This window comes from Amblyomma americanum, chromosome 1 (assembly GCF_052857255.1).
Source record: "Amblyomma americanum isolate KBUSLIRL-KWMA chromosome 1, ASM5285725v1, whole genome shotgun sequence".
In the NCBI taxonomy this organism is placed as follows: Eukaryota; Metazoa; Arthropoda; class Arachnida; order Ixodida; family Ixodidae; genus Amblyomma; species Amblyomma americanum.
Window position 1 is genome coordinate 122,856,892 of NC_135497.1, and position 67,410 is coordinate 122,924,301.

At 42.5% G+C, this 67,410-nt stretch overlaps 1 protein-coding gene and 1 long non-coding RNA gene across 5 annotated transcripts in view; one reads left to right on the forward strand and one right to left on the reverse strand.

The window, feature by feature from the left end:
- Positions 1 to 6,255, forward strand: part of LOC144135541 (uncharacterized) — a 23,713-nt gene extending 17,458 nt beyond the window's left edge. Inside the window, exon 2 of the long non-coding RNA XR_013315527.1 lies at positions 3,476 to 6,255. This is a non-coding gene — a long non-coding RNA (uncharacterized LOC144135541). The remainder of the gene's footprint in view (positions 1 to 3,475) is intronic.
- Positions 6,256 to 22,607: 16,352 nt separating this feature from the next.
- LOC144113581 (uncharacterized) lies at positions 22,608 to 59,385 on the reverse strand. Of its 4 annotated transcripts, XM_077646736.1 has the most exons (8): positions 59,339 to 59,385; positions 45,002 to 45,173; positions 32,083 to 32,239; positions 29,854 to 30,059; positions 29,268 to 29,360; positions 28,658 to 28,687; positions 22,926 to 22,960; positions 22,608 to 22,836 (listed from the first exon to the last, which is right to left on the reverse strand). In XM_077646736.1, the coding sequence occupies exons 1-7, from the start codon at positions 59,362 to 59,364 to the stop codon at positions 22,928 to 22,930; spliced, it is 717 nt and encodes a 238-aa protein (XP_077502862.1). In that variant the 5' UTR covers positions 59,365 to 59,385; the 3' UTR covers positions 22,608 to 22,836; positions 22,926 to 22,927. The 4 variants fall into 4 exon arrangements, with proteins under 4 accessions (XP_077502862.1, XP_077502864.1, XP_077502863.1 ...); XM_077646738.1 differs by lacking the exon at positions 29,268 to 29,360; XM_077646737.1 differs by having other exon boundaries at positions 22,608 to 22,960.
- Positions 59,386 to 67,410: the final 8,025 nt, after the last annotated feature.

The following is a 67,410-nucleotide window of genomic DNA, read 5'->3' on the forward strand; positions in this document are numbered from 1 at the left end:
TTTTCTCTTTCTTCCCTTACAAGGCTGCGAAGTTTGTCTATTGATTTGACTTTCGTCGACATTCCCATAGCCCGAAGCTCCGTGCGCAATTCTCCTGCATCCATGTCGTCCACATTTTGTAGACAGTTTCCTTCGCTCACTTTTTCTTCTGCACAGCGTAGCCTCTTCGCCCGTGTCTCTTGAATAAGTCCCTCAAACCAATACTCTTGGTCCCGCTTTTTATATGCACGGCTTAGTCCGATATTCTCACTCACTTCAAGCCTTTTCGCCAGCTTGAGAGCGTAAGCGGCTGCATTCCACTTGTTAGACTTCCCATGGTGTAGATGCTTTAGCACGTCGTTTTTTTTCCTCTAACCCTTGGCTTTAAAACCAACCAAGGCACTTGAACCTATCGTGCTTTGCGGAAGCGTGGTGCTCGAGAATATGAATGCACGGCGTAACTCTATCGCCACCATAGCCTTTGCAACCTTGGGCTCCTAATTCTAAGAACGTGTGAAAGAATTCTGAGGTTTCTCTTTCTATGCTGCGACCTTCAACATCATTTTCCAGGTGGTACAAAATTTTCTGCATAAGCTTCCAAAGGAGCAAAGTTTTTTCCTCTGTTTGAGGGTGCAATTTCCCGGCCAGTTTTTCAGGCAAAGCCTTCAGCAGGCGCTCACAATCGCCCCCCGATACCGACGTGAATGTTTTTCCCTTGTTTCCTTCATTGGCTTCCCAGACGTGAAATTTAATCCCACAGTTATTTATGGCGTCAACGATGTCCTGAACGTGTATGGTCATACAACGTGGGTTGCGGACTATTTCACGGTAATCTCTGTCTTCTGCTTCTGAAAGCAATCCATCTACAAGGCAGTTAACTATTCTTAACTTCATCTGCAATACATCAGGAATTAGATGAGGTCATTCAAGCCTGGCGCTCTGCAGCACCCATCAAGTGCTTTGGCTGATATGATCAATGCCATTGAATGTGTCATTGAAAAAAAGACGAAGACCAATGAGGTTTTCGGAGATTTGTTTTGGTCTATTCTACAGGAGCTTTCAAAAACCGCTCTAGTTCGAGTAGGATGCAGCCTTCATTATGAAGAGCTGAGTGCTCGCGTTATCAAATTTTATTTAACCCCCCGCATGTATTTTTATGCAAAGTTTCTACACCAGCGTCAAAGCTCTAGTGTGAATGTTAAGCAAGCTAGGAAGAGAGCCAAACTCTTGTAGCACAAATTGGAAAGTGCTGTGAAGGCAGCCTAATAAAAAGATGAATTTTCAAAAGCTTATGCTGTTGGAGTCTGGACCACATGTTATGCATGATTTCTTTTATGGCAAATGCGTACTATGTGCAACCATCGGCTGTAGTCCTATATCGCCCTAGAACGCTTGAGCGCACAAAAAAAAAAAAAAACGGGAGGGAAGCTGCGAGCCGCTGAACCCCTCATCGTTACTTTCTCCTGGCTTTTATCATTTCTATACGTCTGATATACTATCTGCATCGGCCCATCTAGCAGAAAATACCTTGCAGCTGCATCACTAAAAACTTTGCTATAAAGATTTATAGAAACTTCGCTGAGGGCTTCAAAATTGTTGCGCTTGTTTTATTATTGGTGGCTGACAACTTGAATCACATTAAAGGTACTCAGAGCTCTACATAATGCGCAACCCACTGCTGTCGTGCTGCTAGACCCGAGATCGCGGGTGGGTTTCGTTGCTGGCCGCATTTCGAGAAAGCGGCATACGAAGCACGCGCGTGTGATACGCGAGCCCAGCGCAACATATTCGCGGAATTACTCAGGGAGATAAGCATTGGGTGTCGCTCTATTCTCTTTACCTGCGTAGTTAATTTTTCCGCCGAAAACGTCTAGTTTCATAGCATCTATTCTATGAAACGGAGCGGAAAATAAGGCTCACACGCAGCGAAACTACGCCTCCGCGAGCAGACGACGCGAGGGACTTGGAGCCTGATACGACGCCACGGCCACCTGGCGACGGAGAAGGAAAATGTGCCATCTGCAATGCATGGCTCGAATGGGAAGTTTGAAAACTAAAGCGCCAACGGGTCTCATCGTTAGCAACTTGACGACGATCGCAGAATCGACGTTTGAGCTAGTTGGTATTACATATTGTAAAAATATATAAATCGCATTCAGGAGAGCGGACAAGGAAGACCAAACAACACAAGCGCTTACTCGCAACTGGGCGCGCTTATTCAAGATACACACAAAAAGAAAAAAACCACAAACAAAACAAAAGCCTTCACGCAGGCGCACCCAGGGCGCACCAGGATAAGTGTTCATGCAGGTTCGTCAAGATAAGAAAACTCCTGTTCATGCAGAACCACAACACACGTGTACTGATTCTTACGGATGTGGTAGGCCTCTGAAACCTCTCTGGTTAGCGCTTGTGTTGTTTGGTCTTCCTTGTCCTTTGTCCTGAGTGCGCTTTATATATTTCTACAAGATGACGACGATCGCTCCCAGGCGGCACTGAGGCTGCTGCACTGGGTGGACCGATGTGTTAGCGTGGTGCCATTACCGCGCTTCGCGCGGTCGTGGCGTACGTGGTACCAAAACGGGGAGCAAGATTCTGCGAAAACCCCTTTCAGGAGACCAGACGCCGCCGGCCAGCGGCCGCGACCGTCTCGTACCTTCCCCGCGCTCGCTAATGGCACAACCAATTATGGCTTCCCGGGATCCGAACGAGCAAGAGCTCAAGCATGGAAATAAACGTACCCTTTCGGAGGTCTTCGGTGCCGCTCGTCCACAGCAGTCGTCAGCCTTGCTAATGGCACAACCACTTAGGATTATCTCTCGACGGGGCGCTCCGGCTTAGCGCGTCGCCTTCTTCGAAGGAAGAGTAGGGTTCGTCTACCGTGGGAGAGTTGGCGGCCCAGCTGACGTCACCTACCAGCCCGGCGGTGTCCCGACCGCATCCCCTCTCCCTCGTGCTCAACTTATGCCAGGGGCGTGTCCATGTGTGCGGAGGTGTCAGTTGGTGCGTGCGAGTTTGCGCGCGAAAATGCAAGTGCTAGGCCACTCCCACCCTGGCGGAGACGTCCTCAACCTGGGGAATCTATAGGGACGGAGAACAGTATAAAACTGGACAGCGATGTGCAGTGAATCATGCTCCTTTTGTATCCTGCATCCTCCATTATGATCTTACATTAAGATCCTCTCTTTGGAGAGAAGTTCACTTTTAATCTGTCTGTGTTCGTGTTCGTGAATGCATTGAATGCACGATGCATTGAAGCGGTGTTTCCGTGTAACTTGTATTACTAGTGTATTCATTCCAGCCTTACACGTAATGTCTGGCTCCCAAAAAAAGATAAACTGTTTCTTCGTACCCGCTCCAAAGCGTACATGCCTAAGAGGAGAATCTCAAGGTAAAATGTCTTACAGTTCTTAGTACTTCACCCTGACTCCCATTTGTGTCAATGCATCCGTTCAACCACACTTTTTGCTTCTTCGCTTTTCCCTGTCACTACCAGATGGCGCTTCTTCTGCAGAAATCGGTCCAGCCTGTCCCGACAGCACAAACGCCGTTGATGTTCAACCAGTCGGCGATGACTCTACCCTTCATTCCGAGCTGTCCCTACCATCCGCAGACTGCTTCGCGGCTAAGCATTTTCAGTGTTTCCAAACAAAAAAAAAGTCGTTTATCTGCTATGCTAATGATAATACCTTGTTATACATTCATTTGGGAAAATGTTGAGGAAACTTGATTTCGCATGTTTTAAAAACCATTCATTGAAAATTGGAGAAGGAGCTCGATGTGAAAAGCGAAATGTGACCATACGTCTTTGATTTCATATGTAGAAGCTCCAACACCGGGGCCTTCACGTCGAACAGCAGGAGGAACCAACTTTGATGCAACAAGCAATGTGCATTCGCTTGCCTTCACGAAGTCAAGAAACAGATCGAGGAAGGACAGTCAGCGCTGTACGACTGTCGGTCACTTCCAACCGAGACCTACAGGTTCCCCAGAAACTGAGGCGGTAGATCGTGGCAACATGAATGGTTTTTGCGATTTCCTTGGCTTTTTTTATGAAAGCAAGAGCGACGTAGTCTTGTGTCACGAGTGCCGTCTACATTTTGATGAAAGAGGGGACAGTGCTGGAAGTATGGAACCAGCTTTTGTTAAGGTTGGTTTTAACAATTGGAAAAAAGCTATCGAGAAGTTCCAGTCACATGAAAAGAGCAAATTTCACTTGGCCTCCATGAGCCGGAACTTGTCATGCCAGGCAGGCATTCCTGTTTTGCGTCTCCTTTCGCAGCAATACAACAAACAGCGGGAGGAGGCCAGGGCAGCACTTCGTGTCATAGTTAGCTCTGTGCGCTACCTCTGCCGCACAGGTCAAGCTCTTCGACGACGAGGTAAATGTGATGGAAATTTGCTCGATTTTCTCGGCGATAGGTCGGAGGATGTCCCGGTCCTTAAGACGTGGATGACTAAGAGAAATAAATGTGTGAACGGTGATGTGCAGAATGAGCTTATAGAGATTATGGCACATAGTGTGCAATGAGAAATTATAGAGGACGTGAAGTCTAGTCCATTTTTTGGTATCATTGCTGATGGAACTGATGGAGCAACCGATGTAAATGGCGACGAGCAGTTCACTTTTTTCGGGCGGTGGGTGCAGAGCGAGAATATCGAAGTTCGGGAAAAGTATCTCGGCTTGTATAACGTGCCTGACAGTAGATCTGAGACCCTATACTCGGCCATCAAGGACATCATTTTGCTCTTGGGCCTGGACTTTTACTGTGTACGAGGCCACTGCTTTGATGGGGCAGCGAATATGTCCGGTCGTTTTTGGGTGTTCAAAAAAGACTTAGTGATTGTGAGCCACGGTCATTGTATGTCTATTGCAGTAATCACTGTTTAGATCTAGTACTGCAAGATGTTAGCAGGAGTTGTGACATAATTGGAGATGCTCTTACCACTGTCAAGGACATTTCCAAAGCAATCCTCGACTGCAAGAAGCGCAAAAGTGTTTATGCTAACATAGTACAGCACGCGAGTCAGCTGTGGAGAGTGGATCAAGGCTAAATAACTTACTGCCACTTTGCCCGACGTGATGGACCGTTAGAGTCAAGTCGATGCAAAGATTTGTTGAGAATTACGCCAGAGTTCAAGGGACACTCAAGGAGCTCTTGCAGACACCAGGTTCAGTGACCGAAAACAGCAAGGCTATTTTTAGAGGTTATGATCAGCTTTTGCAGAAATTTGAAACCTTGTTAGGTATCCACATTTCCATAGCCTTCTTTGGGCCTTGTGAAGAATTAGCAAGAACTCTCCAGAGCTCTACATATTGCGCTGCAGGTGCAAAAAAGGCAGCAGAGGCTCTCTGCGAGGCGATCTCCCAGTTGCGCTGTGAAACTGCATTTGAGAAGCTGTGGCAGCAAACGAGCACAACAGCAGCGCGCCTAGGCCTGAAGGAACCTCGTATGTCAAGGCCGACAAAACCTCCTGTGAGGTATGAGACGACTGATAGACCTGTCCAGCCAGTTGCACTTGATGTTAAGGCCGCGCTGCACAAGGAGGATTTCGCTACTGCCGACCGAATCATAAGTGAAACAAAACAGCATTGAGCAGCCGGGCATGGAACAGCCCGTAAAACTAGAAGACATCTTAACCAGCGCCGCTGGAGGTAGTCGGTATACAGCAGATGAACTAGAGGCGGTTTTGGGAGTGCATGCAGTTGATTTTGACTTGTGCAGACTCTCGGCGCAGTTTATGCTATTATCAACTCTTCTAAATGGTGCTGATTCTACCACAAATCTGGGCATTTTAAAAATCCTACAAAGGGAATCGCAAAACATTCTAGAGTTGATGAATCAGGTCGTGAGGTATGTTCAGCTTCTGCTTTCCATACCAGCGTCTGTCACTTCTGGGGAACGCTCTTTTAGTGCTCTGTGCAGAATCAAAATGTATTTGCACAACCGAACGACTCAAACGAGGTTATCACATTTTTTGATTTTGCATATACACAAAGAATGGCGCTCCTAAGTTTAGACGACGTCATCAGGGAGTTTGTGAGCAGAACAGTGGAGCAAGCAGCAACCTTTAGTCCCGCCTAAGCACCTAGAAAGAGCAGCACTGTCCGAAATGTCTGCTGCTTGCGTGCATTATTGGTAACTGTATACATGTACAGTAGCGCGTTTGCTTGTATTATGGTATTTAAGCTGTTTTATGTTATGGTTTTGTCCATGTGCAAACGCCTAAATATGTAAATTTGTCAAATGTCAATAAATATGTGCTCACTGAAAATTCATTTTGTAATTTTTTCCTGTTAATGCTTGTATAATATACATCATCTAGTGACCAAAGAAACACTGCATAAGGAAAACAATTCTTTTCACGCACTTAACTGTTCTCTCTCGAGCCAAACTTGGATTGTAATATCTGAAAAACCTAGGTACATAACCAAAAAAAAAACAAGTAAAAAGAAACTGGTTCGACCCCCCCCCCCCCCCCCCACTGAAAATGTACTTCCCGCGTCTCTGTACCGGTGTTAATGTGACCAGTGTTAATGTGACTTTGAGGGCTGCTTGCACAAGATCACTGTCATGTGTAAGCAGCAACATAGTGCTGTCTCACGCAAGTATTTTTGATTACTCTGGTGAGCATCTGTGGCTGCAACAAAGTGTTTGTTGCCTCGTTGTCTTAGGCAAAAAACTTTAACTTTATCAAGTAGCAGCTGAGCACACGAGACAAGGCTCATGCAGTATAGAAATGAAGTGAAGTTTTAATTTGGAACTGAAGTGTTGAAATCCTTTCTCACCTTAAAATATCTTGTTCTGGTGGTGTTATCACCCAAGTCTGAAAGCCATGCAATTTAGAGCTGTGAACCTGGCTCCCACTAAAACCTGGGGTTCTATTTTCACTTGTGTGGTCATTTTTTCCATGGCCAAGACACTCAACAATGACCAAAGTACTCGACTTGTTAGTGCAGTAATCTCAACAAAACTGCAGTCATTTACATGTTGCCTATCTAGGTCAATGTCAATGAAAGGCTAGGCCGTGCAGCCTGCGTCTTGCCTCAAGGTTCATAAATCTCCAGAACTGGGGCTTTTTTTTCCAGATATCTAAGAGTGCATATTTGTTTTCAGGAGTCTAAATGCACTACTATCATACAGTGAAGTAACACGGTGGTTTGGGCTAGTTGGTAGCTGTTCATAATGCAGATAAGTTTCGCAGCATGAATAAAACACGCACAGAAGACAAGGAACAAACAAGACAGGACTGTGCTGTTTGTTCCTTGTCTTCTGTGCGTGTTTTATTCATGCTGCGAAACTTGTCTGCATTATAAGCATCATACAGTGATTGAATATAAAGAAGTACAGACAACTAATTTTAGTTGTATGTTTCCTTCTCTGTAATTATGCTCAAAACATTAGAATGCATTGATCACCACAGTGCTTTTTTGCCTTCGGCCGCTAAATAATTAGTACCTAAATTTCTTCTCTCATAGTACTGTTTTGGTTTCACCAACCGAACGATGGCTGTGAGGGCAAAGGTAATTTTAGGTCATGTGAGGCATGAAAAAAACTGCAATATTCAATATAATAGCTGGTTAGTTTATCATTTCTGCTCTTGAAGCAGGCTGGCTAAAGCATTATATTGAATTAAAACTGTACCAAAGAGTGTTGAGTAATCTTTATTAAATGGAGCTGGCACAGAGGTCTGTTCACAGGACAGTGGGAGTAGGGAAAAGCAGATCACATTAGGAGGCAAATTCCTGACTGACTACTGTATTGCGGTGATTTCATTGTGTTGGATTGGACTGTAGTGATTGTATTGCAGTTTTTTCATGCCCCAGGTGACCTAGACCATCCTTCCACGTCACAGCTATTGTTCTGTTGTTGAAACGGAAACAGCATCAAGAAGAAATTCGATTATAAATAACTGAGCAGTAAGATAGGAATACGGGGGAGTGATCCCTGCATACTGATTTCTAATGCATCATTTCAAAGAAGCAAACACACAAGCAAAATTTTGGTGTCTGTAGACCTTTAAGTTAGCTGCATCAATATATACTCAAGCAGCGTCTTTACTAATTGTGTCAGGAAAATCATAGAAAAAAAATTATCATGGCCTTCCACCTCTTTAAGAGTGCACATTAGTAGGTGTCAGTGTTCCTGCAAGTCTGTTAAGCTTCTTCACCAACACACTACAATCTGTGGCACCCATTCTGTGAGCTGTTAAGCAGTGCTCACCAGTTACTAAAAACTGAAATTAGATAGCAGCCTAGCTTCTACTGAAGGGATGATTACGACTTGCTTTGTTGGTCTATGCTGCTTTACTTGTGTGCAATCATTTTCTCTAGAATCTAGCAGCTGGAGTGAGCAATGTGCTGCTTGAGCGTTGTACACCAGGGTGATGCAGATTGTACACGTTGCTGTCACTCAGGTGGGTAAATTTGATAGGAGCCAATTTTTGGGGCTGTTTTTCTGTGCTGCTGCTTTAATTACAGATATCAGTTAATTCTCTTTGACCCTGTGAGTAAGATGGCCTTATAAAACACTTTGCAATGACTTCCTTCAGGCATGCTGCTACACAAGGGAAATATGGATGCTCAACAGCCTCAAGACTGTTTCAATCCAAAAGGCTGCACACCCTGCACCTAGCACATGGTATTGGCAAAGAAGGTAGAAGCGACTTAAAATGTAAGCTCTACAGCAGTGTTCACATCATGAGACTTGTCCTGCTGAGTGGCAGCAGGTTATCAAATTTTTAGTTGGGCAGTGAAGACCTACCAACAGGCACCAAAAATAATATTTCATGTGAATAGTGCGGGAAAATTATAGGGGTCTTTATGTAATGGTGCCTGACAAGCTCTAGAGCAAGCCAAAGCTGTTAAGTGCTGCAGTCTTCATCATGCATGTGGCTTTGAAAGGCAACTTTGGACACTGAACAAGAAGCACAAGATTGACAGCCTGCTGTTAAATTTAGTGTTGTATTTTAGTGCACTCTTTTCAGAGCTGCCTGTTTGTGTGGTACTGTTTGCTGTTGGCTTTGTGCTTGTCTACTTTGTAAGTAACCGGCCTCTCAGTACTACATTTATAAAGTTTTCATTGGTAGTGATCCTTGCAAGTGTGCGTCATGATTGACAACCTAAATGCACTTCTGCTTTGGGCTGGCAGTGATGCCGTCAAGTAAATTTAGACCACTTTAGTAGCTTTTGTGTGGCAAAACTTTGTTAGAGGAGCTTTAGCCTTGTTTTCTTTTCACATGGCTATCCTGACTGCTTTGTCTAGTGTTGCTCAACAAGCTAGTGACACAATGTGCATACTGTTTATAGACATATATATGAATATCTAATCGATTTTTGTTGTTATTCTATTCAGCTAATATAATAATTTACTTAGTAGACTGTGTTCATAGAGAAAAATAACATAATTTTGTATTGTAGATGGCTTTAGTTGTGACATTTTGATTTGGACAATCTTTCCATGTTACTTAAGGCTGTAATTTGGGGAGTTGGTAGTGATTCATTGTTAAACAGCGCAGAAAGATAGGACACATGAAAGAAAGACACGCAACACAGGTGGCTGCCTCGCAACTGATTTTTATTTGGAGAAACTGTCCTTATAAATTTTCCTTTCCAGAAAAAACACAGCAAACACTAAACGTAAACGAAGAAAAAACAAAGAAAACCGATAGCACCCATCATACACGATGGCCAAAAAACACTCCATATCGCCATGGTGCAACTGCATGTGAAAGTGGACTTTCATCTAACTTTTTAACTTTCTAACAATCATCTTTCTAACTGCCGTGAGTCTCGCAAGGGAACAGCAGTTCATAACTGGTAGCGAGGTGCTGGAAGTGGTAAGGAAATACGTCTACTTAGGGTAGGCAGTGGTCACCGATTCGGATTATGAGAGGGAAATAACTAGAAGAATGGGGCGGAGTGCACATGGTAGTAAAGTATGGCAGTTCAGTGCTGTGTTTGTCTCTTCCTTGTTTGTCTTCGAGCCATTGCGCTGGTTTTCAAGAACCATGTCTGACTAACTCGCCCACCAGTTCATCAGCGCTGCGTTTGTCCCTTCCTTGTTTGGCTTCTAGCCGTTGTACTGGTTTAGAAAAGCGTATGGCAGGTTCTCTCAGATCATGAATGGCAGTTTACCGATATCCTTTAAGAGAAGTGTATACAACAGCTGTATCTTACTGGTACTCACCTATGGGGCAGGAATGTGGTGGCTAACGAAAAGGGTTCAGCTTAAGTACAACGCAGCTAGCTATGGAAAGAAAAATGATACGTGTAACGTTAAGAGACCTGAAGTGGGCAGAGTGGGTGAGGGAACAAACGCGGGTTAATGACATCCTAGTCGAAATCGAGGAAGAACACGGCTTGGACAGGGAATGTAATGCGAGGGCAAGATAACTGCCGGTCCTTAAGGGTAACGGATTGGATTCCAAGAGAAGGCAAGCATAGCAGGGGGCCGCAGAAAGTTAGGCGGTAAAAATAAATGAATAAATTAATAAGACTAACTATATGCCAATTTTAATTCAACTTCTTAGAAAAACAGTTCATTCGATCCCTTAAAGGGTTCATGAAAAGGGTGTTTGAGGTTGTCTACAAAATGCTCGTATTACGTAGAGTACAGGCCAACAAGTATTCATGCCTCGTACAAGGCCTCAAACGCGAGCCGATAATTTACAATACAATTTTTAAAACTGCCCGCATCCATGCTTAGCGGCGACCTGCGGTGCTGTGCTTTCGCCCGACTCCGCGCTCGTTATGCCAGCAGCAAACTGCTAGCATTGGTTCGTGCGCGTCGGCAGCCGGCGGAGCAGCGCCGACATTTCAGCGTGCAAAAAATTCTTGCTGGACGTTATTTGTGAAGCTGTTTCCTTTAGCATCCTAGGCACATCGCATCTTTGTTGAGATCCTCTTTCACAGCCCCTTTAACAGAAGCAGGCTCCATGGTCAAGTTGAACAGGTTCCTACCATTGTCAAAGCACTATGCACCATCGGCTCTACCGAGCAGGATGTGGTGCTCCATGTTCTAGCACCATAAATGTATCCACCGACCGCGTGTAGCGGTCTAGCTTTGGGTATCTTTTTCTGTACACAATGCACACAGCTTGTATGTAGTCTTCTTCGAAGGTGGGCACAGTGGACTCAGCCTGGCTATGTTGCTAATCATAACTGCGCTCTGCATTCTGCAGCTCGGCGCATCTATGGCAACAGGCGGCTACACATGTATGCTTCGCTGGTGGCATCATTGATACCTTCAGTCTTCGTCCTGATTATTCCACTGAGCAGATTACAACATGGACATTTCCTGATAACGTTACTCTGCCAGCGATGCCACCTGGCAGTCGTGGTGCGACGTCACCTGACCACATCGCTATAAAGGAAGCATCTCACGAGTTTATCTTCTGTGGGCACGGCGGACACAGCCTGGCTATGTTGCTAACCAGAACTCTGCTCTGCATTCTGCAAGTCAGTCCTCATGCCAGTTCATTATGCAGCGATTACCATAGCATTATTGTCCTGCCGTGCCCACTACAGTGTCTCGAGTTAGCATGCTAGTGTGTTGATGTTTGCAAGTTGCTTGTTTGTGGGATATCGAGGCCAACCCCGGTTCAACACAGAAAGAGCTGTTTGAACAAATGCTTGAGGGTCAAACTGCTATTTGTAATGACATTTCATAAATGAAAGCTATCTAATGCTGAAAAAATAAGCAAACTTCAACAGATGTTCACTAAAATTGAAGAAAAGCTTCTAGAAGCTTCTCCTAGCTGCTCATGACAGTCAGGTTGAAATTACCCTTAAATCACTGACACGTCATTGGCTTCCAGACAAAAAGCTAACAGATTTTGAGGACAGAAACAGGTGATCAAATATAGTTATTCATGGCATAACTGACATACCGGATGAAACAAGCGCTGCTCAAGGAAAATGTTATTACTGAGGTAATGAAATTCAGTCCCAACTATGAATTCAGTAGAGCTAAATGTGAATGGAATCAGGGCATTACTAAACAAAATTAGTGATGGTAAGGCAGCTAGCTGGACCTGACGGAATTTTTCCTAGAATTCTAAAGAGATATGTGCTGAACTGATTTCCCTTTGTCTCTAAGTAATCTACACCAAGTCTCTCTCTTCCGGTACCCTTCCAGATGACTATAAATGTGCACATGTTGTTCCCATTCATAAAGGTGGGTCAAAAAAAGGATGTAGTTAACTATAAACCAATCTCGCTTACATCCATACCGTGTAAAATTTTGGAACACATTCTATGCAAAGAGATAATGACACACTTTTTAACAAACGACTTGCTTGCTTCACAACAACATGGCTTCCATAAGGGCTTATCTTGCACAACACAACTGATTGAATTTAATCATGACGTCGCATCTGATATGGACAACAGCAGACAAATAGATTGTCTTTTCTTGGACTTTTACAAAGCGTTTAACACTGTTTCCCACTCTTTGCTTTTAAGTAAATTTGTCGCACTAAATATTGACCGTACAGTTCTTGCCTGGATCGAAAACTATCTATCGTCTCGCTGACAGTGCGTGTTATTGAATGGTAAGCAGTCCAGTTTTGTAGACGTTACATCGGGTGTCCCACAGAGCTTAGTTCTGGGCCACTTTTGTTTTTAGTTTACATAAATGACATCTGTTCGGGGTCGGTTCTAATATACGGTTGTTTGCCGATGATTGTGTTTTATACAGAAGAATTAGAAATGAATGTGATGTTTCCCAGTTACAAAGTGATTTATCATGTGTTCTTGAGTGGTGCTCGAGATGGAGAATGAAGTTAAACACCAAAAAGTGTGTTCATGTTACCTTCACACGTTAAAAAACGAAGTTAACATCACAGTACACCATCAACAACACACTGATGCAAAAATCGCAGTATAAATATTTGGGTGTGACATTCTCGGCCGATTGTTCTTGGAATACTCATATTGACACGGTGGCCGCAAAGGCTGCAAAGACCCTAAACTTTTTAGAACGAAATCTGGGTCACGCGCAGCCTCTTCTAAAATCAACTGCTTTTGTTACATACATTTGACCCATGCTCGAATATGCATGTCCGGTGTGGCACCCATGACAAATAACACTGAGCAGCAGCTTGAAAAAATCCAAAACAGAGCTGAGAGGTTCATCCTACGTCAATACTCCAGAAGTGATAGCTGTACTGACATGAAAAACGAATTAGGGTGGGAAAGTTTCTCTTCCTGAAGAAAACTGTGCCTTAAACTGCTGTATCAAATATATCATGATAAAACCGGCATTCAAAAAGAAAAACATTTACAGAGGCCCCATTATGTCTCTTCTCGTATTGATCACTGCTTTAAGATTTTAGAATACCGTACCAGAACTAATATGTATGCAAATTCATTTTTTGTATGTTCTATCAGTAAATGGAATCGCCTTTCAGGTCAGCAAGTGTGCTGTATGAATGAAGATGTGTTTTTTTCATCATAGTAACCCCCCTGCTGTAGCGCCTTCGGGCTAAGCGGGGTAAAAATTGAATAAAGAATAAAGTTGAATGTTGAGTGCAAATCTATTGGCCACATTCACAGGCCTGGCAGAGAAGCACTAATCGTCCAGTCATCATCTATCTCCAGGATTTCAATGAAAAGAAACTGATATTTGAAAACTGCACAAAACATAAAGGATCAAACATAAGTATTAGAAACGACTACTCGCAAGCTACACAAAAAAAAAGAAGCTTCTGTGGGACAGCGTGCAAACCGAGAAACTTGAGGGTAAAAAATATACCTGGTGCATGACAAACTTAAGATTTGTCCTTTAAGAAGCCTTTAAGGCCCCTCGGCGGACGCAACACACCACTTTGGTCCCAGCTTCCTGTAGACTGCACCTCCGGCCTGACCCAACCGAGGGAAATTGGTAGTCGCCTTTTCCTGTCCTCCCCTTCGTCTTTCACTTTCCTATCATCTTTTTTACAACTTTCCTGTCCCCTCCTCCCTTCTCGGTTTTTTTCACTTTTCATAGGCGGCGAGGGTTAACCTTGTGTTGTGTCTGGCGTGGGCAGGGCTTGCTAGCAAGTTCCTGTCCCGTCCCCTAGTTGGGCTCCATGGTGGGTGGCTGGCACCATGACCGAAAAACTAAATTTTTTATGGCTCCCCCCTTTTCCAAACCTGATCGCTTTCTAAAAAGAGGGCGGAACGAAGCAGCTGATTTTTTGTCAAAAAAGAGACAAACATTTTCAAAGTTCTATGTAATCCACAGTGAAAATGATGGAAAACCAGCAAGAATAATATCCCCATTCCTTGTGTAAAATGCTTAACCGATACCTTGGGCCCTAGCTACAAGGTCCCAAAAATGGCCAGCGGCGACTTCTTGAACTGCGCGACAGCACCCAGTGTTCCAAACTCTCAAACTTTGCGTCTATAAGGGATATCTCTGTCTCCATAACCCCCCACCGATCTCTAAACACAGTTCGAGGCGTAATCTCTGAATCTGACTTTATCCTTCTCACAGAAGCCGAAATGCTTCAAGGACTATCTGACCAAAATGTAATTGATGTTCACAGAATCAAAATCCGCAAGGACAACAAAGAAATAGATACTAAACACATGGTCCTTAAATTTAACACCAGCACTTTGCCCGAAACTATCGAGGTTGGATACCTGAAGGCCAATGTCAGGCATTACATACCCAATCCCCACCAACGTTTCAATTGTCAGAAGTTTGGCCACGGCTCACAAAGTTGCCGCGGCCGAAAAACTTGTGCGAAATGCGCTTCGAAGGACCCCTATTCTGAGGAATGTGACGCAGCACTACGCTGCGTAAACTGCGAAGGAGATCACGCTGCGTACTCCAGGGCGTGTCTGTCTTGGAAAAAAGAAAAAGAAATAATCACCATAAAGACAAAGGAAAACATTTCATTCAAAGAAGCAAAGAGGCGTTTTGCATTTACCAACACATTCTCTTTCACAGCAAAACCAAACTTCGCTGATATGGTGCACAGGTGCACAGCACCACAGAGCACTCCGGCACCTGCTGAGGCCGCTTCCACCGAGCCGATGGCAGGGCCCTCCACGCCCCAGGCAGGGACAGCGAAGGCTGCTTGCTACCCTGAAAGCAGGGAGCGCCGGTCCATGGGTCGGCATCCCACAGGACTTCCCCCCGTCGGGGGAGGCTTGAAAATAACACAACCACGGCTTCTCCGCGGTCCTCCAGCACCTCTGGCGAGGTGATGGATACAACTCCCACTCCACCTGCTTTACAGCGGCGGAACAGCTCTCTCGAGCGAAAAAAAAGACAAACCCCTCATAACAGGTCCAGAACATAAGTAAACCCCATGTAATTCCCACCCCAAAACATAAACATGGCTTTTTAGTTTCAGTGGAACTGTAGAGGCCTGTTGAGAAATTACAGTGACATAACCGATATTTTACGGTCAATATTGCCCGTAGCCTTATGTCTTCAGGAAACGAATCTAGGCCCACAACATATAAATATCCTGAAACATTATAAAACTTTTAGACGCGATTGCGTGCAGGCAAATAGACTCTCAGGAGGCATCGCGATTGTCATTCGAAGCAGCGTCCCTGCTCGAGAAATCAAAATCAAAACAAAACTTGAAGCCGTTGCGGTCAGCATCGTCAGTTATAAAACAATTACTATCTGTTCTGTACATATTCCTCCACATTTTACATTCATTAACAGTTCATGATCTACAAGAACTCATCCATGAGCTTCCACAATCATATCTAGTAGTTGGGGATTTTAATGCTCACTCCCCTTTTTGGGGAAGCGAGCACTGTGACTCTAGGGGCCAAATCATCGAAGATTTTATCCTCACAAATAATGCATGTTTTAAATGTGAAAAAGGTCACATACTGCTCCCCTACCTCGGGGAAAATGACCTGTTTAGATTTGTCGTTTACTTCACCTTCTGTTTTTAGCGATTTTAAATGGGATGTCATTGACAACCCATATGGTAGCGATCACCTCCCTATACTAATCAGTTTAACTTCTCCACTGGAAATAATCCCCACAAAACCGTGACGCTGGAAGCTGCATCTAGCAGACTGGGAACTTTTTAGAGCAAAAGCCATTTTACAAAATATATATTTAGAAAACCTGAGCATTGGTCAGATAAACGAAAAGTTCACCAACTATATCTTAATTGCTGCAGAATTAGTTACTCTGCAGTCTTCTGGAGTAGTGCGACCAAATCACAAAGTGTGGTGGACAAAAGACTGCAAGGAAGCAAAAAAACAACAAAATAGAGCTTGGGGTAAATTTTGCAGGTATCCAACACACGAAAATCACGTAAATTTTAAAAACGCAAGAGCTAATGCTCGGTACATTCATCGCATTGTCGAGAAAGCTTCATGACAGAGCTATGTTTCATCTATAAACAGTCAAATCACATCTAAAAAAATGTGGGAGCAGATTTGAAAATTAAACGGCAACTCCTCACCGTTCACAATTCCTCATCTGACAACACCTGGCACAGAAACAAGCATAAGGGAACAGGCAGACATTTTGGGTGAGCACTTCGCTGTAGTTTCCAGTTCATCGCAATATACGCAGTCATTTATAAAACACAAAAATATAACTGAAAAACAAAGACTTCCAATAAGTGGGGGTGGAAAAGAACAATACAACAACTGACTTACTCTTCAAGAAATAAACAGAGTACTGTCTGCCAGAAAAAAAAACTACTCCAGGACCCGACCAAATACACTATGAAATGCTTGTCCATCTTTCTGAGCCTGCCGTAGAAGAAGCACTTTTAAGATTCTTTAACACAGTTTTGATTCAGGAAAAATACCTGAAGCCTGGAAAAAAGCTATTATTTTACCGTTTCTTAAACATAATAAACCACCAACCTCTCCTAGCAGTTATAGACCCATAGCCCTTACCAGTTGCCTCGCAAAATCCTTCAAAAGTGTCCTGAATATAAAATTAACTTTTGTCCTTCATTCCTGCGATCTTCTAGATATCCATCAATGCGGTTTTAAAAAGGAGTGCTCCACAACAGATCACCTAGTCCGTCTCGAAAATACTGTCAGAGAAGCTTTTATACACAAACAGCACTGTCTTGCGATCTTTTTCGATTTAGAAAAAGCATATGATACAACCTAGAGGTTCGGGATTCTTCAGGACTTAGCTGAGCCCGGCAACTGTGGCAGAATGCTGAACTCCCTTAAAGACTTTTTGTCTAACCGTTCATTTAATGTCTGCCTGGGCTCAACGCTTTCGAGAAATTTTATTCAAGAAAATGGAGTACCTCAAGGCTGTATTTTAAGCACAACTCTCTTTATTATACAAATGAATTCTCTTAGCAAGATAATACCGAGCTCTGTTATGTATTTATATTATGTAGAGGACCTCCAAATAGCTTGCACATCCTCCAACATATCAACATGTGAAAGACAAACACAATTAACAATTAACAAACTAGCATCATGGGCAGACAGAAATGGCTTCCGGTTTTCTGCACAGAAAACAGTAGCCATTATTTTCTCACTCAAACGAGGATTGCAGGCAGATCCGACCATACATCTGAATGAAACCAAGTTGCCCGTGAAAAATGAACACAAATTTTTAGGAATAACATTTGACAAAAAACTCACTTTCCTGCCTCATATTAATACATTAAAAAAGAAAACTTCCCAGTCACTGAACATACTAAAAGTCCTTTCACATAAGCCCTGGGGTTCTGACAGGGCAAGCCTTCTAAAAATTTACCGCTCGGTGGTACGATCCTGCTTAGACTATGGCAGTATAGTATATGGTTCAGCAAGGCCATCAAATGACTCGACCCAGTGCACAATTTAGGATTACACCTTTCAACTGGTGCTTATAGGACGTCGCCTATAAACAGTCTTTATGTTGAAACCAACGAGCCGTCACTTATAGACAGAAGAGCCATGCTTACATGCTCGTACATTCTAAAAATCCGTTCACTGCACAAACATATTTGTTACCCCATCGCTACAGAGCGCCCATCTAGAGTACTCTTTAACAATAAACCGTAAGGTACCCATCCACTGCTTTTGCAATTTGAAGACATGTGCCAGAACCTCGGCGTACTAGACATATTGCCAAGCATTGCTCGATGCCGAGGTCCACTTCCACCATGGTACAATTTTCCAGAAATCTGTGATTTTACTCTTACACACTTCCGTAAAAAACAAATTCCGCAACAATATATAATACAAGAATTCTTCACACTTGCAGTAAAGTACAGTAATTTCGCACCTTTTTATACAGATGGTTCAGAAACAGATGCTTATGTTGGAAGTGCAGTGGTACAGGGGAATTGAAATAAAATAGTAAGACTTCCACAGTATGCTTCCATCTTCACTGCGGAATGTTACGCTATCTGTGCAGCCATAGAAATAATAGTAAATGAGAACCTCAGCAACAGTATTTACACAGACTCGCTAAGTGTGCTCACAGCCCTTCATTCTAGAAATGCAATAACTCCGCTGCTCGGCGACCTCATACACAACAGCACAACAGCCATAGCTGAAGGACAAAACATAAGACTGTGCTGGGTACCAAGTCATGTCGGCATAAAAGGCAACGAAATAGCAGATTTGTGCGCTGCTCAAGCTTGTGGCAAGCAAATAAAAATGTAAATGTGCCCTATAAAGATTGCACAAAATTACTTCAATGTAAGGCAAGGAAAATTTGGCAGTCCACTTGGAACAGTGAATAACAAGCTACACTTAATAAAACCAGTTCTGGGTGAATGGAAGTCATGTGTGCACCAGAAACGTTTCAAGGAAGTCATTATCTGTCGTCTCCGTATAGGCCACACACACATTACGCACAACTTTCTGCTAACAAAAGAAGACAAACCAGTTTGTGCATGTGGAGATGAACTTAGTCACATTTTAATTTCATGTTCGAAACTGGAAAAGCTACAGAAAAAGTGCTTCTCTCCGTTTTATAACCAGTGCGTTCCTTTTCATCCATCACTGCTGTTAGGTGAAAACGCAATCGTGGACGTGTTCTGTGTTTTTAGATTTTTAACAGAAGCTGGTGTTTTTAAAAAAGATGTAAAACATCACCCAGTACTTTGCTTGATGCACCTCAGCCACTTTTTCATTTCTGAGAAAAGGGCTGAGGTTTTTTTATTTTGATTGGTTGGGGGCCTACAGTCTTTGCCCAGCCAAGGATGGCTGATGAGGTTACCCAGCCTCCTTTGAAACCTTTATTATGCACCATTTGCGAATCTTGTTTTTCTCTCAATACTGGACAGAAGGATATAACCTTTTAGGCTTTCTACACCTCCATATTGTTATACTTTTGTAGAAATCTACAGAAAACAATTTCTTATACCTCGAGCTTGGCGCATGACAGCCTTAGTAGCTTATGCGCCATTAAACTAAAAACAACACAACGCAACAACACATGAAGCAAGAAATATGCGCGTAAACATGAGTAAATCTGCCCCGCAGTCAGACACTTGATGCTCTCCCCAAAAATGGGACAAACACTTGCGTATTATTAACCTACATGCTCGCAGTGTGCTAAACAAAACAGAAAATCTCGAAGTTACTTTATTAGAGCACAACCCACGCATCGCAGTGATAACGGAGACATGGCTACGGTCTGAAATAAGTGATGAGGATGCGTTCCCACAGTGTTATCAAGTTTTCCGCAAGGATTGGAGTTCTAGGGGAGGCGGCATTGCAGTAACACAAGTATCTGGTCAAGCTACAGTAAAACATCTCATTCCCAGTCAAATAAATTGTTACTAGTAGGTGACCTGAACTTACCTGACATTGATTGGGAGCGTTTGCAAGCACTTTCACGGAACAGCAAACATTTAAACAGCATGCTTAACATAATGCTAACGCATGACCTGGTTCAAATAGTTCAGTAGCCAAGACGTGTGCAAGGACCTTGTCAGTCTGTGCTTGATGTGGTAAACTGATATACTATTGCGAATGTAGAAGGTATATCTGATCACCGGCTTGCCAGTATCAATGTACACATAGTCACTTCTACTCCACTTGAGGAACCTGTGAAGCATTCCTTCAAGGACTACTCACGCGCAAATGGTGCAGCTATAGTAGAACACATGGAAACATGCCTCACAAACTTTAACGACAATGACATGATAAAACTTTGGCGCCATTTTAAAGACATGTGTCAGTTCTTTGTTAATAACTTTGTGCCTGATAAATAAAAACTAGTTCACAAACAAGCCCTGTGGATGACGCACAAGAGAGAGAGAGAGAGAAACAACTTTATTGTAACACCAGTCAATGAACGCCAGGAGAGAAGTCCATCTCCCCTGTCGGCCCTAGCCGTCGGCCGGGATCCCTTGGGATACAGCAGCAGCAAGGGCTTGACCGATGATGTCTTGCTGGACGTTGGGGTCTGGGCTGCGGAGCAAAGCCTCCCAGGATTCTATAGTGCGTGAGCTATCATATTTAGCCGGGCACGTCCACACCATGTGGACCAAATTTGCTGGCTGATCGCAAAATTTGCACTTTGACCTGAATACTGTAGGATGCCACTTGCTGTAGAGTACTGGGTTGGGAAAAACCCCTGTCTGTAATTTCCTCCAAAGAACCTCCTCTTTTTTATTGAGCGTTTTGTCCGCTCCCGGATAAATCTGACGATTTAGTCTGTAGTATTGTGTGATTTCCTGGTTTAGGAAAAAATGTTGACAACTCGATCACATTAAAGAAGTCAAAGAAAACCTTGCGTGTGCAGTACAGACCTCAAAGGAACGCTACTTGAATACAGTGTTACCAAACTTTATTACTGAACAGCCCGAAAAGTTCTGGAACTATTTGAGCGAAAAAAGTAAACAAGTATCACAAATTTGCATTGACGGATCAATTGTTACCGACCACCGGGAAATTGCAGGTCATTTCAATGATTATTTCCATTGTGTATTTTCTAAACCTAGCATTTGTTCATCCAACAACAAAACGTTTCACCCATATGAAGTGAATTTTATTTCGTACCCTGGCACAGTTTCGATGTTATTGAACTTAAAAACTAAATCTTCATGTGGCCCTGACAACCTTGAAAACATTTTTTTTCAAACAATATGCTGAATGTATTGCTAAGTTCCTTGTAATTATATTTCGTGCTTCACTACTTGCTGGCAAATTACTGGATGACTGGAGGATAGCCAGAGTTGTGCCCATGTTCAAGAAGGGCGACCATTCATTGTTAGAAAACTACCGTCCGATATCACTGACATCCTCATGTTATAGACTAATTGAGCATATTGTTGCCAATCAGATTAACGATTCTCTGGATAAACACTCAATACTGTCTGATGTTCAACACGGATTTAGAAAACACTGTTCAACAGTAACACAACTAGTCACAGTAATACATTCACTTGCCTCATGTCTTGATAGAAATGGTCAAATTGATGCTGTATTTCTTGATTTTAGCAAAGCTTTTGATACAGTTCCACATGACAAGTTAATATTAAAACTTATAGTTCTTAAGCTTCCAGAAATTCTGATAGCATGGATAACGAACTGTATAACAAACTGCCACCAGTTCGTAACAATTAATGAGCAACAATCTGGCTGTCTTCCAGTCAACTCAGGAGTTTCAAGGAAGTGTCCTCTGACCATTGCTTTTTGTACTTTACATAAATGATATTACTACTGCAATTAATTACACTGTGCCAGTCAGGTTGTTTGAGGACGACTGTGTACTTTTTCGAGAAGTCACTTCAACAAATGATCAAATCCATTTAAATGCTTCTCTTGCTGGCATATTTGATTGGTGCAAAATCTAGGGAATGCGGCTTAACACTGAAAAGACGGTCTTTCTTCGCTTCTCTCATCAAAGAGCTCCACTCTCCTTTACTTACATGTTAGGTTTGTCGCCCTTGCAGGAAGAAACCAAATATAAATATTTGGGTGTCACAGTTGCTAACAGTTTATCATGGAATTTATACACTGACAATATTTGTTCTTCAGCCTTGCATAAATTATATTTTTTGCAACATAAACTTAAAAACTGTCCACCTAATGTAAAATTTCTTATTATTCACTAATTAGATCTAAACTTGAATATGCATGCATTGTTTGGAACCTGTTTACTAAACAAAATATAAAATGTCTTGAAAGGGTATAGAGGAAAGCTGTGCGATTTATCTACTCAAAATTCTCTCGCTATGACTCTCTCTCACAAATAATGAGTTATAACGGCATTGAGCTTTTTAAGCACCGAAGGAAAAATGTTTGTGGTTCGTTTCCATGCTTTTTAATGGAGATTTAGCAATTAACCCTCCATCCTCTCAGTCTCATTCAACCTCCAGGCTTACTCGACACCATCATCTGAATTCACTAACCCATCATTTTGCACAGATGCGTTAAAGTTTTCATTTTTTCCCTGTACTATAACAGACTGGAATGACTCGTTTCCTGTTTCCGTTGACTGATGCATTGTTCTTTTGTATTGTTCTTTTTACCACCCTGCTTGGACCTGAACAAGGTCTGCAGTGTGGAATAAATAAAAAAATAAATAACTCGGAACTGTACAGCCCCAGCTATCCCCAAAGCCAAATGGCATGAGCCAGTATTTACTACTCCGTGATTCTGCAACAGTGGGACTGAAGAGAAGTGCAAGAGGACGCAATATAAACTCATATGAACATTATTTTATTCATGTGTCAATCTTTAATACATAACAGTGATGTAATATTCCTTTACAGCACAAATAAAAAGAGGAAAAATAAAAAAAATTCAAAATGCACTTTTATTGTGCTAACAAAAGAAAATGGTCTTGAAGCAGTGACAAGGTGGCCTAAGAAAAAGGCTCAAAGAAAATTCATCAAAATACGCTTTCTCGCGCTAATAAAACAAAGCCACTCTTAAAGTATGTGATGACCAGGCTCTGGATGCTGAAGTATCATGAGGTGGAAAAAAAAAAAAATTAGAGGGTACTAGAATTCCACAAAGGAGAAGGTGATACTAGAAAAGTGAGACGCACCTTTATGTCAAATGCAAGTCTCCATTGCCATCCAGCTATTGCAAGCAGACAGAGATAGAGCAGAAAATTTAACAGCAGTGTCAATATAGATGTGCCCTAGACAGACAGTGCGCCATCCTTGAGGCTGCTGCCCATACGTAGGTGCACACAAACAACTTCTGACAATGACTAATTCACTACTGTTCCCTTGTACCAAAGCCATGCAAAAACCCAGGAGAAAAGCAGCAATAATAATACTTGAGATGTGGGAGTAGTATAAGCATTCAGACATAGGAGCATGCGAATATTTGAAATTTTTTAATACCGAATCGAATATTCTCCTATTCGATTTGCTGAATGAATCAAATAGTGCATATTCAAAATTATTCAAAACGAATTGAATATGTTTACAAGTTTTAGAGCAGTTTTTGAATAACTGGCACAAAGATGGAATAGGCGCGTCATTGTTTTCTTCAATGACTCTCAAAAACAGGGCCCACTCCAACTGCTCGTAGCATGCTGCCACGATCAACCTGCATGGGAAGGCGGGTTTAACGCTGGGATGCAATCCACTGGTGTGACGGCATTAATAATGCTCATGCCTTCAAGACTGGGCATTGCAAAAATTTCAGCCAGATTTCGTGAAGCTCTACCTTCATGCCCAATCTGGTAGGCCATGGCTCATAACTCTTTTCTCTCTCATGAACTGAGATGTGGTGCTGGTTTTTTCGCTGTTATCAGGTGCGAAAGGTTATTTTCCTGCCTTTTTGAAATGACGGTCATAGAGTTGATATACTGACTTAGTGTACAGTGCCCCATAGTCGAAATCAGGGTTGCATCTTACGGCAGCTGGAGCTTTAACTCGATCAGTTATTGTGCCACCGATAGAGCTTTCTCCGTTTTGCATAAATATTTGCTTTGTACAAACATTCGCACTAGTAGTGAAAATTCACGAAAACATTCAATTCGTATTCGATTTAGTGTTAAAGCTAAACAATTCCATTCGGTTTTGAAAAAGTCCTCATTCGCACACTCTTATTCAGATGGGCTAAAAAACTTCCCAGATGTTTTGGAAATGCAGTCAGCAGCAAAAGTTTGTTCGATCAGTGCACTCAAGAACAAGTTTACTAAAGCGCTACCTCGCGACCAAATTTCCTAGTACAAATATAAGTGAACGAAGCATACATGTTCTTTTATACCTGCGCAGATTTCAGGTGATCAGCTTGCATGGCGGCGCCCCAAAATAATTTTTTTTTCACACCCTGTGCCTTATAACCTTTTTTACGGTGAACCGTACGTATACCCATTGAAGGACTCTAGTATAGCTCTGGAGAACTAGTAGAAGAAAGGCTACATCCTCTATGAAAAATTTGCTGTGGTTTAGCTCTGGTTAAACCTGAAGTGACGTAAGAGCTACATCTGCCTTGCTGTGCTCAGGTTCGACTTGAAAGTGAAGACACAATGGTTTTGCACACATAATAGTCACATAACGGCTTGAGCCATGTGACCAACCACGGCGCAGGCATGGAGCTCAAGGATGCCACGCTGAAGGCTCAAAGAACTGGCGTAGTGTAGTTCTCGCTACAAAAGTCGAATTCTTTCATACATACATAAAAATCTCCACTTTCCATACGTACTATAATGGCCTTTTTGACTTGAGGGGGTGCTCAAGGTTGGCCTGTGCTCTGGGATTCCGTTTGGCAGGTTTTCTTCTATTTAGCTGTTTCATAAAGAACACTTTTGTTTGGAACGGGAACTATATAGTCTACTATATGACTAGTTTAACATGTGAGATAGGTGATCGTACATATGAAAGCTCAGAGAGTTAGGAGTCCACAGAGTCTGGGACAGCTCCACAGTGTAGGCCACAGGCTCTGATGTGGGTCTACTTTCATTTTGGGTAGCCACTTTGAACTGTGCCAGACATCAACCAAGAGTGAGTTGTTGAAGGCTGTAGCTGGAAATGGTCAGCGGTCCTCTGGAATTGCTGACTGAAAGGTTTGAATCTGTGTTCCTCACCAGAGAAATGGAATTCAATAGAAAAGCTTCCTTATAATAGAAATCAAGACTTCAACCATTCAGAAGACCTGAGAGTTTAGTCTGTTTTTTAGAACATCTCAATCTGTTCCTTTGTGATTCATAGAGTTCTCTGGTGTGGCTGTTAAAATTGATGACGGTGATATCAAGAGACGCTTGACATCCTCAGCCAAGATCCTGAGCTAGCATTCACCATTTCGGATTTCACGTTGTGTCAAATTAATCTGATTCAGCCAGCGATGCGAGGCATCCTGAACGTCCACACCTGTGCAGCAGCAGCGCTGTGATGGGAACCATCAGCATGCCAACAGCAATGCTGCTGCTTCCAAACGTGCCAGCGGCTCTGGCTCACATACCGGGTATTCCTCTTAAGATGTTCTGCAGTTTTTAAAAATGGGCTGTTGGCTATTTAGATGAGTTACATGCACTGGAGGGGTTGCTTTGCCTGCAAGCTTTTCAAAAGCCCACATATATTGGCATGTATGTAGGCGAAATCTGTTCGGGCGCAGCGCCAAGGGTAAATGTGTTTTTGAAATTCTAAAAATTGATATGGATATTATGGTGGGCTACATGCCTCTCAGTGAATAAGGAGACTAACAGTTAAAAAGTTACCTACTCAGCTGTAGTTAACCAGCCTACTAGTTAGCACGTCTTAGTTGTATTCTGATGTGCTAAACCACTGACAATGCTATGCCGAAAAAGTGCTCTTGTTACTCAAAAGCCCATTTTTAAAAATTGCAAAACATGTTAGGTGAAACAACTGGCACAAAGCGACGTCGAAGGGGTGCTGGAAAGGCTGGGATGAAGCCCGAATTTTATTCTGAAAGATTGTGACGAACATTTAGAGGATGTTGAATCCGTTCGCCGGCGGGGGCACTGCTTGTGAAGTAACTGATAGACTGCAACCAGTAATGACCTTCGAGTGAACAAGCCAAAGGCGGGACTAGTACGTAATTTTTTGCCAGCACAGCCAGTGTCGCACGCAAACAGGGTCTCGAGCCAGATATACTTTGGTAATTTTACTTTTTTTTTTCTGATAGACAAACATGGGCAAAGGTAGGCATGTGTTTGATGACCATGTCGGTCAGCTCTGGGAGTTGTGGGAACAAATTTTCAGTGCTTTTTGTCACACATTGGAACACAAGGTCAAATAAAACTTGTTCCAAGGCAGGCAGACTGAACAAACTTTAAAGTAGCTTTAAAGTGGAGCCTCAAAGCAGATTAGATTTTCTGCAAGGCATGAATGCAGAATGTCAGCCATTGTGATTACTGTGGTAATAACAGGAAATTAAGTCAGCATAAGAACTATGCACATTACAGACCTGTATGGGCTTAAATGACCTTAGGTGTCTAAACTGGAGAAAAACCTAAGTTTGGTAAGGGTAAACTGCATGAAAGGGTTAAGACAAAGAGAAAGGAACACACACGGCACTTTCTAACGACAAATCTTATTGCGACATATTTCTAGTACTACAGGCTCTAACCTGTTCACTCAAGCAAGACTGGATGCAGCGATTTCCTGTAAAACTGCATTAGTAAGTGTCGTGTGTGTTCTTTTCTCTTTGTCTTAACCCTTTTGTGCCGTTTACCCTTTTCATTCAGTATGAGCCAACTAGCCTGACAAATCTTATTGCTAAATTTGGTATGCATTACACTGTTGAGTTCTGCATAAAACTTTTTTTTTGCATTTCTTTATCTCGCTACGCCAGGGACCTCAGAACTTCTTTTTTAGTTGGAGGGGGGCAAGACTTCAAGTTTTTTCATTTATGTGAATTATATATTCAAATAATCATTTAATTTTAAAAATATTTTTATTACCTGTGCTTTTTAAAGGCATATTTATTTAATGCATATAATACTTATATTGGCATTGTCAGCTTTATAAACATGCATACCCCAAACGTGATTGACAGCATTAAAAAAAAGATGGCACATCGTCTGTTTTAAACTGCTAATTGAGGTCATGAATAGGGGTCAGCCAATCACTGACTTCTGCTGGGACATGACTGGTTTAGGTTACTCAAAGAAACCTTTAATGGGACCGACCACTGACCAAAACATATCATGAGATTACAGTGGAAATGAAAAGATTGTGCCTCATATTGTAAGAATTGAGCACTACAATATCAAAGAAACAAGGATTTATAATTTTAATCTGACATTGAAAATTGCATAAAAGCCATCTTGTGTGAAACCCATCATTATCAGTGCAGCCAGGGACTTTGGAACGGGGGGGGGAGGAAAGCGACCCCCCTTGCCCCGCCCCCTTTTCCGGGGTCCCTGGCTACACTGATAATGATGGGTCTCATTCACACAATATGGCAAAAGCATAGTTGAATTGAGCATCTTAGGCAGCAAACTTTCCGTTATGGGGAAAAAAATTGGGTGCTTAAAATTCAGTGTTTGCTCCCTTTAAGAATGATTATAAGAAATTTAGCCAACTAGCTCAACCACACTATGCTTTACATTAATAACACAAACAGTTAAAAGTCTAGGGGGGCATTGACCCCTCTGCAGAAATTTTGGGGGCTGACCACCCTGCTGGCACGACGGGGCATGCCTCCAATCTTTAGAACAGCAAAAGGCACGCAACTGGCTTGCATTGCTAGCCATCATAACATCGCCTCATCCTCTGTATGATGATGTCTTACTCTTGGCATGCTGTTTCAGGCGAGCATGAAACCTCATGGCCGTGATGGCCCCAAGGGGAGGCGACGGGTGGCAGTCGCCATTCCTAAAATATGCCGGGCAACAAAAACACCTGTTGAATTTCCAGTGCGAAGCCCCACTGAGGCCCATTGCATTTTGTTCAATTATTTTATTCTTACGAGGAAAAATGCTACTCATGCCAATCCAACATTTGCCCTCCCACCCCACTTCTCCTGCTTCTCCGCGCCACTCCACTGCCAAGATCCCAGAGCCATCCCTGCACTCCAGGGTTGGACAAAGCATGGTAGCTGACTTTGGCAAACTGGCTAGATTTGTAGGCTCCATGTTTTGCCTGCCATTTTTGTTGACTTGGGAAGTATCCCCTAGTACTCATGGCCCTACAGGGATGATAGGCATGGACTATATATTCATCATGATGCTGTCAGCTGGATGCTCGCGTTTTCGATAGCATGTGTGACAATCCTTTGCAGTGTATTGAACCGCTTGCGGTGTATACGGTTGCTATCGAACTTGCACCTCAGATATTTTCATTGATTCGATATATTTGTTTTCATCATTCGCCAACTTCCTTTCTTTTCCCCTGCGCTTATCAGGCCAGAGATGACATCACAATACATAACATTTTCTTCGAAATTTATTTACTGCAGCCGTCCTGCTACTGTCCTCTGTTATATTACTTTGTGCTTCATTGTTAAAAAGTACTGTTCGTTATAGCGACACAAATGAAACCTGAACTCCCCACAGCCACTGTAGTGACTTATGCTGAGTTAAATTTGTAGGGTTTTTATTGAGTGCTGCTGACTGTTCATGAACAACTAACTGAATGTATACAAAGCAGCTCGTGATGGCAAACAAAATTTTACGTACAGCTGATATTTACATTGCCCTAAGTAAGCTACCCACATAACACAGAGCACTGCAAACAATTCCACTCGAACAAGTCAAGGATTTATGTTAAGCTGGCTAGCAGGGCTCATGTTCCTGTAATAAATTCTATCAAAGAAGCTTGACTACAAGGCTACAGAAAAGCATAATGCAATACATACTGTATACCAGCAGGTCTCATAGGGGTAAATCTGGAAGAAATAGCAAGCCCCAGAACAAAAGCAAATGTAGTACAGCTTAAAACACAGCTATATTTCAACACATAACCATGTTCATTAAGTAACTCGAAATATGTGCACAAGGAAAAGTGAATTGTTCCTTGTGGGAGAATTCCACACATTAGGCCTCTTCCTAGTGGGATTATGGGTATAAATAAAAGACAATACCCCCAGTCAGTGACAAAATCGTTCTAGGGCAAACAACAAAGACTGTCAAGAAAGCACAAGATGTACGTGGTCATGCGTTTTCTTTGTAGTCCTTATTGCTTGCGCTGTAACCAACGTGATGTTGGAGAAATGTTGCGTATTCAAATTTTCCAGATGTGTGCCAAATTTTTTTGGCCTTTACATTTTTAAACACACTGGTCGTATTGCAGAGGGCTGCCTGAATATGTGATTTCCACAGATGTCCAATAAAGTTGTTTCACAAGAATGTTGTACATTTTTGCCGTGCCATGTGCTATTTTATCAGTTCGAAATACCTGTAAAAGAACAAAATGAACCATGGCCTTCACATCCCTATCTGGTCCCCTGTAGATTCCAAAGGACATACCACGGACCTCCGTAGGATACAGAAACCCTGGCCAGTGATGTGTAAGGGATGTCCCCAGATGATTTCGGGATCTGCCAGGGATATCCGCATATCCTGTCAAGGTATCAGACAAGATATCACAAGGATGTCCTCTGGACGTCAGTGTTGTCACTGGGTAAGGGCGTTAATAATTTATCTGCCCTTCATGGGAGACAGACCCAGATGAAGCTACACAAAGTAGCTTGAAAGTGACTGGGGTCCTTTGCCCCAACACTTTGTGTTCTACTTCTTGTGTGTTGTCTGTTGCACATATGAATCAACAAAATTTTGTGTTCAGGTTGTGAAAGGCTTAGGTTCAAAGGGCCTAGGTCTCCCTAACTGGAATCATATGTAAGGCACAACAGTGAGCACCCCTAAAGCACATGCAAAAACAGTGTAGCATATGGCAAAATCAAAAGTTTTTGGTAGAGTTATATTCTCCATTCCTCAATTACCACTACTAACTTCTGAAAATGAATGCACATGTCCTCCAAAAACTTTAAAAGGAAAGTTTAGCACCAAGTGAATCTTGAGCTTTCAGTAAGAAAATGCCATGTCATAAAATTACCTGAGTGCAGAAAATATTGTATGCATCACTGATATTAGTGCTTTCTTCCTCCTCAAAAATGTCCCTTGGCAGGTCAAGTGGTGTTGCATTCTTGTTTAGCCAGCATTCACAGGCATTCGTGGTTGAAGTATTATTTGTTCTCATGTGACATTGCCAGCACTCCGGAACAACCTTCGCTTCAGTCTTCGAACTGATGTAACTTTTCACTGCATCAACAAATAGAGTGGCTCATCAGATTGCAGCACTTAAGATAATAATAATAATAATAATAATAATAATAATAATAATAATAATAATAATAATAATAATAATAATAATAATAATAATAATGGCTTTTGGGGAAAGGAAATGGCGCAGTATCTGTCTCATATATTTTTGGACACCTGAACCGCACCATAAGGGAAGGGATAAAGGAGGGAGTGAGAGAAGAAAGGAAGGAGGAGGTGCCGTAGTGGAGGGCTCTGGAATAATTTCGACTACCTGGGGATCCTTAATGTGCACTGACATCGCACAGCACACGGGCGCCTTAGCGTTTTGCCTCCATAAAAACGCAGTCGTCACGGTCGGGTTTAAACCCGGGAACTCCAGATCAATAGCCGAGCACCCTAACCACTGAGCCACCATGGCGGGTCGCACTTAAGATACATGAGTGAAGTTCTCAGCAAGTACTCACAGTATTCTGTCAAGAACACAGGTAAAATTGTGAGCCACATACATGAGTGCACATGTTTTCAGTGCAGTCATTGTAGTATGTTAGTTCCATTGTTACGGGACAATGCTTGCTAATGATGAGACACATACATACAGCTTTGGCTGTGATACTGCCTTACACTAAGGGCTGATGCATGGATGTATAAAATTTTGCCTTTTTTTTAGGACAGAATACTATGAATACTTGCTGAGAACTGCACTTAAGATACATGAGTGAAATAAAAAAAAGAAAGACTGTGAGAACTAAAATCAAAGGCATTTTCCTTCCATAATACACAAACGAGAATGGAAAGCCACGGAGGACACAAACATGCCAAAACCAATTAGCCAAACATGCAGCCCGCAGTGTGTGGGGACAACTTTCCTGGCAACAATGCCATCATGCATGGTGTAAAATGGTGGGTACTCTTTATTGCTGCACATCTTACCAGCACAACATGGTGTGTTTATCACTGGTGAAAATGCATAGCCACTATGTTACTTATCTTGAAAAAAAATGAGTGGTGAAGTGTCAGATGAGGAGGACACTATGAAAAGTAATGCCACACTTTTTGCACCTGATGTACAGCTGACTCTTTATAATTTGAACTTGAAAGGGACTGAAACCTTGTTTGAATTATACGAAGTTCAAACAAAGGGACACCTTTTTAATGCACTTGAGGCTGACAGGAACAAAGCATAAGTTGGAATAAACCCAGGTTTGTATTAGTTGGAGATTCAACAGCAGTGTTTAAATTAACATGTGCCACAGCAGTGACTCAGTGGTTATGGCACTTGGCTGCTGACCAAAAAGACGCGGGTTCGTGGCGGTCAAATTTTGATGGAGGTGAAATTCTAGAGGCCCGTGTACTGTGCGATGTCATGTGCACGTTAAAGAACCCCAGGAGATCGAAATTTCCGGAGCGCTTCACTACAGCACCCGTCATAGCCTGGGTTGCTTTGGGACGTTAAACCCCCATAAACCAAACCAAATGAACATAAGGGAAGCATTACTTTCAGAGTTACCCTCATACAAATACAGTGCTATCAAGTGACACAAACCCAGAAAAATGTGTTGTTTTTCTTCATGAGTGTATTATCAGTAACAAATGAAATATGAACAAGAGAACTGAATTGCCAACACAAAAACGCAAGCATACTAATTTCTGGAAAAGAAATACTACAAGCAATGTTGATTAACACTCGTATGGACAGTCTTCACGACTTCGAAGCAAAATTAACCTGCACTAGTACTGAGCTAAATTCCCCTGGCTAAGATATTCTCATAAGTCTGTTTCCATTGCCTTATTTGTATTTCATTTGTTGCCGATAGTACAAGTGACTTTCTGGCAGCCTTTCCTACCGCATCTTCATTCTAAAACTGAAATCGCAGGCAAACAGAACATATACCTTTAGTAACATAGCCTCCTCATGCTTCTCTGTACTGCCAGGTGTATAAAGGCAAGCTAACTTCCGAGTTTACTTTGTTACTGATTTGGGAAACGGAAAGAGCATGCATGCCGATATTTCAAAACTCACGTTTGGGGTTTGTAATCTGAAAGTACTGGTACGCCATTGTTCTATGTTTCATTTCAATGCATGGTTCTTTGTTCAACTCCTGATGGAGGCTTGTGGCTGCCTGTATTTTGGTCATGGGATCCTCTTTGTTCTGCAGAGAGTTTACTTCTATCCAATCCTGAATCAAGGAAAAATACATTCATGAGCACAGTACTCAAAGCATACTGACATCTTATTCAGTAATAATACACAAACAAAGTATTCTTCAGGTTAAAATTTCAAACATTTTTCTAACACTATTTATGCTGCCCCTCCCTAAAAAGCACTCAACTCAGACCTACACCAGAAAATGCAGCTCCACACAGCACAGAGCAAAAGCTGATTCAAGTAAACTCTACTTCAACAAGTTAGTTATAGCCACTTACCCTTGAGGTATGACAAATGATCACCACTAGCTGGTTTGCGAAATGATAACACAATGATAACTCCAACATGGGCATGACTGCCACTACTACTGAACTCCTTTGCCATTGCCACTTAGCTGCCACTGATCAAGTACAAGTAGTCACAGTAGCCCCTGATTAATTGAGCAGGTGAAGTATACTTTTCATCATAGCCCAGATAAGGGCCTCCGATTCAAATTTGATCACCCAAGCTGGCCCTAGTCAGAGTGTGGAGACTAGGGTAGAATATGGCTGTACCTCTAAACCGGCAGCTTTGCACATGCTCATAGAGTATTGGCCTATCTTTTTGCTTTCAGTCTTCCAGCGCTGGTGTATTTCTACACAGGAGAGAATGGGGCATGTGGACGGGACAACTATGACTATGCAAAACAGGTGGAATTATAGACTAACACAGCTATAGTACTGAAGAACATACCATGACTGTATAGTTTGCATACTGTTATCAAAATCCAAGGAGTCAATAGCACTCCATAGCCACTGTCAACCCCCCTATTTCAAGCACGGTAAACTCAATGGCAGTACCAGACAGAATACTGCCTGTTTCAAGGTGCAACAAGAAGCTCAGGTTTCTTAACAATGGTAACAGGTTCTTGCATGCCATGAGGAAAGGACATCTGAAAGTAAACAAACTGGTGCGAGCCGCCGTGGTGGCTGAGTGGTTATGGCGCTCGGTTGCTGGCCCGAAAGACGCGGGTTCGATCCCGGCCGCGGCGGTTGAATTTCGATGCAGGCGAAATTCTAGAGGCCCGTGTACTGTGCGATGTCAGTGCACGTTAAAGAACCCCAGGCGGTCAGAATTCCCGGAGCCCTTCACTGCGGCGTCTCTCATAGCCTGAGTCGCTTTGGGACGTTAAACCCCCATAAACCAAAACCAAACCAAACAAACTAGTGCTGCTGCTGCTGCCCAGTTTAGCCAAAATATTCTGATCAGAACTAAATGCATTGATGATGGCATTCATTACACGATTGCTGCGCTTACCACTTCAAAAGGTTCTACCGCTTTTGTTAGCCATACACATCATCACTTAAATGGCCACTAAGTTTACAGCATCGAGACTTCCACTTCCCTTGCACTGTAATTGCGAGCAATTTTATAAACAATCGCACTTCTACCTACAACTTCTCCATGTCGCCAAGTTCATCTCTTACTGATTCTCAAGAGGCACTCAAGCACCTTAAGAAGCATATATATGGTACAGTTGCGGAATCAATCCATGCTGTTCCAAAATGTGAACAAACCAGCAAGTAACAAGAAATAAAAATCCACTTCACACTCGTCCCTTGTCTAAAGAACTGTGCTGCGCCCCCTTAGAGACATATTGCTCAGCTGCACATCATCATTCAGAAAAAGAAAAGCTCAGTACCTTGGATTCATCACATCAATGCTTAAACTGTCTTGTAAAGTGCACTCAGAATGCTTAAATATATAAAAAAAAATTATGGTCGCAGGCCAGGCCCTTTCTTTTATCTTGCATCCATGACTCTGATGCAAGAAAAAAAGTGCATGGTCGAACCAAATGACCTGAGAATGAGTGCAAACAACGAGTTAGCCAGGTGAATAAGTTAACATCATTAACAAAATGCTTTAAGAAAGCATTTTATGAGATAGAATCAAATGTCTTTGAATAATTTGAATAATTGCACCAATTGCCCTCTTGATCATAATGAAGTTCAAGGCAATTAATCTGATGAGCTACAGCCATTGAAAAACAGGAGTGAAAACTGTACTATGCATTAGATAAGCTATGCCCACTTAAGCAACTGTACAGTGTATATACAAATGATAAAGGAAATCAGCCTGTAGAAAGAGAGAAGTAACCTCACGATCTCTATACCAGAAAAGCTTTTGCATTTTACTATAGCAGTGAGACAGTGGATGCTCTCAACAGCTTTTTTTAGAGTGCAGTTGGATGCATGCAGGGTTCAAGCCGATGAGTAGGACTGACATCTGAATCAAAGCAGTCAGAGCTATTGTGGACTAATCTAATTACAGCCTTACAAGGGAAGTATTGATGGCAGGGGTGACCAAATATTGATATTTTCGAATATGAATATCAAGATAAAATGGTTTCAAATATTGAATTGAATATTATTCAGTATGAAAAAAATATTTCAGAAAAAGAAAAACAGGCAAATGTTGTTGCCCTTATTACTTCTTTCTTCATAATAGTTTATGGTCTTTCCAAATGAAACAAACAAAACTACTGATGATAAGCACCATAAAAAAACATGATGTTCACAGAAATATATGCTACTTGATTACTCAGCATAACAATATACCACATGTAATGCGGTCACGCAAGATCAGTAAAAGTGAAATCCATGAATCGACACATGAGTGGCAACTAAAGATAACATCATGGCTATTGAAACCTGATTATTTTATTTTATTTATTTGTTTGTCAAATACTGTCACAGCCCTTTGGTGCCCAAGACAAAAGTGGGTACAAGCAAAAAAAAACTAGTGACGTTCACAGCAGATTATAAATAAGGCTGTCCATGAAACAAAAAAATAAAAAAAACAAAATCAAACTAAGTAAGTAATAAATACTAGTTCTTTTCTGAGAACAGCAGAAAGGATTAACAATGGGTAGAAGAAAGTGCACATGTGCAAGCGAACACCCGTTGAAAAGAGCAAAGGAAAATTACAAAGTGCCACACACTGCAATGCAAAGCATTCAAACAAGAACCCTGACTGATGCATCAGTACGTGAAATGGGGTGCAATTTTAGCAAGCGTAATGCCACATAATCCATGACCTTTTACAGCACTATGTTCCATTCTGCTATGGTTCAAGGGAAGAAGAAAAAGCGACATGCATTAGTTCTAGTCTGAAACATCAAAATTGTTTCATTGTGTTTCCATCTAGTCTGCTTGGTTCTGTTAAACTGCATGTTCCCTAGAACGGTCCATCACTCATCCAACGCCCCCTAGTACAACACTTATCTAAAATGCTCATCCAATGAGAAAAAAAGGCTCTTTCGCCAAGCTAAAATGAGATGTAGCCCTAACTGATGATCAATATACAATCAGGTAGCAAAAAGCTACATAAACGCTCTGAAAACAGCAAAATTCAATTTCGTTAACACCACACTTCCTCTAATTAGTAGAAATCCGAAAAAATTTTGGGACATAGTAAAGAGCTCCAACGAATGATCGAACAATCATTCTGGTTGACAAATCTGGCAAAAAGGTCCCTGAAAATTTATCTCGTTCAATAGTCCATCAGCCACACAATACCCGTTTTTCCCTTGTGCTCACTTTTCCCCGATGGACCCCATTCCTTCTGATCACGCCAGAATCAGAGCTATCATTAGTCAACTGAAACAATCATCGTCATGCGGTGTCGATGGAGTCACATCAAAACTACTTCAGAACACTACAGAATACTGCTCTATTTTATTAAGCTTCATTTTTACCATATCACTTAACGAGAGCAGTCTACCCAAAGACTGGAAAACAGGCAAAGTTGCTCCTCTTTCCAAAACTGGCCACTCACACAAACCATCTAACTATCGCCCCATTTCCTTGACATCAATACCCTGCAAATTACTTGAGCACATAATCTTCACCAACCTTGTCAACTTTCTCGAATCAAAACGGTTTTTCCATCCCTTACAGCATAGTTCCGCAAATTATACTCGTGCGAAACACAGCTACTTACGTTCACCAATGATCTACATTCCTTTTTAGACTCAGTGTTCACTACTGATTGTGCGTTTCTAGATTTTTCTAAGGCTTTTGATAAGATTACTCATCAACTTCTTATACTAAAACCCAGTTGCCTTAACGTAGATCCTGTAGTACTTAAGTGTATAATCGCATTTCTTTCTAACCTCAACCAGTGTGTCACAGCTAACGATACCGACTCCCTTGAGGTACCCATCTAATCAGGAGTGCCTCAGGGCTTCATTGTCTTGGCTTCATTGTTTTTTCTTATTTATAATAATGACTTACCCAACTGTGTCTCTAGCTCTATTTGTCTTTTCACTGATGACTGTGTAATCTACTGTAAAATAATTATTGCTTTTGATGTGACATTACTCCAGACTGACTTAAATATTATCACTTCTTGGTGCTCTTTTGGCAGATGGAAATGAATGCTGCAAAATGCAAAACAATGCGAATTTCCCGTAGTCAATCATCCTGTCCCAGTTATTCTATTAATCATTCTCCACTTGACTCCGTTTCAACTTATAAGTACCTTGGAGTACACATTACGAATAACCTTTCCTGGGAGATTCATATTAACTACATAACATCCAAAGCCAATTGCATGCTTGGGTATCTAAAACGTAACTTTTGACTAGCTCCATCTTCACCGAAAAAACAGCTATACTACCTATGTCCGACCCAATCTAGAGTATTCTTCATCCATATGAGACTCTGGCCATGCATCACTGAATAAAACCTTGGAGAGTGTACAAAATCGCTCTGTTCGTTTTATCCTTAATAATTAGCACTGCACGGCAAGCGCCACTAACATGAAACAAAGTCTAAATTTGTCCCCTCTCACTGTCAGTCGCAAGATTTCTCTTATTTGCCTCTTCCATAAGATTTATCATCATAACGAGCAACTCAGATCGTGCCTGATCATAGATGCCGCTCATGTTTCTGCACGTGTCTATTATTGCTATAAAGTCACCATACTTCGCCAAAACACCATGGCGTATGCACATTCATTTCTACCAAAAACGTCCCGTGACTGGAACCACCTACCTGCTGCCCTCGTTGCTATCACCGACAACCACCGCTTTCATACTTCACTTACAACATATTCTGAAGTCCTTTTTTTTTCATTACTCGCACTTGGCATTTGTCATGTTCTGTATGACAGTTCCTTCATTTTTTTTAATACAATGATGTGAAAGCACCTAACTTTATGCTGCATTCTGTTCAACTAATCTATTGCGTATATGAAACCTACCCGCGCGCTTTGGATACATGCCATTTTTTGTTGTTTTTTGTTCGTTGTTGCTTTTATTTTCTTCTTTATTATTTTTTTCTGTTCTTAATGAAATTGCAGACCCCCCTACAATGCTTTTGTAAGCCCTGAAGGTAGGATACAAAAACAAACAAATAAATAAATAAGTAAATAAATAAATGTGTTAATATCCAATTTTGTGCTATCCTTGGTTATATTATAGAGCATTCGCAGCCAATGAATGTGTTGTTGCAATTCATATGTTGAAATACTGTTTCCTTCCCCGAGATAACTAACCGGTATATGTGCCTGCCACACACATTGTAGGTAAATCTCATCTCTGAACGCTTTTGATGGCATTAATGCCTGGCCCCAAACGACAGGCCCCAAACGATATTGAATATTTTATTAAGGGTCTTCTTAATGACATGTATGCCACGAGCATGGTTTCAGATGTCTAGTTTGCAATATGATGCTTAAGAGCCAGGACTTCTTTGAAGCTACCGAGACATTGCGTTTTATGAGAGAACTCGAGTTTAGTGTATAAATGATATGTATTCCAGGTATTTGAATGCAGCAACAGTTTTGCTGCGTGGTTTATTTTGTAAGTGTACATTAATATAATGGGTTCTTTTTACGAGTTATGGATATTTGGACACATTCAAGGTTATTTAGGTTCATGTGCCATGGAGAACATCAATTTTTAATTGAAGCCAAGAAATCATTCAAGATTAGTTGGTCTGCAGGTGCCTGAATCTTCAGGTACGCTATACAGTCATTGGCAAAAAAATGATGGATGATTTAGCGTGGTTAGGCCAAATGTAAATTAGGTGTGCTTGCACTTTTGTTTTCACTTTGGTTTTGGTTGAAGGCTTGGTTTAAGAGGGCAATGCAATAGTGGTGCATTCTAGATCCATTGTGCATGGATGGAAGTTGATGTAGACTGTGACATCCAAAGCTCAGTGAAAGAGATTGGGAGTTAAACACGCTGGATGTTTGGCTGTGTACTACAGTAGCCAGCAAAGCTGATCTGTTTCAAAATCCACTCGCGTTCACAGAGTGTTTTGCATAGTTAACTATAAAGCCTGCTCGCAGGTTGCCCATAACCCGGTGGGCAGGTTGCCACATGCTCACTGTGGCAGGTGGGCAACCTGCCAGAGGTTTCAGTCAGACAAACATCGGTGAAATCTGAGATTGGGGATTTTAGGGCTAGCTAGCATACTAAAAAATGACACCTGACTGGTGAATTAAACTGCTGGACATTAAGGTAAATAAATAGTTGATGTCAGGTGCAAAGGGAAGTTACCTATCTGAACATATACTGGTGGCACTGTGAAAGATACACTTCAATCCAGTTGCTGATTCGGTCATTCTTTAAAAGAAAGCAAAACTTTCATAATAAGCTGCTATGGAAAACCCGGTCAAGACCTTTTTTGAAGTTCAGAAAAACATCTCATTTGCTCATCTTTATCTAGTAGCTCCATAAATTCATTCATTGTGTGGTTAAGTTGAGTTACTATTGCCAGATCATGGTGAAACCCACGTTGAGCACTTGAAAACAATGTATTAACTTTGCTGCAAAAGCGGAATAAGGAGGCTGGTCTATAGTTCTAAGTTTATCGCCTGATTTATGAACAGGTGCTACCTTAGCCGTTTTGGAATCTCTGGGAATTTCTACTTTTAACAAACTTTCATTAAATATAGCGTAAAGGTACTTCACACAACACTCTGTGTATCTGTGAAGGAACATGTTTGGCAGGGACTCCGGAACTTTTATTGGAGTGGGGGGGGGGGGGGGGGGAAGGGGTGGCAAGGCTTTGAGTTTATTTTGCTATTTATGTATTTCATGTTTTATTTTATTTTCATTAAACTATATTTGCATTTTTCTTATTTTGCACTGTTGAAAGGCGTATTTGTTATTGCTGTTAAGATCAGGGCCCAAGCCCTAAAGAAATTTTCACGAGGCCCCTGACCCAAACTAGCCCACAAACATGAGCCTCGACAATGCACAGGAAGTCTAAATTGAAATGGGCAGCTTTATAAGCATGCACACACAAGGAGTGATCGACTTCATCAGAAAAGTATGCGTGCAGTCTGTTTAAATTCTGCGAACCATGCTCATGAACAAAGGTCATGAACATGAGTGGTTTAGGTTACCCAAACAAGATGCTTTATGAAGCCATGATGCCAATAAGCTCAGCCCCGCTGTGCTTTACATTAATAACATCCTAGAATTAGAGCGTTTTGTCACAAACTTGATCCTAGTGCTAGCAATTGCAGACAGGGAGGGGGGGGGGGGGGGGGGCACTGCCTTTTCTAAAGAATGTCGGGGGGGGGGGGGGGGGCAACTTCCACTCTTGCCCCCACTGTTCTATAGTTCCTGATATTTAGTAAGCTATCTGGACCTGTAGAATTCTTAAAGTGTTTAGGTTCAGCGCTGCCAAAAATACACCTTGGTCACTGATAGTGAGATTTGGTACTTCAAATGCAGTCTGTTCAAATACAGTGACTTAATGACTACAAGGAAGATAAATGAATGAAAAGCAGTCATTGAAAGTAGGAGCTATGCAGTAATCAGTTTCTACAGAGTTATTAATGCTTAATTTCGTTACTGGTTCAATTTGAAGAAAACTGCATACGGACCTTGCACAGCGAGTATTTTTGACAATTTAACCCTTGAGGGAAGTTCACTGTGCAGGAGGTGAAGCTTACCCTTATCATTTTAGTGCCCGAGTGTGACATTTAATGCGGCACTTCAAGTGTAGGATGTCAGATGTGATCCATGAGTTTCGCCTTGTTTGCTTTATGTGGTTTTTGCCATATATATTTCGATGCACTTGTATGATACTCTAAAACAAAAATCCATCATTGATTAACACTTGCAGTGCTAGCTGCTTGTTTGTGCATAACAGTGTCAAAGTTTTGCTCCAAAAAATCTAGAATGCTTAGGTCTTAGACATATTAAAGTTGAAAAATGTTTTTGTGGTCTTTTGGATCGCTGAGTCCATGTGGCTCGTGAAAAGAACAGTTCTGTGGTTCAATATTCTGGCTATAGCAGCTATTGAGCCTAGTTCAACAATTTTGTTGAAAGTTAAGACAAGATCAAGTAGTGAACTGGCACTGGGAGTTGTGCATGTGGGTATTTCTATGGCTTACTTTAAATTAAAATAAAATGCAATGTCTAGTATGAATTTCGAATGGTGACAAGACATGACACTTTGGGCCCGCTCCAGTTGATTTTGGGAACTTTAAAATTCTCACATTGGACAATATGAATGTAACGCTTGCAGTGCAGCATGAAATCATGCAAAGATTTCAGTGCAGGGACATCAGCACTTGGCAGCCTGCAGACTGCACCAATTAGAATAGTACAACATAAGTGCACAACTAACCAAAGTATTTCAACATTTGTGGTATGCAATATCGCATGCATTTGTGGTATGTGATGGCTGAAGTTCGCGATACAACTAAAGGTGGGCCAAGAAAATTCTGGAACCACATAAACTGGCTGGGTAAAAAGGATCAAAGAAAGCAGGAACGAATTCAAGGTGCCAAGGGAAAATGTTTAAAGGGAGGCGATGCTGTGAACTGGATTACCTCAGTTATAGCTGAGTCATTTAGGAATAGGGCCACCGCGGTGGCTGAGTGGTTATGGCGCTCGGCTGCTGGCCCGAAAGATGCGGGTTCGATCCCGGCCGCGGCGGTCGAATTTTGATGGAGGCGAAATTGTAGAGGCCCGTGTACTGTGCGATGTCAGTGCACGATAAAGAACACCAGGTGGTAGAAATTTCCGGAGCCCTTCACTACGGCATCCCTCATAGTCTGAGTCACTTTGTGACGTTAAACTCGCATAAACCAAAACCATTTAGGAGCGACGATAGGGTAATCTCCCCAAATGAGGGAGCAACACAGGACAGCATGATAGAAAGGAGTTTAGAACTGACCACCAATCTTGACTGAAAAAAGGCGGAAGCAAATATTCCTAAATGTACATCCACAGGGATAGATGAAATTGCAATCAAGATGATTAATGAACTTGGTCCAACAAGCAAGGAAATGTTAAAAGATTGGAAACAGTTATAACAAATAAGCAAATTCCGAACAGCTGGTGACAGAGTAACATGAATTTATTGATAAAGAAAAAGCAGATAGGATGCAAATAAAATCCTTCAGGCCAATTACGGTAACATCTGTTATATACATACATGCTGGCAATGCAGGTGGTGAAATTAAAAATGCAGTCATCGGTAGAAAGTAATAAGATACTCTGAGAATTTCAGAACAGGTTCAGAAGTGGTAGGTGCTTAGATGATAGCCTGTCTGTGCTTACCCAATGCATAAAAATAGTTAAAATGGAAAACAGACCTCTGAATTTAGCCTTCCTGGATGACAACATAAACAGGGAACTCCTGTGGAACATACTAAAAGATGAACGTATCAGTCATGACGAAATAATTGATTCCTTAGAAAATATACTGAGATAATAAAGTCGAAATTACATGAGAAAGGATAAGAACAACTGTGTAGGTACACTAAAGATTAATACAAGGTTATCCTCTATTATCGCTGCTGTTCATGCTTTCATGGAAAGAAGGCTAAAAGAAAGTAATTTAGGTTATAATCTGTTGTACAGTATAGGCGGAGACGTCGTATAGCAGTGGCTCCCCGATTTAATGTATAATCTGTTGTACAGTATAGGCGGAGACGTCGTAGAGCAGTGGCTCCCCGATTTAATGTATGCAGACGCTACAGTACTGTTAGTGGACAGCCAGGAAGATTTGCAAACTCTGGTTATTTCTTGTGGAGATGAAGGAGATGCTCTAGGCTTCAGTTTTAGTGCAATTAGGTCAGGTCTGATGATTTTCAATGATTGAAATGATCAGGTGCTTACAATACAAGGCCATGAAATACCCAGTGTGGCAGAGCACCAATTTCTTGGGGTATGGGTAGGACAGATACACACGGAAGAACACAAACACAATGTTAGGGCGAAAAGTTGCCATGATAATGAAACATAGGGCATTATAGGTGTACAACAAATATGAAGTACTGAGAGGTATTTGGAAAGGAAAAATGGTGTCAGGGCTTACTTTCGGGAATGTGGTTTTGTGCCTAAGGGCAGACGTTCAGCTGAGATTAAAAATAAATCAAAGAGGTGTTGGAAGATTAGCACTAAGTGCCCATGGCAAAACCACAAATGAAGTGGTACAGGGGATATGGGCTGGGTATCGTTCGAAGGATGGGAAGCTTAGAGTAAAATATTATATGAAGAATGTTTGAGGAAACTGGATGATAAAAGGTGGCCAGCTAAGGTATTTAAATACTTATACAAAAAGAGCTTTGTCGTATGCTTAGCTGATCACAAAGCTTATTCCGTGTAAGCATTTATAATTTATCATGTATATCATCATTTATCATGTATAATCATTTATTATGTATCATGTATATCATTTCATGTATAAGAATGATAATTGAGTTAGACAGGCAGAGCAGAACGGTAGGTCTTAAAATTAACATGCAGAAAACCAAAGTAATGTTCAACAGTCTTGCAAGGAAACAGCAGTTCATAATTAGTAGCGAGGTGCTGGAAGTGGTATGGGAATATGTCGACTTAAGGCGGTAGTGGCTGCTGATCTATATCATGAGAGGGAAATAACTAGAAGAATAAGAATGGTGTGGAGAGCATATGGCGGGTTCTCTCAGATCATGAATGGCAGTTTGTCAGTATCTCTCAAGAGAAAAGTATACAACAGCTGTATCTTGCTGGTACTCACCTACTCAGTTAGGTATTACCAACTATAAAAAAAAGGACTCGTAACAATAAAACTAATGCAGACTTGTTTAGAGTGAATCTGGTAATAATAACAAAGTGAAACATAATCAACATTTCAATTTCTGTATCAGAGAAGCTGACCTTCAAAAGTGCAGTATTTCTATAAATGAAGTACTTGGTGACATTAAATTTTCATCCAAAGTACAGTCGTGGACAGTCTGCAGGATGCGGATTCATGGAAAAACATTTATTTCTGCACTGCGTCACAAGCCATGTGAGCTGGTATTTCTTCAAGTAGATGTAATATGCATGTGTTTCCTCATGCATCTGTGGCCCACACTGATGTTCTTTGCCTGACCAAGCAGAAATGAACTATGTGCCATGAATTTGCATCCTGCAAACTTTTGTCCATGACTGTATATCTGCATTCAAATATGTATGTTGTTTAAAGCACTAAAGAAAAAGCATGAGATTCAACATTACTGTGGCATAAGTGCTTCATTTGACCATGTCTTGCATGTACCATGTACAAGCATTTATACTTTTACTCTCCCCTTATTTTTTCAATGTTTGGAGGATTTCGTTCAGAGTGAAGTAAAAAAATGTCAAAATATCCTTTTTTCTTGTCTGGGACTGTATATTTAGGTGCTTAACTGGACACAAAACTGCTTCCCAATTTAAAATTTTCACATATCTTCACTAGTTCAAAGGTTTAATTGCTTTACGTAGAACATAGAACTTACAAAAAAGCAGACTATTTTTGCTGCCTGAGGTGTAGCCTCCCTTTGAAAGGTACACTATGCAGGTATGCAGGGCAGAGCGCACCCTTCTGTTTGCAGCTGCATGCTTAGACTTCAAGAAAATGAAGCTTTTTTGCAGCCCTCATGCCGCAAAACTTCTGTGGACATATATATTACATATACACACATACCATACATCTAGGAAACAGCAAAAAAAAAAAGAGAACGACGGCACAACAGATGAGACCGGCGGGGCTAGCGCCAGTCTTGTGTAATCCTTGTCCTTTTGCGCTATGTTTTCAAGAAACACAAACCACTAGCCCAAACCAAAACTTTAGTTGCAAATATATATATATATATATATATATATATATATATATATATATATATATATATATATATATATATATATATATATATATATATATATATATATATATATATATATATATATAGTCAAAACACATACACAAATAAAATTGCACATATATAGCAGCCAACAGTTTATGAAACCAAGGAAAGCATAGTTTTTTTTTAGGGAAAGGAACTGAGCCCTTTGCTAAACAGATAACAGTAAGTGGTCTGTACTTTAGAGCTCTTTTTTTCAGAGATTGCTGGGTTTTTGTTACTTCCTTAAGAGCCCCATCCCTATCACTTTTATTGCTGCATGCTCATTTCATTTTGCACGCATGCACACACGCACGTGCAGAACACTGCGTCCACGAGGAAGGAAGTTTGCCTACTGCATTTGCCCTCAATATATTAAAGCAGTTGCTTGAAGCAGTTAAGGCCAAAGGTAACAACGGCCCGATGGCAGCTTATTGCTTGAAGTCAGGGAGCCTTTATTGCGTGCATGCGCGCAGCTCTGTGTACACTGTCAGCAGAACTGCTGATGTCTGAACTGTCACTGTTTTTCTTGCTTTTTTTTTCTGGCTGCCTGGTGTCATTTTGAGAGCTACCAGGACGCACAACACGCATGAATTGTGCACGTGCAAGCTATCCCCACAAGTACACGAGCATGGCGCAGTGCGCGCGTCACCTGGAAAATATCCCGGTCCATCAAGGAGAGAGTTGTTGGCTCGATCCTGAGTCGGAATGTGCCGTCCTTGGGACTGCTCCATTTGATGTCCTTTTCGAAATAGTAGCCAAGCAGTCGTGGAACAAGGAAGTCATGGAAGATATGTGAGCACTTCTGGCGTTCCTTGTTGGTGCTGCACAAGCAAATGGTGCGCCGCCGAGATCAAACAAAGCACAACATGGCTGGAGGCATCTTTTCTCGCAACGACTCAAACGAATGGAACAAGCGCATGCTCGCATTGCCTGGCGAGATGTCAAGACCGCGTTTGGGCAAGCTGCACGTGCAACTGCGCTGACTGACGATCGAAAGCGGTTGAATTTTTGATGCGGGAAATACAGATGCAGTTAATGTGTTTTATTATGTAAAAGATGTTGACACGATTCCCATGACGATATCACGCGCAGCGACCCCATTTTATCAATGTGCAATGTGGGAAAGCCAACTTAAACTTTCAAAACAGTTATCAGGAGTTTTAAAAACTGCTCTCGGCTTCAGTGTTGACGGCCTACAATTTTGCAATATAACTTTGCACTTTAAAACATGAAATAAAAAGGTGATTAGTTAATTGTAGTTAGCCGTCTTTTAATTCAACTTTATCCCGTACAGCTGTCTTGCCATGCAATCTACGGGCACAGATTGTACTGATGGCTTAAAAAAAAAATCGACGATTTAGCGCGGTTAGACCAGATGCAAATTAGACGCGCTAGCATTTCAGTGTTCATTCTCTCAATTATCATTTTCTATCTTACATTTCATAGATCCCTGAAAGTCCTCATACCACTCCTGGCGCAGTCGTGCAGTGGTTAAGCGATGCACCACTGGCTTGCGATGGCAGGTGTTGCCACCGGTGCTGCTGGTGAAATCCCGAGCAACCTCTCGCGACTAGTCATTAATTGAACTGTCACCTGCCATGGTACATACAATGGCTAAGCGGCTGAGTGGAAGCTCTAGTGTTAGGGCACTGAAAAATCTGTTGAGACTTACATAAAAAAAAACTACGTATTTTTTAGTACACCCATTTCTTTATTTTCTTTTGGTACACCCATTTCTTTTTTCTTTTAACGAAAACAGTAAGCTGAAAATGTGTAACAACTGAAATCGACACAGAAGCTGGACAGTAAAAAATCCTCCTGTATATATACATTTTTTTTTTGCCACCAATCCAACATAAGCGTTTCATTGCACCCGTGTAGTACATTAGTAGGTCAGGGCCGGAGGAGCTTTTCAAAAGTAGCTGGTAGCAGTGCACATATATAGTATTCTAGAGGGCATCGAGTACTCGTATTTTGGATGCGTTGCACGAGTAACATGCCCAGCTTCCATTAATGTTGAGGTCATATTACTGGGAAACAGACTAGGCACGTGATAATTACCCTGCACTATAAACATTGACATATTACACGAGCGTGCACCTGCAGACAGGACACCTAGGCCGGGGTCCACATCCCTTGTGTGACACTTTGGCATTGCTGCCAACAGAAACATCTACAAATTCTCCTGTGTGCTTTCACATTTAAATTGGCAGCTACAGTATCGACACCCTAACGGGTACGGACAAAGTCTCTAGTTGGCACACATGCAAACCAAGCATGAAAATGGATGCACATTACAGCACCACATTTACGTGCAGAAACAGCAACTGTCAATATTATAGCGATCTTTATTGCACCGAAAACTCAACTCATCACATGCTGTGTTTTGCTATGAATAGCTACGAGACCACTGCATAAGTTCATTGAACAATAAAGGTCACATGACTTATATGGCACAACGCTCACACAGCAACACATACAACAAAAACTTCGGTACAGTGTGGCATAGTGCAGTTAGAAATATTGAAGCGGGTAGACGACATTGAGCGAGTGAACGAGTGGACGAAGATGACAACGAAGTTCTGGCTGTGTTCTGAGTGCCGCTCGTAGCTATTACTTCACTTGTGTACATAGCTATAAATGTATTCTTTCCCGCAACAATATCTACGCCATGCACAGTTAAAGGCGCTAAAGCGCAATGCAGAACGATGGAAAGCCCCCTCCCCACACACGCGTCGCCCCCTGTAAAATGTTGAGAGGCAAGGCACACCGTAATTGAGGGCTCTGGATTAATTTAACCCTTTCCCTCCCGATGATGAGTATACACGTCATGAAATTTTGCGCCAGTGTAACCGATGACGACTATAGTCATCGTGCACAAAATTTGCTCACACAGCGAACCAATGACGACTACTGTATACTCGTCCTATTGCATCTAGCTGTGATTTCTGACACTAGATGGCCACACTTGTCCACGTTTTTCCATTTGTGTGTTGTCTGTCGTCATATTCCCGCCTTCGATAGCAGCACGCGAAACATGGCTGCCCCTGTGCCGCACGTGACTGAAAGCACACACAAAAGAAAGTATTTTGACGACTCCACATCAGATGAGAGTTCAGTAGAGTTGTGCTCGGAAATAGAAAGTGACCTGTTGTCATCCGAGGACTCTGACGACGAAGATTCTTTGGATAGACCGGAGGACCTTGCGGCTGCCTGTGAGTGGCGCCCGATAGATTTGTCAAATCCGCCTGCTGCACTGCCGCGTTTCCCGTTCTCTCAAACACCTGGGATAACTGAAGTTCCGCCTGACCCTGAAGGTATAGTGGTGTGGTTTGAACTTTTTTTTGATGAGGAAATTTTCGACATAATTGTGACTGAAACAAACCGGCATGCCAGAAAGTTATTTCGATTCAACTGAAATTCACCATTGAGGGAGGTCGACAAGAGATGGAAGTGTTTCTGGCTCTTGTGATTTTGCAAGGCATCATTGTAAAACCACAGATTCATCTATACTGGTCAAAGAAGGAAATTCTGAGTACGGCAATATTTGGAGAGGTAATGAGCCGAAACCGCATTCAAATGCTCATGCGTTTACTTTGTGAATAATGAAGAGGAGATAGATGAGACAACCCATCCAAATCCGAAGGCATGAAGGCTATGGCCAGTACTTCAGAAGCTGAATGGCAAGTTTCGCTCTGAATATGTACCTGAACAAGATGTTTCTGTTGACAAAAGCCTCTTGTTCTTCAAAGGTAGACTTGGGTGGAAGCAATACATGCCTCTGAAATGAGCCAGGTTCGGGCCGAAATTTTTCCTCCTCAGTAAGTCTAGCTCTGGTTACATTTGTAATATGATACTCTACACGGGCAAAGGTTCAGTGCCGCAAGACAATGCAATGGCGATGGGAACCAAGGTTGTCATGTCATTGATGGAGCAGTTTCTCGACATGGGCTATACCGTGACTGTGGACAATTACTACAACTCTCCAGAGTTGGCAGATTCATTGATCAAGCAAAGAACATGTTTTCAGGACAGACCGGCCCATGCGGAAGAGTATGCCTCCATTGAGAAAACAAAAGCCCCGAGAGGGTGAAATAGTTGCTTATCAGCGCGGTGTCTTGCCATGCAATGGCAAGACAAGAAGACGGTGACTTTCCCGAGTACTGTCCATGCTGCGACAATGGAGGAGGTTGTTAACAAAAAGAATGAAGTGAAGTCAAAGCCAACAATTGCATTAGATTACAACAACACCATGGGTGGTGTGGACAAATGCGATCAGAATTTATCGTATTACCCTGCCACCAGAAATGGCCTACTACAAGAAAATCTTTTGGCACCTCATGGACATGGCAATTTTCAATGCTTTTCTTCTATACCAGAAGTCTGGAGGAAAAGACACGCATCTTGATTTTTGTGTCAAACTTATGGAATAACTACTCAGGAAAAACCTGGATGAAGAGAGGAGGCCAAAGCAAAGAAAATGCTCAAGAAGCGACTTGCTGAGGTTGCAAGGAAGATATTTCCCCGCAAGAATCCCCCCCACAGAAAAGAAAGCAACACCAACGCGGAGATGTGTAGTGTGCTACCAGTTGGGCGGAAAAGGTGCTTCAGAGAAGAAAAGGAAACGCAATACTAGTGCAAACAGTGTGGAGCTGGCCTATGTGCCGTGCCTTGCTTTGAAAAGTACCACACCAAGGTGTCCTGTGCTTTAGGAGCTGCGGAAAAGCAGCCGCTATTCATGTGCATGTTTTTCGTGCGTTCACAAATTTTCTTCATATTCATTTTTGATGCTGTATCGATACACTGCAAGATGCTATGCACTGCGGCCATGCAGTGAAGCCTTCTTTAAACAATTTATTTAAGCAGTTTGAGTAATAAAGAATCCTTACTGCTTACAAAGAATGATGCCCTTTTATTCAGAAAAAAAAAGCTATATGAAATCAATGGAAAAAAAATTCCGGTAAATTTGGCACAATTTTCATTTTGCACGGTAGGGAAAGGGTTAAACCGTCTGTGGTTTTCTAATGTGCACTGACATTGCACAGCAAACGCCTCCCCAAGGGGCGAGACGAGCTCGGCGGGATGTCGGCCTTACATAGGCATGCCAATCAGAACTGCATGGCCCACCTTGCTGAAATACCCTGGGCCGAGGTTGGGGATTGACATCGGCCTCCCAGAGGCCGACTTCATCGGCCCAACGCATCTTGCAGGCTTCCCGAAGTAGGACCGAGCAGGAGCCTGTACACAACCGAGACCAAATTTTAATTGTTTGCTAAGTGGCCCAATATCATGTGCCAGCCGAAGTAAGAACCAATCACTTTGAGACCTCTGGCCATCCATACGCCAACATTGCCCCGGTAACCGATAGCAAGCTGTATTAATGCAGCTTTGTCTTGGATCCTTCTCCTTTTTACTGTTGTAAACGAGAGCTTCCCAGGGAATAATAAGCAGTCGCTACACACCCGTGTCCAATTGGCCTGCCGCTGGCTCATGGCTTACTCGACACTGAATGTCATTCAATATCGAGCGAGCCCCGAGACAGCTGGAGGCGAATGTGTAGGAACTGCTTAATATTCACCGCAAATCTTTGCCACTTGCTTCAGTGCATAAGAGCTGCAAAAAACAAAGAACCACGCAGGGCGAACGTCTATGTAAGTATAAAAGTTTTATTGCATGAATACATCACTGTTGTGCGCCATTTTGATTTATGTAGGTACTGAACTCATAATGGTAATAATCTTTCACTCCATCACTTCGTTTACTCTGCACAAGCTGCAAGTGCGATTTTTCACACCGCACAGTAAGAATTAAACCTTCTTTGGTTTATGGGGGTTTAACGTACCAAAGAAACTCGGGCTATGAGGGACGGTGTAGTGAAGGGCTCCGGAATTATCGACCTGGGGTTCTTTAACGTGCACTGACATCGCACAGTACGCGGGCCTCTATGAATTTTGCCTCCATCGAAATTCGACAGCTGGGATCGAGCCAGTGTCTTTCGGGGCAGCAGCCGCGCGCCATAACCACTGAGCCACTGCGGCGGCCTCAACTTTCTTTGTACATGAGCGTCGAAAGCCAGACAAAACAAGGTGAAGGAGTAAGCACATGCGAACATGCCAATCTAGTTTATATCTCGTCTGCAGCAAAATCATCATCAGCCTGACTACACCTACTACAAGGCAAAGGCCTCTCCCATGTCTCTCCAATTAACCCTGCCCTTTGCCAGCTGCGCCCACCCTATGCCTGCAAACTTCGTAATCTCATCCGCCCACCTAACCTTCTGCCACCCCTGCTACGCTTGCCTTCTCTTGGAATCCATTCCGTTACCCTTAAGGACCAGCGGTTATCTTGCCTTCGCAGTACATGCCCTGCCCATTTCTTCCTCTTGATGTCGACTAGGATGTCATTAACATGCGTTTGTTCCCTCACCCGCTCTGCCCGCTTCTGGTCTCTTAACATTACACCTATCATTTCCCTTTCCATGGCTCGCTGTGTTGTCCTTAACTTAAGCTGAACCCTTTTCGTTAGCCGCCACGTTTCTGCCCGTAGGTGAGTACCGATAAGATACAGCTGTTGTACACTTGTAAAAGCCAAATATTTGAATAGTTATACCTTTATTATCATTTCGCATAGTTGCCTTTCACATGATGGCCTGAGTTCCCTATGTGCCATAAAACCCAACACAACGCACAGTTGTCTTACTCATTTTCAGTAGCCTAATGGAGCCTGAGTTAATTTATTTCTTCTGGTACCTACGCTTCGACAGTAAACAAAGCAGTGGGAGGATAACAACCACCGTATATCTTGTGCGCAAAGAGAAATAACCATGAATGGGCCAAAATTCTATGCCAGAAAAAAATGCATGTGTTACATGCAATGTACCCGCAGTGTGCTCACGACAAAACAAGCTCCGAACGGTCATGTTCTCACCTGCCCCGTAGGTGAGTACTGGTAAGATACAGCTGTTGTACACCTTTCTCGCGAGGGATATTGGTAACCTGCTATTCATGATATGAGAGAACCTGCAGCAGAATAGTGGGTGCAATTATGTTATGTATACAGAGAAACCCAATAAAACCACCAAAATGCTGCTGCAGAGATACTTCACACATTGCACACTGTTATAATAAGGTGGGAATGCTCTTCAGCCAATTGAAAACAGCGGGAAAGCTGACCAAGGAGTGCCCACATTTTGAATCTGCAACGTATCTGAAAACTTTCGAGTCAACAGCTCTGTGCAGCTTCCAAGTGCAGGCCAAGGTGACCATTAATCCCTTTGTTTTGCTGTATCGCTGATCTTTTAATCTAGTTTTAATGCCTGCCCTTTACCCAACACCTGCCATGCCACAGGATAACGAAACAGCATAGATGACAACAAATTTTAAAAACCTGTAATGGTGCTGCTTGCTGACAGATTGTGTGATGGTAACTATCACTAGCCTGCAGATTCTTAGGCAAGCCCTAGTGGAGCGCAAAACTGTGATCTATTTTTTTCAAAAACAGAAGTGGCGCCAAAATATGGAATTACTCCCTTGTTTCCTTCATATGTTTGTTCCTAAAGGTCTGCTCTTGTTGGTTCACTGAGATTCCTGAGCACCTTTTCCACTGTGAAAAAAAAAGTAGCAGTACGGACAAACCCAACCTCTGGAGGAATCTGGCCATTGGAGTCGCTTCCTGTGAATTAATGATAAAATGTAAGGTAAACTCCATTTGGAGTTTAATGCCCCGAAGCTGCACGAGGGCTTTGAGTCATGGTGCAGCGGAGGGCTTCGGATTAGTTTGGACAAACTGTGGTTCTGCATGTCGGCTGTGTGCGATGCAGCAGTGGACGGCTCCAGGTTCACTTAGACTACCTGTGGTTGTTTAACGTGCAAAATGACTTCCACAGTACACAAGTGCTCGTGTATTTCACCGCCATCGAAATGGGGCTGCACTAGCCAGGATTTGATCTCACAACCTTGGGTTCGGTGGCCAGAGGCATCGAGCTGCTGTAGCAGGTAAATGGGAAACGTGAGAGGCAAATGGGAAAAACAGCATTTTCCTCCTCGAAATGGCTTAATAGCATACGCAGGGCAGCGAATGTTAAATATCACGATATAGACTTCTGGTAAGCAACAGCACCATTGATTTGTTAGATGTCCTGAAAGGGTTCTCATGTGGTTCCTTTAATCTGTGGCATAGCGCATTTGGGCAAACAGGTGCTTATTACAGACTAAAAAGAGCACTTGTGCCACATTCTTCACATGCAGGCCTTCACTTTAGGAGCTGCGGTTGTAACACCAGTTTAAAAAGAAAAAGCAATTTGTGCACAGGTAGGCAACAAACCTCGAAAATTTTTTAGGAATTAGAGAAAAAAAAAGGGATATGCTCATATTCAAGCATTTTCATAACTTCTCTGCTGACAAAGGAATTATCCCACCTAGTTAAAACAATATGAAATATGTAAATGTAGAAGATTATTTCGCTTTTCATGATATCTGTGGCTTTCTTTCTACAGACTTGGTTAGCAATCGCCTATTCCTTGCAGGAAAAAATGAGCATTGAGTTTACAGTGCGCCAAAGAGACTGGCTCCTTCACTTTATTTTGGCCCTAGTGATGAATGTGCCGAAATATCAGGAGCACTAATAAAACACTGCACTGACAAAAATATTAACAGCCATTTCACACTCAAAATGCTCATTGTCACATTGAAACCTAAAACAGATAGCACGAAGAAGATACCAATTCTCATATTTTCAAGTAATCCTGAAACTCTGCATGTACAACATAGGTTATTTCAAAGAAACGTCCCTCTTTCTCTTAGAAACAAAAGAAATTCCTGATCTTACTTAGCTTAAGTTATGTCATAACAGAACTTCGCCCCACCACCCTCCTCCCCAAACTGCTCTGAATACCGAAGTACCCATCTACCAAAGATATTTACTTAACATTAATGAAATAAATAAGCTTTTAGAAATTATACTCGGGTGGTCTATGATCGGGTAAAAGCAGCAATCCTAGCAATACACTTATTAAAAAATGTATTCTTTAAGAAAATATAAGAAAAAAATGTTAGGTACAGAACAAGGCCTTTTTTCGGAGAAATATCACGCAGAGACGATGCCCCCACAACAGAAAAATTCATTGTTAAACAGCGTGGGAAGACGGGACATGCGAAAAAAAGACACACAACACATGCACTTACTCACAACTGATTTTTGTTCAGAGAAACTGTCCTCATAAGTTTTCTTTTCCAGGAAAAGCTCAACACCAATGTAAAAGCAAAAAAAAATACCACTCATCATACAAGACAGGGAAAAAAACATCCCTGTGGTGCAACCACACATGAAGTTAGAATGTTAGAGGATAATTTTTTTGCTTTGCGCAACCTACTCCCCCCACTGTAATGCCACTGTGGTGCTGTAGGTAAATAAATAAATAAATGAAGTTAAAAAAAAAGACGATTGTTAGAAAGTGAGATGAAAGTTAAATTTCACATGCAGTTGCGCCACAGCAATGGGGCGTGTTTTTTGACAGTCGTGTAGGATGAGTAGTATTAATTTTCTTTTGATTTTTTTCCTTTTTACGTTTGATTCTTGCTGTGTTTTTTCTGGAAAGGAAACTTTAAAGGACTGTTTTTCCAAACAAAAATGAGTTACGAGGCAGCGCCTATGTTGCGTGTCTTTCCTTCACATGTCCTATCTTTCTGCACTCTTTAACAATGAATCATTACCAACGTGCCCAAATCACAGCCTCAAGTATCATGGAAAGATTGTCCAAATCTGCAGCACTTAACAGTTCTGGCTTGCTCTAGAGCTTGACAGGCAAAATTACATCAATATTACTATAATTTTCCCACACTATTAACATGAAATATTTTTGGTGCCTGTTAATACAGAACAGCGTAAGGTAGGCCTTTACTGTCCAACTCAAGATTTGATAACCTGCTGCCACTCAACAGAAGGACCAGTCCCATCATGTGAACACTTCTTCAGAGCGCACATTTTAAGTCGCTTCTACATTCTTTGCAAATCCCAAGTGCTAGGTACAGGGTGTACAGCCTTTTGGATTCTTGCAGCTGTCGAGCATCCAGGAGATTTCCCTTGTGCAGCAGCACGCCAGAAGAAGGTCACTGAAAAATGTTTCATAAGGCCATCTTACTCGCAGGGTCACAGAGAATCAACTGACATTTGTAAGTAAAACAGCAGCACAGAAAAACAGCCCCAAAGACTAGCTCTCATCAAATTTGCCCACCTGAGTGACAGCAACATGTACAATCTGCATCACCCTGGTGTACAACTCTCAAGCAGCACATTGCCCCGCAAACAAAGGGAACCTTCACTCCAGCTGCTAGATTCTAGAGGAAATGATTGCACAGAAGTAAAGCAGCATAGATCAACAAAGCAAGTCGTAATGATCCCTTAACTAGAAGGCTACTGCCTAATTTCGGTGTTTAGTAATTGGTGTGCACTGCTTGACAGTACTACACAAAGGATGCCACAGACTGTACAGTGTGCTGAAGAAGCTTAACAAATTTGCAGGAACACTGATACCTACTAATGTGCACTCTTACAGAGATGGAAGGCCATGATAATTTTCTTTCTATGATTTTCCTGAGACAATTAGTAAAGACGCTGCTTGAGTACATATTGATACAGCTAACTTAAAGGTCTACAGACACCAAAATTTCACTTGTGTTTTTCCTTTCTTGAAATTAGTATACAGGGAACACTCCCTGGTATTCGTGTGCTACCGATAATTTATAAGTGAATTTCTTCTGATGCTGTTTCGGTTTCTACAACTGAACAAAAGCTGTGACATGAAAGGTTGGGCTAGGTCACCTGAGGCATGAAAAAACTGCAATACAACCACTACAATCCAATCTAGCACAACAAAATCACTGCTATACAGTCGTGAGGCAGGAATTTATGTCCTAATGTGATCTCCTTTTCCCTACTCACATTCTCCCGTGAACTTTATTAAGTTCCATCTCTGTAAGATTACTCAACAATCTGTGGTACAGTTTTAATTCATTGCAACGCTTTAGCCAGCCCGCTTCAAGAGCCAAAATGATAACAAACTAACCAGCGATTATACTGAATATTGCAGGCCTCACATCATCTAAAGTCACCTTTGCCCTCGCGGCCATCGTTGGGTTGATGAAACGAAAACAGTATGAGAGAAGAAATTTAGTTACTAATTATTTTGTGGCCATAGGCAAAAAAGCACCGTGGTGATCAATATGTTCTAATATTTTGAGCATAATTACAGAGAAGAAAACATGCAACTAAAATTAAGTGTCTGTACTTCATTAAATTCAGTCATTGTATGATAGCAGTACATTTAGATTCCTGAAAACAAATATGCACTCTCTAGATATCCGCACAAGAAAAAAGGCTCCTGTTCTGGAGATTTATGAATCCTGGGGCATGACACAGGCTGCATGGCCTATCCTCTGATTGACCAAGATAGGCAACATGTAAATGACTACACTTTTGTTGCGATTAGATCACTAACGAGTTGAGTACCTTGGTCACTGTCGAGCGTCTTGGTCATAGAAAAAATGACCACACTACTGAAAATAGAACCCCAGGTTTTAGTGGCAGCCAGTATCACAGCTCTAAAGTTGCACCGCTTTCGGACTAGGGTAATAACACCACCAAAACAAACTATTTTAAGGCAATGAAGAATTTCAACACTTCAGTTCTAAATTAAAATACAATTTCCATATTGCATGAGCCTTGTCCTGTGTGCTCAGCTGCTTCTTGATAAAGTTAAATAAGTTTTTTGCCTAAGACGACGAACACTTTGTTGTGGCCACAGATGCTCACCAGAGTAATCAAAAATACTTGCGCGAGACAGCACTATGTTGCTGCTTACACATGACAGTAATCTTGTGCAAGCAGCACTCACAGTCACATTAACACTGGTTGCACTGCAAGCATCAGAAATAGCAAGCTCACTTCTCAAAGAATAATTCATAAACAATGGAAATGCATGTGCAGAGTGAATAATAGGCCCTCTAAATTCCAATACAAGGTTTTAGATCGTTTTTTTTTATTTCACTCAAAGCTGTACCATGGCATGACAGATGATGGCTATGCTGTTCCAACCTGATCTTAGAAAGTGATGACACAGACTGCTGTTGAGAAGCATCGGAGGTGGCTGGTAGGTGTGCTGCGTGCACTGTAGGATAACATTATAACGTTGAATACGCTACCACTGGCTGGTGTGCTCTAGACACAGCCCTTAGTTAAATGCAGTGGGAATAAATAATAAGCAGTTTTCTATTTGCAATATCAAAACTTCCAGTAAAAAAATTGTTCTTTTTAACTACCTTCCATTCATAAAACCAAATCAAAATGGCTTTATAGGCAGCATTTGCATAGGTGTTAGTTTTTTTTAAATACATCTGCCGAGCTCATTCAAGAACTAGAATTGCACTACTTTCGCCCACATGTTTTTGGCACACTATATTGCAAACAATGAAAGAGGCAGGCGCAGCTGCGAATCACACCAACACGCCAACATTCACATTTGTGAGGAACGATGCAAATAAATCATTTTCATGACACATCTACATATCTGCCTAGGTAAGATAAACAATGAAATATACGTTGTAAACCCAGGCAGTTGAGACACACCTAGCGGAGCTACAATAATGCATGCTTGAAGCATGTAAGGGAATTTTTACTTCTATAGGGCTCATGCAGCATGGTGGTAAATAAAAAATGCAGCCGCTGACAAAGTACTCAAATGTGCAACAATGCACACACTAGTAAAGAGTCGTACAGTAGCCGGCAACAGTGAGCTGGCAGTCAACAATATGATAGCAAAGGCTCAAGTTAGACGCAAATGCTTTCCCTGTGTTAATGGCCTGTTCTACACAGTGAGCAACCAACTCATGCCGGTTAAACCTTGCATAAGACTGCACGGTTTCCGTGAAATGCACTACAGAAAGCGTTATCAGGGAGCCTTTTTATAAGCCCAGCAAGTGCAAATTTTCCTCAGCATTTTTCCTGCATACAGAATACAAAAGGCTTACTGCAGTTCCTTCAGTCAGCTAGATTTGGCACCCCGAAAGCGCACCGGGTTGAACGGCACATAGAAAACGATATCTAGCTAACTGTATGCCTTAATTAAGCGGTTCTGGGCGACCGCCCCGCAAAAACGTAGCCTCAATTCAATACTCGCTAATCGAGAAAGTGATGAAGTGCCGCCTATGTTTTAAATCACGGCGCAGTGAAAGTTACGCACAAAGAGCTATTCACACTCAGATGTGATGAGCCCAAAATAGAAGCGAAAGCATTGGAAATCACACGGCCCAGGAGCCCCCAAGCTGCGTGTACGTACACATTGCCGCGAAACTGCAGAACGATAGCACAAACTGCTGAACGGGGCCTACTCACTTTAGAGCACATCGATGACACAGCATGATTTTGTGCGCAACGCTGCATCGTCACAGAAGCGATTGGTGCCGCTATAAAAGAAACACCTGCTCTGCTCCCGAACCGGTATCATCGGATGCTGGCATTCTAGCGCGGCATGTCCGAGTACACAACCGCCACCGCCTTAAAAAAGCAAGAGACGCTCAGGCGCGCACGGGCGACCGCCCGTTGTTGCATCATACCAGAGCGGGGCTAAAACCGCTAAGAATAAACAAAACAAGTATCCGTAATATATTTCACAAGCTCATTTACCGCTCAGGCACACAAATGCAATTAATTTGCAAGTACAGACTCACCTTGCAGCACGGTTGCGACGAATCCTCAAAGGTACCCGTGGAAGCAGCTCATGTTAAAGCGAGCGCGCTTCGATGGGGCTTCTCCGGCGGGAGGATGCATGGTTGCCTTTCTGCATCTAAACTTGCGCCATCATCAGCAAAGTTCTGCGTTCGTCGCTTCGAGCCAAAAGAGCAGATATTAAACCACTAAAATAACTTAATGTACCGCCAACAGTGATGAATAGTACCAAAGCGCAGTGTTTAGGTTCCGTGTTAAATGTAGCTCGGCAGTGAAGGTAGGCTCCACATCGAGCCGTCTGCTTTTTGAGAGACGGCACATGGCGATCTTACGTAAATGAAATGTTTTAGTACGCAGCTGAACCGTGATGTTGGCAGCCGAGGTGTTGCTTCAAGCGATGAACGACATGTAGCACTCGCAAATCACTTTGCGGATGTTCTTCAAGTGGCACTGCCAACGTAAACTCTAATGCACGAAATAACCAGCGCTGCGAACCACCTACGAGGGAGGCGAAAAACAGCTAAGTGACATGAAGAAGTCGATTTTTTTAAAAAAAAGCTATATGCTTATTGCCTGCATAGTACGTACAAAAATGCAGAGCCTACCACAACAGCAAGTTCACGCAAGTTAATCGTTAAGGCGTGTGGCCTAACGTTACCCTTAGACGACGAACGCTGATCTGAGCTCGTCGCTCAGCGTAGTCAAAATCGAGTCGAAGGCTATCGATTCCGTTTCGGCCGCAAAGGACCAATAAACTTTTACTAGTGTAATGGCCACTTTGCAACAAACATTATGGTGCCAAATAGGGGAATCAAGCGGCTCGCCATGATTATATATTTCGTTCACCTGTCTGGTAAAACTAACCTGCGTTCTAGAACTGTAGGTTAAGCCTAACATGGTCATCCTCGAATTGCCACCGTTCCGAGGCGCAGTCTGATACATCAGAGCGACTCGTAGAGCTCAACGACGTGCCCGACGGAAATTGCTGACTGGCGTCAGGTGGCACAAAGCCTAGCCGCGTACGCAGGGCTTTTTAAGAAGCTGGCTAAAAGCAAAGCTGTCAAAAACTACGGGCTCAATCAGCAGTGCTTGTCTAACAGATTCGGCATCTTGGTGCGCTTTGGACATCACCGATATGCTTGGCGCAGGTTTCAGAGCAGCGCTAACCGCCGTTATAACACATTTTAATATCAAATATAAATAAAGTTTTTCCTCCTCCTCCTCCTCGCGCACGTAAGCCTTCTAACAAGCACATTTAACTACTCACGGGATTTTTGGCAATGTCCGGCTCATGTTTTCTTCACACAACTGCCGTCTCACAATTGGCTTCGCACCGACGAACGCGCCAAGACTACCCCGCAGCAAATTTTTTTTTTTTCAGGGCTATATCGTCATTGGTTGTTCTATGGTACTGTACGTAGGCACGACGCTGATTGGCCGCAATTTCCAACTCTTCGTAACGGCGTCGCTGTACTCCTCCCCTTTTCCTTTTATTATGCTCATTTTCTTTCGCCTTCCTCTCAGCTTTCATCTCCGTCTCCTTTCAACCAGTGTTGGCGGTAACGCATTACAAGTAACAGCCTTAGCGGTAGTAATAATAATAATAATGATTGTTTTTTTGGGCGGGAAAGGAAATGGAAATGGCGCAGTATCTGTCTCATACATCGTTGGACACCTGAACCGCGCCGTAAGGGAAGGGAAAAGGAGGGAGTGAAAGAAGAAAACTGTCTGTGGTTTAGCTCTGGTTAACCCAAGTCGAATTGCGAAAGCTTCGTTTCCTCGGCACGTCGTCTACGCAGCGTCTCATACCGACGCTCTCGAGAATTCAAAGCGGTCTCTTCCGCAGTTGAAGAGTCACTAAGGGAGGTGTCACTTCTTCTAGCCGCATCTGCGTTACGACGCTTCTCGAGTCTTGCGGCGCGTTCTTCTGGCGTCTCTTGAGCGCGTTGTCCCTTGCTCGCTTCGTTCTGTCGTTGTTGCGTCTCTTTCGCGCTCTCCATAACGACTGCAATATGCACGCCGTTTAGCTAAACGTTGTTCCCGCTCTTCATCCGTTTCTTCCGCACGCTGCCGCTTCTTAGCTGCAGCACATCGTTGCAGCTTCACCTTATACACATCATCCGACATACCGTGTAGGATTCGCTGGGACGACTGCGACGAGCCGAGTTGGGGGGCCGCTTTTCCACAGCTGGCATGACGTCAGGTAGATCGAGCGCCTCCCCCACGGCAGCGGCGCGTGGAGGATTCGCTGGGACGATCGCGACGAGCCGAGTAGGGTGGGTGGGGGGGCGCTTCTCCACAGCTGGCATGACGTCAGGTAGAGCGAGCGCCTCCCCCACGGCAGCGGCGCGTGGAGGATTCGCTGGGACGATCGCGACGAGCCGAGTAGGGTGGGGGGGGGGGGCGCTTTTCCACAGCTGGCATGACGTCAGGTAGAGCTAGCGCCTCCCCCACGGCAGCGGCGCGTGGAGGATTCGCTGGGACGATCGCGACGAGCCGAGTAGGGTGGGGGGGTGCGCTTTTCCACAGCTGGCATGACGTCATGTACAGCGAGCGCCCCTCGCGGCAGCGGCGCGCAGCTGCAGCATGGAGGATTCGCTGGGACGATCGCGACAAGCCGAGTTGGGGCCCCGCTTTTCCACAGCTGGTATGACGTCACACATAGGTCATGCTAAGGGTCAATGATGGATTCTCAGGGACGACGGCCAAGAGCGGAAACCTCGAGCAGTATTGCTTTCGCAATAAAAGAGGTGCCGTAGTGGAGGGCTCCGGAATAATTTCGACCACCTGGGGATCTTTAATGTGCACTGACATCGCACAGCACACGGGCGCCTTAGCGTTTTGCCTCCATAAAAACGCAGCCGCCGCGGTCGGGTTCGAACCCGGGAACTCCGGATCAGTAGCCGAGCGCTGTAACCACTGAGTCACCGCGGCGGGACTCACTCGCGTTACCGGTAACGCGCAGCTTTTTTTTCGGTAACTTTGTAACGTACTCGTTACCATTTCGGAACTTTAACGGGTAACGTACTTTCGTTAACGTTTTTCGGTAACGTGAGGTGCCATGTCACTAGTTACATTTTATTCCAATTGTCCTCCCATTCGCCCATTTTTCAGAAAGAAAAGCGCAGAGCACCTAAAGTGATGTTGTAAATAAACAAAATGTACAGGTGGTCGGAGGACTCTTGTTGCATGCCAGAAAACATCTGCCCTTGGAGACGCGTCCAGCTAAAAAAGAAGACAGAATACCCATAAAGCACGAAACACGTAAACGAACGCGCATTCACACACTTGCCTTCACCTACCCCCCCCTTCCCAAACCACTCACACACAACTAAAGAGTGGAAGCATGCCGAGCATTCTGGAACATCACATTTTTCAGAATTACTGTAAATTTGTTGAGAGCTGAGTGATGTTTTCTTTGTGAAATTAGAATTGATGATGAAGTGTCATTTTATGCCTAATGTCACATTCAGAAAATGGCTCACAGAGTAAGAAGCCATATCATGTAACTCTACAGGCAACTTTAGGCCACTATAACATTGATAAGTTTCTACACATTTGTGCAAAATATTCTTGTTAAATCGGTTATTTCGGGTAAAAGTGTTGTTTGGGCTAGAAGTTTTATATGAAATATGAGCTCATAAAATTGTTATCGTGAGTTCTTGTAGCAAAGACGCACTAATTAAAATTTATGGCCGTGGAGTAACGGCAATGTAACGTGCGGTACTTTTTTTCGGTAACGGTGACGCGTTACATTTTTTTTTTGTAGCTAACGTAGGGAGGTAGCGTGTTCCTTTTTTTAGCGTAGCAAGTAACGTATTTAGTTACTTTTTTTCGGTAAAGCCTACAACGCTGTTTTCAACCCTGTCCCTTTTCTATCAGCTTTAAAGGCAGAAAGCTGGGCTAGTTGGTGTTTAGATCGAGAGGACATAGTAGTCGCGCTAAAAAAACAAAAAAAAACACAAGGACGAAAGAATAGAAGTAGACAACACAGGCGCCTGTGTTGTATACTTCTATCCTACCGTCCCTGTGTTTTTTTTAGCGCTTCTACTATGTCCTCGCAATTTTATCAGGTGTTTTTTTCCCGCTTTTGAAACGGCAATACCCGTCCTGACGGAAGCGCATTTATGATTCTGGTAAAAGTCAAGGCCTCACCTTTAAAATAAGACATGACAGAATGACATCCGGAAAAAAAACTTACACTTTCGATCACGTCAATAACACCGTAGTTGAACAGCATCCCTAGCAATCACTTCATCAGAAACACAGTACAAAACAGGCTCCCCGTTTTCAATTATCTTCCCTATTTACTAATATCCGCAGTGTCATTCCCAAACATGACGCTTTAAGCAGCTTAGTTGAATCATGTTCCGCTAATGTTCTTTTTTTAACCGAAACCTGGCTTACATCTGCTATCTACGCCGTCGAAATATTACCCTCTCTTCCTAACTGATATTTTTCGATCAGATCGCAGAGACATGCGAGGTGGGGGAGTCCTCATAGCCACTGATTGCTCGTTACATTGTTCGCACGTAAACATTTCAAGTCCTTTGGAAATGGTCTGGCTTTGCTGCGATCAATCTTACCCTCGAGTTCTGATCGGAGTTTGTTATCGCCCTCCTAACCATGACTTCATTTAGTGCTCTGCTTCATGACGCTTTGAACAGATTAAAAATCCTCTATCCAAACACTCCGATCTTATTTTTCGGTGACTTCAATTTTCCTTCCATAATTTGGTCTGATCTTGCATACACTCTCTCAGAAAATAATCTTGATAGCGAATTTGTTCAGACCTGCCTTACTTTTGGGTTAGAACAAATAATAGATCAGCTAACTAGAAGAACAAATCATTCTGCTAACATTCTGGACCTTGTGCTGACATCCCAACCTAGTAGCTTTTCACCTATAACTTATCTAGATGTGCTTAGCGATCACCTGGCTATTCAACTACTTTTTCATGTCATCTACAGAATAACAAAAAGAAAACACTTACCCTATATTATAAAGGAGATTACAGCAGTTTTAACCATGACCTCGCTGCTTTCCTCGATAGCTTTGCCCCTGATTTTCAAGTTCGTTCACTGAAATCAAATTGGTTACTTTTTAAGTCCGAAATAAACGCCTTATCGGTATACACATTCCTACTATCACAATAACAGAGCGACCTAGTTCCCCATGGTATAATAAAACACTAAGAAGATTAAACAACAAAAAGAAACTATTATTTCGTACAGCTAAAGCTACTAACATGGCGCACGCTTGGAACAAATATTTCACTGCCTCCGCTAACTATGACACCGAAGTAGCCAAAGCTAAGGGTAACTTCTTTTCTTACACCTTGCCTAATATGCTGCATAATAACCCAAAGCGCTTCTGGCAAACTATTACTGTCTCTACGTCTAGCGCAATTTCACTAACTGATCATTCTGGACTTACATATTCTGATTTAGAGGTTCCAAATATCCTAAATGATCAGTTTTGCTCTGTATTCACTGATGAACCTCTCGATAACCTCCCTGAAGTCCATTCTCTTAATTATTCTCCTATGGAACACATTATCTTTGAGCCAAGTGGAATATTAAAATTATATAATCATTACCAAATTCATCATCTTCTGGTGTTGACGGCATCAACCCGAAAATCCTGAAAAATACTAACGCTTGGTGTAATGTCATATTATTTCAGCAGTCGCTTTCTTCGTCTTCACTACCACGCGATTGGAGGATTGGGAAGGCCATTCGAGTCTACAAAAAAGGTAAACGATCATCACCACTTAATTACTGACCAATCTCGTTAAGAAATGTTTGCTGTAAAATCATGGAACATGTAATATATTCCCATACTTCCAAGTTTCTATCATCGCATAACTTTTTTCATCCTAATCAACATGGCTTCCGCAAAGGTCGTTCCTGTGATACACAATTCGCTCTCTTCCTTAATGACATACATGAATGTCTAGATCATAACGTTCCTACGGATGCCATATTCATAGAATTTGAAAAAGCCTTTGATAAAGTCCCTCATGCATGCCTCACTCATAAATTTCACGCCTAAACCTTCATCCTTTGGTTCTGAATTGGATCCGTGCTTTCTTAATGGACCGTTATCAATTCTGTCACGCTAATTCTCATTCGTCATCACTTTTCCCTGTTCTGTCTGGTGTTCCGCAAGGATCTGTCTTAGGCCCCCCTCTATTTCTTATTTATATAAAGGATTTGCCCTCTAAGATTACTTCTAACATACGGCTATTTGCTGACGATTGTGTCATCTATCGCCAAATGATCAGCCAGTCCGGCAATACCATCTTCCAAGAAGACCTGCCACGCATCCAAGAGTGGTGTAAAACCCGGCTAATGTCATTAAATTCTGCTAAAACTTCCCTTCTTTCATTCCACCGCCGGTGCAACCACCAGGATGCAATTTATACAATTAACAACCTTCCCATTAAATCAGTAGATTCCTATAAATATCTCGGCATCCATTTAAGTAAAAATCTAACCTGGTCGCAACACGTTCACCATGTAACCAATTCAGCTAATCAGGTTTTAGGGTACCCGCGCCGTAACGTTGCCTTGGCACCGCCTTCCATAAAATTGCTTGCTTACTTAACATTTGTACGGTCGAAATTGGAGTTTGCATGCGCCGCCTATGATCCTAACTTTGCTAACCTCATTGACACGCTCGAATCCGTCCAGAATCACGCTGAAAGATTCATTGGTTCTAATTTTTCATATCACACCAGCGTTTCCGCACTAAAGTTTCAGCTTAATCTCCCCACATTGGCCTGCCGTTGCAAGATCTCCCGTCTTTCCTTATATCATAAATTTTACCATACCTTTAATCATGAAGTTATTCCTATCACGCGCGTTCATTGTATTTCCCGTAATTGTCACCCTAACGCCGTCTACCCTGTGAAAGCCCGCACCGAAACATATCACCAGTCTTTTTTCCTGAAAACAGACACGAGATTGGAATGACCTTCCATCAGAAGTGGTAACCATCATCGACTTCAGCAGATTCAAAACCGCCATCGAAGGTCATCTGTATCCGTGCTAATTGCCTTTTCAACTCACCCCTCATGCAATATCCCTTGTGTACCTTTGAGGAACAAACTAATGAATAAATAAATATAAATAAAGTCTGCCATGCGCTAAACCTGCCATCATTAAGGATGTGGCCGTCCTCGGAAGGGTGCGTTGCAGCGACCACAGAATGGTAAGGTCTAGAATTAGCTTAGACTTGAAGAGGGAACGGAAGAAGCTAGCGAAGAAGAAGACCATTAACGAGTTAGCCGTAAGAGGGAAAGCACAGGAGTTTAGGATAGCGCTGCAAAACAGATACTCGGCTTTAACTGAGGAAGATTATCTTGATGTTCATTCAATGCACGATAACCTGACATCAATAATTACGGAGTGCGCAGTAGAAGTAGGCGGTAGGACAGTTCGAAAAGATACCGGGAAGCTATCTCAGGTGACGAAAGATCTGATTAAGAAGCGCCAAAACATGAAGGCATCTAACACTACCGATAGAATAGAACTAACGGAGCTATCAAAGTTAATAAATAAGCGCAAGGTAGCCGACATAAGGAAGTTTAATATGGAGAGAATCGAGCATGCTATAAAGAACGGAGGTAGCCTAAAAACAGTGAAGAGGAAACTAGGCATAGGTAAAAACCAGATGTATGCATTAAGAGACAAGCAGGGCAATGTCATTAGCAATATGGATAAGATAGTTAACGTAGCCGAAGAGTTCTACACAGACCTGTACAGTAGCCAATGTAATCAGAGCGCTAATGAGAAAGACAGCAGTGCACAGCAATGCGTCATCCCGCCAGTAACGAAAGATGAAGTAAAGAAAGCCTTAGAAGCAATGAAAAGGGGAAAATCAGCTGGGGAGGATCAGGTAACAGCAGATCTGTTGAAGGATGGAGGGGACATCGTGCTAGAAAAACTAGCCACCCTGTATACGCAATGCCTTATGACCTCGACTGTACCAGAAGCTTGGAAGAATGCAAACATTATCTTAATTCATAAGAAGGGAGACGCCAAGGACTTGAAAAATTACAGGCCGATCAGCTTACTATCCGTTGCCTACAAAGTATTTACTAAGGTAATCGCTAATAGAGTCAGGGCAACGTTAGACTTTAATCAACCAAATGATCAGGCAGGCTTTCGTAAAGGATATTCTACAATAGATCATATTCACACTATCAATCAGGTGATAGAGAAATGCGCAGAATATAACCAACCTCTATATATAGCTTTCATTGATTACGAGAAAGCATTCGACTCAGTGGAAACCTCAGCAGTCATACAGGCATTGCGTAATCAGGGGGTAGAAGAGCCTTATGTCAAAATACTGGAAGATATATATAGCAACTGCACAGCTACTATAGTCCTCCATAAAGTCAGCAATAAAATTCCAATAAGGAAGGGCGTCAGGCAAGGAGACACGATCTCGCCAATGCTGTTCACCGCATGCTTGCAGGAGGTATTTAGAGGCCTGAATTGGGAAGAGTTGGGAATAAGAATAAATGGAGAATACCTAAATAATCTGAGATTTGCTGATGACATTGCCTTGCTGAGTCACTCAGGAGGTGAACTGCAAATCATGATCAACGAGTTAGACAGGCAGAGCAGATCGATGGGTCTAAAAATTAACATGCAGAAAACCAAGGTAATGTTCAACAGCCTAGCAAGGGAACAACAGTTCACAATTGGCAGCGAGAGCCTAGAAATGGTGCCGGAATACGTCTACTTAGGGCAGGTAGTGACAGCTGATCCGGATCATGAGAGGGAGATAACTAGAAGGATAAGAATGGGGTGGAGCGCATATGGCAAATTCTCGCAGATCATGAGTGGCAGTTTACCAATTTCCCTCAAGAGGAAAGTGTACAACAGCATAATCTTACCGGTACTCACCTACGGGGCAGAAACGTGGAGGCTAACGAAAAGAGTTCAGCTTAAGTTAAGGACAACGCAGCGAGCCATGGAAAGAAAAATGATAGGTGTAACGTTAAGAGATCGGAAGCGGGCAGAGTGGGTGAGGGAACAAACACGGGTTAATGACATCCTAGTCGAAATCAAGAGAAAGAAATGGGCTTGGGCAGGGCATGTAATGCGAAGGCAAGATAACCGCTGGTCTTTAAGGGTAACGGAGTGGGTTCCAAGAGAAAGTAAGCGTAGCAGGGGGCGGCAGAAGGTTAGATGGGCGGATGAGATTAAGAAGTTTGCAGGCAAAGGGTGGATGCAGCTGGCAAAGGATAGGGTTAATTGGAGAGACATGGGAGAGGCCTTTGCCCTGCAGTGGGTGTAGTAGGGCTGATGATGATGATGATGA

Bases quoted from the DNA above. Each gene is read 5' to 3' on its own strand.
- LOC144113581 (XM_077646736.1), bottom strand. From the start codon at position 59,364: ATGAGCCGGACATTGCCAAAAATCCC. The intron at 30,060-32,082 runs GTGAGTTTTGAA...TTGTTGATGCAG, and splicing joins TCAGATTACAAACCCCAAAC to TGAAAAGTTACATCAGTTCG. The intron at 22,961-28,657 runs GTATGTATTGCA...TGCTTGCAATAG, and splicing joins ATGAGACCTGCTGGTATACA to CTGGATGGCAATGGAGACTT.